Below are 72,089 nucleotides of genomic sequence, written 5' to 3'. Positions count from 1 at the left end.
GATGATAATGGCTGTCTCTTTCCAGGATTCTGGTGTACGTCCACCATGTTGCACTCCCAAAAACAGATCCAGTAATATGGGAGCTATTGCCATATGTATTATTTTGTATACTTCTAAGGAAATTCTATCGGGGCCAGCAGCTTTCCCTGATGGTAACTTGTGTAATGCTGTTAAAACGTACTCGAGTCAGAAACCCCATCTAGCTCGTTCTTAGCCTGATTATCACGTAGAGGCCCTAGTTCTGCTTCTGTTATTTTTTATGAGATTTCCTGTGCTGTCCCAGTATCTTCCTTCTATAGGAGCTGATAGTATTCCTGAAATACTCCCATAATATCATTGATCTCTGTATATGTTTATTTATTTATTTTATTTTTTATTTTTTATTGAAGTTCTTGGTGACATCTTAATCAAAACATAGACACATATTTCGCAGAAATCATGACATATAACAAATTAACCGAGAGATACAGGCAAACACAACCATTCGTTTCGATCTTAAAAATCTTATAACCAATTAATCAAAATATAATCCCCAGATTTTTTCAAATTTTCTCACCCCCCCAATTCTCCGAGTATAGAGTTGTTCGCTGTTTCTAACTCTTTTTATTTTTTGGAGCCACTCCTGGACCAAGGGAACCTGCTCTGAACGCCAATTCTGCAGTAGCAATGACCTAGCCACTGCCATTACAATATACACCAGTTTTGCCAGCTGGTCTGAAAGCTTAAGGTCTGTATCGAAACCATACAACATTAATTTGACATTCTGGTAAATCATAATCTTGAAATACGTTTGGAGAAAAGAAAAAATTCCAACCCAAAATACCTTAATTTTCGAACTGTAAACCATTCTATGAGACCAGTTGGCAGGAGCATTTCCTAAACATCTAAAGCAGTTGGATGAGGTATTAATATGCATTTTGGCGATAGCCGCCAGAGTGCGGTACAAAAGCCATTTACTAAAAAATAGCATTCTACGCCAATTGGCTCCCCTTAATAAACTAAAGTTACATTTATTAATGGTCTTCCAAATATTACGAGATATCCCACGGTTCTCTTGTCCTGCCATTTTTTAATTGCTTTAAAACTCAGGTCCCCCTCCCTGCTCTGTGCTAACCAACGTTTCCATTCCCCGGGTTTCTTTACCCGTAGATCCACAAAAAGGTCATTAGTCAATTGGGTATGTTAACTAATCTGTGTTGGGTCCGTTTGCCCCAGAATTTTATGAATCAAGTTATAAGAGCGTATCAGCAAAAAATTCCCCTGGATTAAACGTGCCATCTCTGTCAAGGTTTTCGAGGATCCATTCCTAACAAAATCAGACAATGTAGCGAACCCAGCCGTCCCCCAATTTTCAACTATTTGTGATCCTATTTTAATCCCTATAAATGAAAATACACTGATCAGGGGAGCTATTAAACTAAAGAGGGGAAGGGAATACCTTTTAAGCATAGCACCACGTTTTTAAAAAAACCAATTCAGAGTCTTATAGCGAACGAATTTGGGTGATTTAAGTACCTGTAGAGTGGAGGGAATTTGAATCTCTAGGCACATTAAATCAAAAAGAAATGTATAAATCGATCCTGACTGTGGATTTCGTTTTTAAATCTTGCCAAATACTGTGCGAAATATGCATTATAATAGTCCTTAAGATTTAGTATCGAAAGACCTCCTTGCTGTATATCCTCATAAAGAGTTCCTATTGCGATTCGAGGCGTCTTTTGTGCCCACACAAAGACTGAAAACAGAGATTCTACTTTAGAAAAAAAAAGCACCAGGCAAACAAGAGATGGTAGAGAACAAAAAATTGAAAAGGGGGAGGACAGACATTTTTATCAGTGCTACCAGACCAAGGATAGATAATGGCAAGGAGTTCCATCGTGCAAACATTGAACGGACCTTCTGAAGAAGAGGATCGAAATTAAGTATATACATTGACAAGGTGGGGGCTGTTCTTCATACTGTTTCCTGCATCAAGTTGGCCGGGCTGTGCTCCGCTTTCTTTCCTGCCGGTCCCTTCTCCACCTCGTTTGCTGGCCGGGTTGTGCTCCGTCAGCACTCCGGGCCGGGCTTTGCTTTGCTTCCCTGTGGGGCCGAACTGCATCTTCCAGGGGCCTGTGCGCAGCGAGGACGCCGCTGAGCATCACCAGACTTGCGCCAGGAGGCGCTTAAAGCCCCGGGTGGGGCAGAGTCCTTGTGTGTGACATTGACAAGGTGGGGGCTGTACTTCATACTGTTTCCTGCTTCAAGTTGGCCGGACTGTGCTCCGCTTTCTTTCCTGCCGGTCCCTTCTCCACCTCGTTTGCTGGCCGGGTTGTGCTCCGTCAGCACTCCGGGCCGGGCTTTGCTGTGCTTCCCTCTGGGGCCGGACTGCATCTTCCAGGGGCATGTGCGCGGCAAGAACGCCGCTGAGCATCACCGACTTGCTCCAGGAGGCGCTTAAAGCCCCAGGTGGTCCCTCGTCCCGCGGGACGCGCGCGAGAGAAGCCCGGAAAAAGGGCAGGCCGTCTGTAGCCGTCCGGGGCTGGTCGTGGTTGGGCTGGGCCACTCCCCTAACGAGTCACCTAATACATTCCCATTGATTATTGCATTGTGACATATCCCGCAGTTTAGCCATTTTTTTCGGTATCTGCTTCTAAACCTCAGTGTGTCTGCTCATGCCAATGACAACTCATTCTGGCAAGGGAAAGGGGGCTGGGGAAAGTTCTGTTAAAGGCACGATGGACCAGTTTATTACTAGAGCTGTCTCGGTTATTGAAAAAGAAATCGCCATTACAGAACGCCGCCTCTCACATGAGTTTCTTCAATATAAGCGCTCCTCCTTAGGTCCTTTGGGTTTGGCCTTATCCCCAGTACAGACAGATGAGCCGCCTAACAAGGCTTCATCTGGCCCAGATCTGACAATAATAGGGGCTATCAGGACAGGTTTGGATAGGCTCAACGCCCTCAATTGTAGTATATATCCGACTACACAGCCTATACTGGGGCCCGCCCTGTCTCAATCTGTAAGGGGCCAAGTTCTTATTAGTACCTTTATAACCCCGAAGGCCCCCGCTGTGCAACCAGAGGCACCGATTATTAGAGGAACCAGACCAGCAGCTTCCAAACGGAAAAGAGTTATGGACTATCGAGGGCTGGCATCTTAAAACCATCTAAGAAATTCAAGGGTAAATGCTTCAAGGGTTGTCTGAAATCTACGGGGTTGGGGGGGACTAGAACCCACTGCACTAATGGCTTTACGCAAGCGTCCCTTCTGACCGACACCCAGGTGACATGCACCCTGAACAACCCGGTGAGGGAAAAGCTATTACCTACTCCCATATTGACTACCCCTGTCCAGATGCCCCCCTTGGCTCAAATAGAGAAATTGATGAAATCTCTCATACTCCCTATTCTTGAGAGGGTGAAAGTCTTGACTGAGAGGCTTTACCGGTTCGAGCAAGCAACTCTTGATACCTTTTTCTCACTTAAGTCCTTAATTAAATTACATTCCAAAATTAGGGAGGGGGTTTCTGAAATTCCTAAAGATACTCTGTTGGACTTAACATCCCCAGAGGAGAGGGGGCAAATAGTACCAGAGGAAACCATAGGGCCTCAAGTGTGTGCTAGCACTGTTACCCAAGGTGGATCCATTTATACCAATGATCAACCTAGTAAAACTTCTTCCTTGGATAAAGGGTCCAAAACACACCGCCAAAGTTTGATTGCCCAGAGTAAGGCTCCCAATATTACAAAGGGAAAAAGCGTGGGCCCAAACGGTGAACAATCTGAGCTAACTCATATCCCTATTCCTGCTAATAAAGGGTAAAACTGATCTTCTGACAAAAAAAAACCATGTGTGGAGGGTCAAGGGGAATATTTAACGACCTGTCTGCTCGCTCCCCTGCTGTCAAGATGCAAACACACAACAGAGCAGACCAGGTCTAGATATGGTGTGTAACTTATACCAGTAAATGTGATGCAGTGGGATGTAAATGTGAACAAGTGCTATTGGAGACGAAAACTGTTGAAAACAAAATCTAATGAAAACAAAAGCTAAAGCAAGTCCCATCAGCCCACCCTTCTGGTGGAGTTCACGTCATGTGGGCATTGCTGGTCATTCCATGCCACGTCCGACCATATAGTGCCGGTGTGGAAATGGATGTTGGTAATCCAAACATGAAGCTCAACATAAAGTAGTGTTAATGATGTACAGTGCTCAAGTGATGGTGGTAAATAAAATTGACTACCCGGCCTCTAAAAAACGTTCAGACAGAGGTCCGTGTGTCAAGGGTTAAAAAACGCCAAGTAGTAAGTCTACCTTCTGGCGCTGTGCAGGGTGGTCGACATGTTTCAGCCTAAGGGGCATTGCCCCGGCTTTCTTCAGGACCTTAAACATAGAATAGCTACTGCAACTATAATTTCATTACAAGACCGGAGGCTACATTATGCATATATCTTTAATGCAGATCCCAGCAGCCGCATCACAATATAACAGTTCCAAATAGAACAAAGGCAACAGCTAAGAGCCATGAGCCAACAACACACAGCCTCTTTTAAATGCGGCTCCCAAGCAGATAAGTCTCACTTTAGCTTGTCTTTGTATTATCTCTTTTGGTATTTAGAGCTTATATCTATAATTATTGTCTTATATTTCGCTATTCTGTTGTACTTAATTGCTTCATCTGGTATGGGTGTGTCCTTATGGCGTGGCAGTTTCCATCCCCCGTAATACTTCACACCCTTTCTCACCAATTTCCAATTTACGGAAATTTCCCTCATCGCGACTCCCCTCCCCTCGTTCGAGTGTGTGTAGCGTTTGTTGCGATGTAACCTTTTTCTCGAGTTTTTTCTTTCGACTCGATTAATAGTTGTGTTTATATTAATGACTCACTTCTAACGTGCCTTGCACGTCTCCTTTGGCGATGACCATCGTTTTTCATCCTTTTCGGTAAGTAGTAACATAATTGTTTAATTTTGCCTCCTCGGAGTCTCTCGCGCTCGCAACGAGAGACTCGCTGCCATTTGAGGAATGACCCTTGGCAACGGTGACGCCGCGTAGTCGCGTTGCTAAGGGCATTTTCTTAATGTGCTTCGCCTTATCGGAGCATTGTGGAGTTTCCTTGGCAACCCCTCGTCTCTCCTCATTGCGCATTCGTAATTGCGAGTGACAGTTAGTGTTTATCAGCGAACTTCTCCTACTGATTTTAATACTTGACCTAACCTTTCCCATATATCGGAAATCAATCTACCCGAGTTCTTTCGAGAACCTGTTTATTTTATTTCAGCTAAATACTTTAAGTGCGATTTCTTACCCATACATATTTGTCTCTGGGCCTCATCGCTTCTTTTACATCCCCTTTTAAGCTCATATTATCGACTTTATGTCTAGCTCAGGATCAGAAGAGGCTTCTGCTCCCTCTCAAGACTTGGCCAATGTTAAATTTAACAAGATGCTCCAGAAGGAGATGAAATCCTGTCTGAGGGAAGGGCTCTCCCAGATTATCAGTTCTAAACGCCCCCCTCAAGAAGATGGCTCAGCCGGAGTAAGAGACAGAAGAAGAATAATTATAATGATTTGAGCATGGAGGGTCTTTGCACCTTATTGGATAAAGGAGGTCCTAGCACCTCAAGGAGTGAAGGAGGTCTTCGCACCTTGAATCATTTGGGTGTCCTTGGCGGCACAAAGAAAACAGGTGTCCTAAGCGACACACACTTAACTGATGCTCATAATAGCTATGACGAACTTGGATCAGATGACTCCGAATTTTTAGATGAGTATGTCCTCGACCTTAATGATGAGGATCATGACTTCGGAGAAGCTATTGAAGAGGGAACACCCTCCTCGAAGGATGTGATCTGTAACCCTTTGGGTGAAGAGATGCTCTCACCTCAAATTTAAAACACCCCCGGAGCTCTGAATGGTTCCCTCAGGAACACGTTGCGAAGTTTGTTAAAAAATGGATTAGGTTCCCTTTGGAGAGGGAAACTCGCAACATTCTAAGAGCAGAATGCGCTAGACCTTCTGTGGCTGATAAGTCTTGTTACACCCCTAATCTTGGTCCTGATCTAATTAAATTCCTTTTCAAGCTGGGGCGCGACCCCAGGAAAGGTATGGAGAAATCCCTTAAGGTGTGCCAGGATCGTCTTCTCAACGTCCTTGGTCCACTCACAAGGATTCTCGACTCTGCAGAGCAGAGCCATATAGAAGGCACTCAACTTGATACCGAATTAATTAGAGTCTGGAGCCAAAGGGCCATTTTCCTTTTGGGAAATGCGAACGCAGGCATCAATGCCGAAAGGTGTAGGGTGGTCCTCACTCGCATTAACCCTAAGCTCAGTGATCTTGCCGATAAAGAACCTACCAAAAACCAGAAAGGGCTCCTCTTTGGAGAAGATTTAATTAAATCCCTTGGTAAATATGTCTCGACTTTTACTGCCCTCGATAGGGCGCAACAAAACATGCGGAAAGTTTTTAATTCTGGTAATAATCTTTTCGGAAGGGCCGGAAGACGAGGCCAATCTTCCGCCCGTTACTTCCAGAGGCCCAACTTTAGAGCACGTGGAACTGGCAGAGGATACCAGCAATTTCAGCAATACCAACAATATTCAAGCCCGCAATTCTACCCTCAGAGAGGTAGAGGACAGCGTGGCAGAGGATTCAGATCTTGTGGATCAAGCGTCCAGAATAATCCCTTAGGTGAGTGTTCCCCCTCTTCCTTCCCTTTCTTTCCCCTTAAAGGTAGGGGGCAGACTGAAATATTTCTTAAAAAATTGGGAATGCATCACTCAAGATGCGTGGGTACTGAGCACCGTAAAGGGCTTTACAATAGAGTTCGATTACGAACCTGTCCAGACTTCTCTCCCGATGAGTATTCCCATTTGCCCGGATCAACAAGCCATCATAAAAGAGGAAATCTCTTCAATGATTCAGAAAGGTGCAATTCTGGAGGTTCCCATGGATCTCATGGGTTTCGTGAGCAACCTTTTTTTAGTCGAAAAAAAGGACAAGGGTTGGAGGCCGGTTATAAATCTCCGCCAAGTAAACAGATTCATTTCTTACAGACATTTCAAGATGGAAGGTATTCACCTTCTGAGGGACCTACTTCTAGAAGGGGACTGGTTAGTCAAACTAGACCTCAAAGACGCCTATTTTACCATTCCCATGGCCAAGGTTCATCAACGTTTCCTCCAGTTTCTATGGAAAGGTCGCTTGTACCAGTTTCAAGCTCTGCCCTTTGGTCTCTCTTCCGCACCATGGTGCTTCACCAAGGTTATGAGAGCCGTTGTCTCTCACCTAAAATCAAGAGGTGTTCGTCTCATCATCTACCTGGACGATATTCTCATTATGGCGCAAGAGAAATTACATTTAATTCAAGACCTGGATTTTTCTATGAAACTCATAGAAAGCCTAGGTTTCATCATAAACAAGGAGAAATCTTGCCTGATTCCCTCAAAATCAATAGAATGTTTGGGTTTCACGGTCGACACCTCCCGTTGCCTCCTCCTTCTTCCTTCCAAAAAAATTTCAAAAATAAAAAAGCAGATAAAACATGCTTCAAGCCGTCAGACTCTCTCCCTCAGAGACTTGGCCAGGCTTCTAGGTCTCCTTTCATCTTCAATTCAAGCAATTTTTCCAGGCCCACTCAACTATCGGGCTCTTCAGAGGGTCAAAGCGAGAGCTCTGAGATCAGGTCTCTGGTATGGGGATCTTATTTCTCTGGATTCAGATTCTCGTTCAGAATTGCTTTGGTGGCTGAACAACCTGGAGGCATGGAATGGGAAAGCCATTTTTGGTTCTTCCCCGGATTTTGTACTGGAGTCGGATGCCAGCCTGCACGGCTGGGGTGCTTGCCTCTTGAATCAAAACACAGGAGGTCTTTGGTCTCAGGAGGAATCTCTCCACCACATAAATTACCTGGAATTGACCGCCGGTCTTTATGCTCTTATGAGCTTCAGAAATTCTCTTCAAGGCAGGTCTGTCCTTTTGAAGATGGACAACATGTCGGCGGTGGCTTATATCAATCGCCTTGGAGGCACGAAGTCTGCAGACCTCTCGGACTTAGCCAAGAAGCTTTGGATGTTTTGCCTAGAACACAAGATTGCTCTGAAGGCAGAATACCTTCCAGGTGCTGCGAACTCCTCCGCGGACTGGCACTCAAGATTCCTTGTGGACTTCAGCGATTGGAAGCTGAATCCTTGTGTCTTCAAGACCCTGAATCAGATCTGGGGTCCCCTGGAGGTGGATCTTTCTGCAAGCAGACTCACCTCCCAACTTCCGGATTATTTCAGCTGGATGCCCGACCCGGGTGCTCGGGCATTCAACTCCTTCCTCCAACCTTGGAGCAATATCCGGGGTTATGCCTTCCCTCCTTTTTCAATGATTCAGCGAGTACTTCAAAAGGTGAGACACGACAAGTGTCTCCTCCTTTTAATAACTCCTTTCTGGCCCTCCTAGGCCTGGTTTCCGACTGCTCTGGAACTAACTTGCAGCATTCCCTTCCTGATCCCTTCACTAGAAGATCTCCTCATAGACTCAGACGGTCGCATTCACCCTCTTATCCTCAATCGGAGTTTATCCCTTCTTGCCTGGAGGGTGTCAGGAGATCTAAGGAAATCTCAGGTCTTTCGAACTCAGCTTCAATCCTCCTCAGGGAGTCTTGGGCGCCAGGCACCCATTACAGATACAATCCAATCTGGAAACTTTGGGTTTGTTGGTGCCTGGAAAGAAACCTCGATCCCTTGGAGGCCCCTATTGTTGATGTGACTAATTTCCTGGTTGAACAATTTGAGAAAGGTCTTAGTTACAGGTCCATTAACTGTTTTAGATCTGCAATTTCTGCAGGCCATACTCTTATTAATGGTAAGTCCATTGGTAAAAACGTCATTATTTGTAGGGTCATGAAGGCTATTCGTATCATCATCATAACTTCATGTTTGGATTACCGACATCCATTTCCACACCGGCACTATATGGTCGGACGTGGCATGGAATGACCAGCAATGCCCACATGACGTGAACTCCACCAGAAGGGTGGGCTGATGGGACTTGCTATAGCTTTTGTTTTCATTAGATTTTGTTTTCAACAGTTTTCGTCTCCAATAGCACTTGTTCACATTTACATCCCACTGCATCACAGTTACTGGTATAAGTTACACACCATATCTAGACCTGGTCTGCTCTGTTGTGTGTTTGCATCTTGACAGCAGGGGAGCGAGCAGACAGGTCGTTAAATATTCCCCTTGACCCTCCACACATTTTTTTTTTTTTTCAGTATTTAGAGCAGCTTTACAGTTGCGGGTCTACTCAATATGGATGCAAACGCATTTATGTTTGCACCCTGATAGCTCACCCAACTTAATTGTGTGTGTTGCCCTTCTGTCTACCTCGTCATAACCACACCCTCCCCTCTTATGACATTTGATGATAACAACATCAATACTTTTTATCAGTATGTGAAGGAACTCCATGGCAATTACTGTGTAAATCTGAGGATCCTTCATGGGGTCGATTCAGACCATTCACGCTTCTCTGTTTCTCTTTTTGGGGTTTAGCCACAGCTACTGCTTTCCTCCTTATGAGCAGTTTGCTGTGAAGTTACTTTAGTTAGAACGCCCATTACGTATAAATGTCTAGAGCATAGTTTGAATGCACTTTCCTTTACACTCAGTATGGGCGCTTCCACAATGAGAATGAACATGAATTATATGTCTTACACTGCATGCAAATGTTGCAAGAAAACTATTAATTCCATGGTAAAATGGTGATTTCCAAATCGGGAGATACGCGCTTGGGGTATCTGTTTACATGGAATCTTGCACTAACTGTTGAGCCCGGTCTAGCGATAATCGTCGGGCGCATGACAGAATGGACAGTGTCTCCTGTTCGGTCATGCGCGAGAGCTCAGAGGCGGATACTAGACCGAGTAGATTACAATATCCGAAAAGTATGCTCCACTATTGAGTTAGATCCCTACAGGAGTCAGGTCTCTTTGTACCCGCTACAGCGACTCAGCATGAAACTTTTGACATTTTTTTTCCTCTTTACCAAACGGCGATATGTGCTGAAAACAACATGCCATTACTTTGCGGTTTCTGGAAATTTGCGCATGCGCGAAGGAGCAGCGGCTCTCTTCGCGCTTGAATCTGCAGTTTGGTTAATTTACACGCCCCGTATGGCTCATGATCCAATTGTCGGTGGCTACTTAAGGGTGTAGGGTGGTGTTACAAACACCTCCACTTCCGCTTGGTTCGATTTTCGGGGGCACCGACGGACAGGTGAGTCGTCTTTTGGCCTCTCTCTAAATCAGTCAGTTCCTGCTGAGGAGATAAGATCAGTTAAACCTTGCTGAATAGATAAGATTAGAAGGAGCCTGGATGGTCCTTTATTATTTATTTTTTATTCTTTATATGACTCTGTTTTCAAGTGGGGACTCTGTCGTCTCATGTTCCTTGATATTCAAGGAGCCCTTGACTGTGGGTGGCCTAGATGGTCATCTATTGGCTATTATCAGCACCTCCCACTAATGCCAATAGACTGTGGTCTTAAGTGAGTTTTCATTCATACCCATCTTATATAATCCAATGAGGAGTCTAGAAAAAGTTGTCTAGAGGCGCTCTTTAGTATCTACATTGTGTCCTGTGACATGAGGAATATCGCAGCATGTGCGTTTTCTAAGCGTCTTCTGGGAGCACTAGTGTGGGTCAGTTCTTGGTCTGACAGTTGGACATCTATCACACGTTTGTTGGGTTATATGTGTAGAGCAATTGGTTTGGGCACTGTAGAGTTGTGTGCTTACTGTGTCTTTTTTCTACACTATAGAGCGGGGCCTCATACTCCCGAGCGGTTGACGGGTGAGGTGAGGTCTTCACCCACACAAAGCTGGGTGAGTATCACTGTGAGGAAATGCCTCTTGGTGATAAAGCTATTATGCTTCTTTTATAAATGCAGAATGCAAATTATTCATGCAGGTGTGTTTGTCTATACGGTCTCTGTGTACCCATGTGGCTGAATTTGTGAAATTTAGTGTTGTTGTACATTATTCTTGTTTTTTTGATAGGAAGAAGACACGCTTCTCTCCCACCAGTGGACCTTTAAAACGCTAAAGTTCCTGGTAGATATGTAACTTTCTCTTAGTACATTTATTGTCATTTCTCACCCAACACATCACTTGTAATTATAGTTGCAGTAGCTATTCTATGTTTAAGGTCCTGAAGAAAGCCGGGGCAATGCCCCTTAGGCTGAAACATGTCGACCACCCTGCACAGCGCCAGAAGGTGGTCTTACCACTTGGCGTTTTTTAACCCTTGACACACGGACCTCTGCCTGAACGTTTTTTAGAGGCCGGGTAGTCAATTTTATTTACCACCATCACTTGAGCACTGTACATCATTAACACTACTTTATGTTGAACTTCATGTTTGGATTACCGACATCCATTTCCACACCGGCACTATATGGTCGGACGTGGCATGGAATGACCAGCAATGCCCACATGACGTGAACTCCACCAGAAGGGTGGGCTGATGGGACTTGCTTTAGCTTTTGTTTTCATTAGATTTTGTTTTCAACAGTTTTCGTCTCCAATAGCACTTGTTCACATTTACATCCCACTGCATCACAGTTACTGGTATAAGTTACACACCATATCTAGACCTGGTCTGCTCTGTTGTGTGTTTGCATCTTGACAGCAGGGGAGCGAGCAGACAGGTCGTTAAATATACCCCTTGACCCTCCACACATGTTTGTTTTTTGTCAGTATTTAGAGCAGCTTTACAGTTGCGGGTCTACTCAATATGGATGCAAACGCATTTATGTTTGCACCCTGATAGCTCACCCAACTTAATTGTGTGTGTTGCCCTTCTGTCTACCTCGTCATAACCACACCCTCCTCTCATATGACATTTGATGATAACAACATCAATACTTTTTATCAGTATGTGAAGGAACTCCATGGCAATTACTGTGTAAATCTGAGGATCCTTCATGGGGTCGATTCAGACCATTCATGTTTCTCTGTTTCTCTTTTTGGGGTTAACCACAGCTACTGCTTTCCTCCTTATGAGCAGTTTGCTGTGAAGTTACTTTAGTTAGAACGCCCATTACGTATAAATGTCTAGAGCATAGTTTGAATGCACTTTCCTTTACACTCAGTATGGGCGCTTCCACAATGAGAATGAACATGAATTATATGTCTTACACTGCATTCAAATGCTGCAAGAAAACTATTAATTCCATGGTATAATGGTGATTTCCAAATCGGGAGATACGCGCTTGGGGTATCTGTTTACATGGAATCTTGCACTAACTGTTGAGCCCGGTCTAGCGATAATCGTCGGGCGCATGACAAAAGGGACAGTGTCTCCTGTTCTGTCATGCGCGAGATCTCAGAGGAGGATACTAGACCGAGTAGATTACAATATCCGATAAGTGTGCTCCACGATTGAGTTAGATCCCTACAGGAGTCAGGTCACTTTGTACCCGCTACAGCGACTCAGCATGAAACTTTTGACATGTTTTTCCTCTTTACCAAACGGCGATATGTGCTAAAAACAACATGCCATTACTTCGCGGTTTCTGGAAATTTGCGCATGCGCGAAGGAGCAGCGGCTCTCTTCGCGCTTTAATCTGCAGTTTGGTTAATTTACACGCCCCGTATGGCTCATGATCCAATTATCGGTGGCTACTTAAGGGTGTAGGGCGGTGTTACAAACACCTCCACTTGCGCTTGGTTCGATTTTCGGGGGCACCGACGGACAGGTGAGTCGTCTTTTGGCCTCTCTCTAAATCAGTCAGTTCCTGCTGAGGAGATAAAATCAGTTAAACCTTGCTGAATAGATAAGATTAGAAGGAGCCTGGATGGTCCTTTATTATTTAGTTTTTTATTCTTTATATGACTCTGTTTTCAAGTGGGGACTCTGCCGTCTCATGTTCCTTGATATTCAAGGAGCCCTTGACTGTGGGTGGCCTAGATGGTCATCTATGGGCTATTATCAGCACCTCCCAGTAATGCCAATAGACTGTGGTCTTAAGTGAGTTTTCATTCTATACCCATCTTATATAATCCAATGAGGAGTCTAGAAAAAGTTGTCTAGAGGCGCTCTTTAGTATCTACATTGTGTCCTGCGACATGAGGAATATCGCAGCATGTGCGTTTTCTAAGCATTTTCTGGGAGCACTAGTGTGGGTCAGTTCTTGGTCTTACAGTTGGACATCTATCACACGTTTGTTGGGTTATATGTGTAGAGCAATTGGTTTGGGCACTGTAGAGTTGTGTGCTTACTGTGTCTTTTTTCTACACTATAGAGCGGTGCCTCATACTCCCGAGCGGTTGCCGGGTGAGGTGAGGTCTTCACCCACACAAAGCTGGGTGAGTATCACTGTGAGGAAATGCCTCTTGGTGATAAAGCTATTATGCTTCTTTTATAAATGCAGAATGCAAATTATTCATGCAGGTGTGTTCGTCTATACGGTCTCTGTGTACCCATGTGGCTGTATGTGTGAAATTTAGTGTTGTTGTACATTATTCTTGTTTTTTTGATAGGAAGAAGACACGCTTCTCTCCCACCAGTGGACGTTTAAAACGCTAAAGTTCCTGGTAGATATGTAACTTTCTCTTAGTACATTTATTGTCATTTCCCACCCAACACATCACTTGTAATTATAGTTGCAGTAGCTATTCTATGTTTAAGGTCCTGAAGAAAGCCGGGGCAATGCCCCTTAGGCTGAAACATGTCGACCACCCTGCACAGCACCAGAAGGTAGTCTTACTACTTGGCGTTTTTTAACCCTTGACACACGGACCTCTGTCTGAATGTTTTTTAGAGGCCGGGTAGTCAATTTTATTTACCACCATCACTTGAGCACTGTACATCATTAACACTACTTTATGTTGAACTTCATGTTTGGATTACCGACATCCATTTCCACACCGGCACTATATGGTCGGACATGGCATGGAATGACCAGCAATGCCCACATGACGTGAACTCCACCAGAAGGGTGGGCTGATGGGACTTGCTTTAGCTTTTGTTTTCATTAGATTTTGTTTTCAACAGTTTTCGTCTCCAATAGCACTTGTTCACATTTACATCCCACTGCATCACAGTTACTGGTATAAGTTACACACCATATCTAGACCTGGTCTGCTCTGTTGTGTGTTTAAAACTGATCTTCCCCATATCAACCTACCTCCTGAGTGTCAGCCATATGTAGTTGTGCTCACAGAGGTTCCTCTCTGTAGGCCTGGCACTCATGAATCGTATGATGAACTCAAAAACAAAACGATGTTTTGGTTAAATGAGAATAGGCCCTATTCCTAGCTCATTTGATGGTCAGGTTCTCCATGTGAGAAGAGTTGGCTGGGTTGGGAACAGGGCTAAGGACTTGACAGGAGATTGCATTCTGGTTAACTTCAGGGATGTCAGGGTTGCTAGATACATCTGCAACCTACAGCCTAGTCCAGGGAATCCAGGAATTGGCACATACGACCTCGGCCACTTCCAAATTTCCCCCGCTTCCAATCCATATGTAAACCATCAATTTAGGGGCTGGAGGCTCAATATGTTCCCTCCCCAAGATGATTACGACTACCCCCAGTGCTATATGCCTTGGGGAGGTCGAGCGGCACACAGGTTGGGTTATGGCTGGTGACTTGGCGCACTTTCATCTGCCAAGAGCCAACCAAGGGTTACAGACTTGTCTGGGCATAGAAAGGTGTTTGAGGTCCTGGAGGGCGGAGCCCCTGAGCGGTTAAATCCTGTCTCTGGATTGCCGGATCCAGAGAACAACTGTAGGTTTGGGGAGCGGGAGGTTATCTCCTATGAGACTAGTGTTGGGCCTAGTTCGACTGCCATATTCTATTCCTCTGAGGAAGTTAATATGAATAACGTTGTGAGGATCTTCAGCTGGAATATAGCAGGCATCTCTAGGAAACTAGATGTTCGCGACTGGAATTTAATCATTGAGTTTTTCGGGATCTGCATTTTCCAAGAGACCTGGAGTGTAGAGCCCACCCACAAGGTTGGCTACGCCACGTATTTCGTTCCAGCTGCCCCCGCCCACTCTGGAAGAGGTCGCCCCTCAGGAGGCCTCCTTATTTGGATTAGCATTTCCCTGGGCTGTCACACCATGCACCTAGTATCTAAATCCCCTGATATACAAAGGTTGACAGTCAGGGGACCACGGAGAGGGTGTACTTTGGAGATATTTAACATCTACGCTTGAGGTACTAAAGGTGGTTTTCAATCTCCAACTATCTCTATGCTTGAAGAGGAACTTAGCAAATGTAGTAAGAGCTTGCATGTCCTGGTTGCAGGGGATCTCAATTGTACCTTTGAGCCCCTCGCGGCTGAGGACATTTTGGGTATTTCCGATGAAGATGTAAGAAGGGGCATTCCTGCCCTCAATATCGCGCCTATCAAGAGATGGTCCCAGTGGTCCATCCAGCTTAACACCTTAACCTTGGAATTTGGCTTAAGGGCAGTGAATGGCAGAACAACATCGGACCCCTTAGGCGCCCATACGTTTAACAGGGTAGACCACTCATCAAGGATAGATTACATCTTACTCGACTTCAAGCTCTGAAGCTATTTGCGCGACATTGAAGTCCTGTCCACAGCGGATAGCGACCATAATCCGTTATCTTTAAGCCTTAGGGCCCGATGTAGGTCGGTCGGTAACGGCCGAAAATCGGTATTTTCGGCCGTTTCCGACCGGTATTCAGTAATCGGTATGTAGGGACACATTATTTTACAGATTCGGTAAATTTACCGATCGGTAAATTTACAGAATCTGTAAAATACCGATTCGGTATTTATACCTATTCGGTATTATTGATATGTAGGTGGGACTCTTCTGAGTCCCACAAGCCTTACAGAATCGGTATTTTACCATGAAATCCAACTTCATGGTAAAAAACCGATTCCGTTGTGCATGCACATGTGTGCATGCACACCTGTGCCATATGACAGGCAGACCTGCCCTTAGGGCAGGTATGCCTGCCACATGGCCCCCGAATCTTTTTTGGGGGTGCTAGAGGGTGTCAAAGTGACACCCCCTGCACCCTTGTCAAAATCTGTATTTACCGATTCGGTAAATACCGACCGGTAATGCCCCATTCATTCCTATGGGCTTCAAAGCCCATAGGAATGAATGGGCCATTACCGGTCGGTATTTACCGAATCGGTAAATACAGATTTTTACCGATTCGGTAGCAGGAACATCTGGATGTTCCTACATCTCAACCCCTTAGATTTACCGATTTTTAATTACCGAATCGGTATGATTCGGTAATTTAAAATCGGTAAATCTATTTTACCTACATCTGGGCCTAGATTCTCTGTGGTCGCTTACAAATGGCCCACATGAACTTCAATTAAGAACAACTTCAGAAGTCCGCCCAACTAAAGGTGGGAGGTGTCTTAAATGGTGCACGGTGGCCCTGGATGAGGGAAAGATACAGATCATAGGAGCCTTGATGGAAGCAGCCCTGACTAAACTAGACACCTCTACCGTGATTCCCTCAGAGGTCCTTGGGCTCTTTTGCAACACCACCAAAGCTCTGGGAAACCTGTTCATAAAACCATGTAGGGATTCCCCTGAAAGGGAGCATCAGAAACCAAAGTGCAATGCGGGCTGGTTCTCTAAATAGTGCAGGCAGTCGAAAACAGCCCTGGTGAAGGCTGTTAAGCTGAAAGATCCAGAGCTTATTCGGGCTGCTAGTAAGGATTATAGACTCTCCACTACTGAGGCAAGGAGGGATTGGGAGGACCAATTTTGGTGTGACTTAAAAGCAGCTAGTATGGGGAGGGATTCTGGTGGCTTTTGGAATTTGGTAAGGATTAGGAATAGGCCTGATAGCACCCTAATTGCGTGTAACATCACTGGGCAAAAGTGGTTTGACCACTTCTCCCTTCTTTACTCCACCCATCTAACTGATGGGCAAGGTTGTTTATACCACCACCTTTGGCCACTCTAGGGAGAGCGCGGCCCTCCCCTTCACAGTTAGGGAGGTGGAAGAGGTGATCAAATCCCTAGTGCCAAACAAAGTAGCAGGCCCTGACGGGATACCGGGGAATCAGCTTTGCCTTAATTCCAAAGAATGGGGGAGGCTTATCTCATCCTTGCTTAATGCTAACCTTTATGGTACGGCAATTCCAGATTCCTGGAAGGGGGCTGAGGTCGTCCCGATTTTTAAAAAAGGGCTGTCGGGATGACCCAGGCAATTATCGCCCTATAAGCCTAATTGATTCTACCCAGAAGGTAGCTGGAAAGGTGGGCCTTGGGAGAGTGCTCCAGTGGGAGGTTGATAACAAAATTCTTTCGGAATTCCAAGCAGGCTTCAGGTCAGGCACGGGGACTATCGAACAGGTTTTTAGACTGATGCTCATGTACTGGAAGGTGGTAGTTCTAGGCACAGGCAGTCTCTATCTCGCCTTTTTTGACTTAAAGACTGCCTTCGACCTGGTGCCGCGGGATCGCCTTTTGGGAGTACTCTCTGATCTAGGGATCCCTGCTTATATTCTGTCCCTACTGGTGAAATTGCATACTTGGAATTTTGCCCAGGTGAAGTGGGGTACTCAGGGCCAGAAGACCGCCAAAATCACAGTGAATACTGGGGTCCGCCAGGGATGTGTCCTTGCCCCCACTCTGTTCTTCTTGTATGTGAACGGAGTGGTGGAGCATCTTCTGAAGGAACCATCTGACGCTCCATCCCTGGTGGGTAAGAAAATACCAACCCTCCTATTTGCCGACGATACCCTCCTCATATCTAAGACTCCTATGGGCTTACAGAGCCTTTTGGACAATTTCCAGTCCTTTTGCACCAGTAGGGGGCTTAAAATCAATACCGATAAAACTAAGTACTTGGTATTGAATCCTCCCAGGAAGCTTGGCCGACCGCCAGTATTGAACTGTGTGTCTCTGGAAAGGGTTAAGGAATTTGATTATTTGGGCATCCGTTTATCTGATTCCATGCAGTGGACCCCTCACCTCCAGAAAATGTTGCTGAGCCACAAAAGGGTGGTGGGGGTACTTCTCAAAGAGCAGCGCTCATCCTCATTCAAACCTATTGCGCCAGTGCTAGACATTTACAAGGCAAGAGGAGTTAGCGCAGCACTTTACGGGGCATAACTCTGGGGCCTAAACAATATTGACCATCTCTCTAGATCGGTGAATACATTTCTGAAGGATTTGATGTCCCTCCCACAGAGTACAACGGTGTTGCCCCTGTTGCTGGATATGGGTTGCCGCTCGATTAAAGACCAGGCCCAACTCCGCCCGCTACTACTATGGGCTCGCCTATGGAGGGTTCCTGAACTTGTTAGTTATGCGGTAGGGTTGTTAGAAATTCTGTCGATGCCTGGCTGGTCTAAAATTGGGTGGCTCAATCATGTCAAAACTTTGCTCGGCGACTTGGGTCTCGGGGATGCTTGGACATCTAGATGTGCCCCCCCCCCCCAAAGCTGCCCTCAAGACTATGCATTGGCAGTGGGTAGCCAATAAACAAAGCTCCAACCCCAAGCTATGCAGAACAACTATCTAGTTCCTCAGGATTAAGGACGTGCTCCTATGTGAACCCTACCTGGACTTGATCTCAAAACCCTTCGATAGGGCATTGTACTTTAGGTTCATGGTGGGTTTACTACCATTAAGAGAATTGACTGCTCGCTGGAATATTCAGGCGAAAACTTCTCCCTTTTGTATATTTTGTACCTGAAAAATGGAGTCTGTTGCCCATTTTCTATTTGAATGCCCGGCCCACAAAGTACCGAGATCTAGGTGGCTAAAACCCTTATGCAGGGAGCTAGGCACCAGACAACATATAGAGCCAGATGTAGGTAGCCCAATACCGGTCGGAAACAGTTGAAAATACCGATTTTTGGCCGTTTCTGACCGGTATTGGGCTATGAAGATGTAGGGGCTCAAAAAACATACAGATTCGGTAATTTTACCGAATCGGTAATTTTACCAAATCGGTAAAATTACAGAATCGGTAAATTTACAGATTCTGTAAATTTTACCGATTTGGTAAATTTACCAATCGGTAAAATTACCGAATCTGTATTTTCAGATTAGGTAGTACTTTGAACAGTGCTTCAGGCCTTTCAGGATTCGGTATTTACCATGTAATACAGTTGCATGGTAAATACCGAATCCCTGTGTACTTGCACATCTGTGCATGTACACCTGTGCCATGTGGCACACAGACATGCCCTAAGGGCATGTCTGTGTGCCACATGGCGCACAAGCCAGTTACAGGGGTGCTACAGGGTGTCAAAGTGACACCCTGTCCCCCTTTGCAATTCGGTATTTTTACCGATTCGGTAAATACCGATTCGGTATTTGCTATTGAATCCTATGGGCTTCAAGGCCCATAGGATTCAATAGCAAATACCGATTCGATATTTACCGAATCAGTAAAAAATACAGAATTATTACCTACATCTTATTTACCGATTCATAAATACCGAATCGGTAAAATTCGGTATTTATGACTCGGTAAATGAGATTTACCTACATCTGGCCCATAGTTGCTTTGCGTATTTTAATTTCTGATACCCAGCCCCTGTATGTTTGTGGCATGTCCAAATACCTAGGCTGGGCTTGGTCGATCAGATCTGGACGGCTAAAAGTTATTGTTTAATTGCGGTCATGTATTTAGACCTTTTTATCTAATTTATTGGAATGCACTTTATTTTAATTGTTTAGCCGATGGATTTTAAATGTCATGGTTTTTATTTGCTGTTATTTGTAATGCTTTAAAGATATTTCTTTTATTGAAATAAAGCTGATTGACTGACTGAAGTATATACAACTCTTTGACTGAAGCAGAGAAAATAACCCCCAAATATCTTTTAGATCTTTGATTGATGCAGCCGCCTATATCACGGTGCAGTTCTGGATCAATACCCCCGCAAACCAGAATTTTCGTTTTCTTTTTGTTAATCCGGTGCCCCCCTAATGCCTCAAATTCTTCAAAAATCTGTAAAACCTGCATTTGAGATTGCATGTCAGGTTTAATTAACAACATAATATCATCCGCATATAATTTAATTTTAGCCATAGAGGTGAAAGGAGGGGAAACATTCACACAATTCCGGATTGCAACTGCTATTGGCTCAATGAAAAATGCAAAAAGAATAGGTGACAATGGGCACCCTTACCTCGTGCCCCGCTTAACTGAGACTGATCTCACCATGTCTGTGTTAATAATAACATTGGCTTTGGCGCCCGTATAAAGATTCTGAATTAGGTTAGTAATTTGCTGTGGGATCCCAAAATGCTGCAAAATAATGAAAAGTGTCGCCCAAACCACCAAATCAAAAGCTTTTTCCGCACCCAATACTAAAATTAACGCAGGAACCTCCCGTGTCTCAAAATAATCTAGGGCCTCAATCAAATAATGTGTATTCCTGATTAATTATCGGCCTGCGATAAAGCCATTTTGATCAGGGTGGATCAAATCTGCGGCAGTAGTGTTGAAACGTGTTGATAAAAATGTTGTGGTAATTTTATAATCAGTGTTTAATAATGTGATAGGTCTATATGAGTTGGGATTCTTGTGTTCTTTCCCCTTCTTCAGAAAGCTCACTACGGTACCTTCACGGAAAGAATCCGGAATTTGACAACCATCCAACATAGAATTTAATAATAACAAAAAGAAATCAGTAAAGGAGCCAAAAAAGACCTTAAAAAACTCGGCAGGGAGCCCATCCGGGCCACAAGCCTTACAATTTGGAAGGCCTTTACCACCAACTCGATTTCTTCCCTAGAAAAGACTCGCCATTATCACTTGGTCTGTTGGGGAAAGCGTGGGCAATACATGTCTACCTAAAAAATCGGGTAACTTTTGATAGTCTACATTATTTTGCTTACTATAGATCTTTTGATAATGAGAGAGCATTAATGAACCTATCTCTGCCGGCTCTGATGTCTCAATATGAGTATCTGGGCATTTTAGTGAGCGAATCAAATTTGCAGCTGCTTGTTCTCTAGCCTGCCATGCTAAGAATTTGCCTGTAAAGTTACTTTCTTCATAAATACTTTGCGATTGCCTGCGGACGATCTCTTCACTTTGGGAAAAAAAATTAGCACTAAGTTCCCGCTTGGCTTCATTTAGTTGATTTTGAATGCTGCTAGAAGGGTTATATTGACGTTGCTCAGTTAAAGCCTGGATTTTTTGTTGCAGCGAGTTCTTTATATTCGTAGCGGCAGACAATTCTGCTGCATCTTTACCTATGACTATGCCCCGAATAAAGGCTTTCAGAGAATCCCAAACGGTGTGAAGAGGGGCTGTGCCAATATTGCGAGCAATAAAGTCTATGATCTCTAGTTTTAATGAGGTGACCCAGGTTTCATTGTGCAAATATGTTTTATTGAATACCCATCGTTTGGGGACTCTCATGTTTTCCCCCAAAGCAAACCCGATGACTAACATCGCATGGTCAGAAAAGCCATTATGTAGAGTTTTCTGATAGGAAAAATTAAGTTGTTGAGAAACGAAGAAAAAATCAATGCGGGAGGAAGACTTAAACCTGCCAGACCAACAAGTGAAACCTTTTTTTTGTGGATTTTGAAGACGCCATGGGTCACACAAATCAAGTATTGTCACGTTATTGGAAATGGATCTGAATGATTTGGGTTTAAGCTGCTTTTTTGAAAAGGTGGTGGAATCCAACTTTGTATTCATAAGAATGTTAAAATCACCTCCAATAACAATATCCCCTCCCACCATTAACAAAGACTGAAGCAGATCCTCATACATCCAGAATTATCGTCCACTGGGACACAGAAACTAACAAAGGTAATAGGCCTTTTTCTATTTCTAACTTTACATGCGGCCCAGCACCAACGACTTGAACCACCCTCTTCTGTCTGTATAATTTCGGCACACATATTCTTATTAAAGAAAAGCGCAACCCCCCTTTGAGATTCAATAAATGTAGAAAAACCTCGATATGAGGCCCATGTTTTAAACATAGAAAACTCATCAATTTTTGCAACTCGGATATGAGTCTCCTGTAACAATATTACGGCGGGATTTTCAGTTTTGATCCATGTCTCTATAGCTCGCATCTTTTTCTTATTGTTTAAACCGTTGACATTGAACGAAATTATTTTCCGACCCCGACTAGTAGACATTGAAAATTGTATAAGTTTGAGATAAACATTTCAGGAATAATACACATTCTTTGTCCTACCACCCTTTCTTTTGTTACATGTATCTGGCAAGTAAGCCCCTCAGCCCAAAAAAACTGAAAAAACACAAACAAACTTCAATTTTTTTTATTTTTTTTCCCACCCCCTCCACCCGTGCCCCGCACCCCGACCTCCCCATCACCCCGTGGCCTTTCACCTACTCCTACTTCGCTCCCCCACACCGGCCACAGAGCCTTAACCCCCGACATTGAGGTGTCTTGTTATTACACCCCTTAACCCCCCAAGCACCCCGCCCCTAACCCTGCCCCCCTCTCCACGAGCATCTAAAGGCATAAAGAAAAAACAGATATTTCAAATAGATAAACAGAGTGAAATTATTCTAGCCATGCGAAATCTCGCTAAGCAGCTCCTGTGCTTTGTCAATGTCTGTCAAAATATAAAATTTGCCCTTAACCAGGACTTTCAGCTTCGACTGCTGGGCAATCGTAGCTTAGGCGCCCTTGGCTTTGAACAGATGAAGGACTTTAATGAACTCCTTCCTTCTACGAGCCACAGCTGCGGACATATCTGAAAAGATTTGGCATTTGGTAGTGGCATTGGCTGCGAATTATCTCTGTGTAATAGCTCTGGAGAGAATTGTTTCTTTAACTCAAACATCTGCGAAGTTTAACAGAATAGTACGGGGAAGTGTGGAATTAGGAAACGGGTGGGCCGGGACCCGATGGGCTCGGGTAATCATTAAGTCACCCTTGAATTCTGGAATTGCTTCATGCTGAAGAAAAGAGGTGACCTAGTGAACCATATCAGACCCCTCTATTCCTTCCAGAACCCCTACTATTATGAGATTGGATCTACGATTATAATTTTCCAAATCGTCCAGTTTTGTTTCCAATGCTTTAGAAGTCTTGGACATGACTTTTACATCCTTCTTAGCCTCAGTCATTTGATCCTCCAAACTAGAAATTCTGCCCTCAGCCTCTTGTAGACGAGCAGGGAAAGTGGACACTAAATCTTCAATTTTGTCCAATCGTTGATGTATTGCAGCCAGTTCGGATTTTTGGAACCTTTTCATCTAGCTCACCTCATCTAAAATGAGATTCAACATGTCTTTGACTGACATCTGCAGTTCCCCCACAGTCACAGTGTCCATAGCAAGAATTGGGCTGAATGGATCCACAGCACCCGTAGATCTAGTATCGACTTGTGACACTGCGGTATTTACCATATTATTTCCTCCTTGCCCTAGAAGTGATGAGCTTTTTTCAACGTAAGGTGAGGAGTTGACAGGTATTGTATTAGCTGATTTTAATACTGAACCCAAAATACCTGGCACAACCGTAACTGCTGGTGTTACTGATATTTCTGAAGTATGACTTGGCCCCGAGAAAACAGCAGGCTGAACTGGACTACTGGGTACGATCATACTGGGCTTTTTTTCGAACAGAGGAAATTGCTTTGAGACTTTGAGCGGCGCCAGCATCATGACTTGTTTTACTTCTTTCAGACCGTCTTGAATGGATTGCCCCATCTGGGCCGCCTCCAAAGCTGTATTAGGGTCCAGTGCCTCCCCCAACTCCACTGACACCGAATTACCTCCTGGGCCAGTCTGAGTAGGAAAAACTGTGAGGGATCCTTCCAATTCATCCAAACTCTCAGAAGAGTGCACAGAGACCTTGTCCTTACCAACATCTTTACCCGCCTGTTTAGCAACTTCTGCTGCCTCTTTAGCTTGTTGACGGCGTGCTCTCGCCTTACTGCGTGCATTCAAAAGTTTGCCCATGGTTTAGCTGCTCAAACAGTAGGGCTTTAATGCAGCAAAAAAGTTTATCTATATAAAAGTAAAAGGAGGAGAGAAGGATTCTGAATACTCAAGTTGCAAAAAAAATTAAAAAATAAAATACAGAAGACTGGGCGGGCACAAAAAACAACAGATCAACTAAGGCATGGATACCGGGGCTAATAGTGGAGATATGTCCAGAACAATGCAATTCTCCTCAACATATACAAAGGCCGCCTGAGCCTGCCGCTTCCACCACCGCAGTATAGCCTGAGAAATTCTGTATAATAATGTCTCCAATGAGCAAGACTCACCCAGAACCTTTTGGGACGGAAAAAAAACTGCAAATCAGACTGTCTGCAGTCTCTCATCCAAAACATTTCTGCATCAATGGATCTGTGGGGGTCAAGGCAGCGCAAGGTGAGGCAGGCAGGGCAGACACGAAAATCAGCGTTGCATTCTGCTAATTCTCCTCAAAGTAATGTTTTTTTCCTTGTCTTCCGCATTGCAAACGTTTTCCCCCGTAGCTCAGAAACTACCGCAATTGCTGCATAACCGCCGTTACTTTTTTTGCCGATATGCGCGTTCCAAACAGCGAGAGCATAGTCCGCTCAGGGAGAGCGGGAGCGGGAGCCTTCCGAACGCCAGCCAGCGGCCGCCATCATCCGCATGGAGGGGAGGAGCGAGGGAACGGGGATGCACAGGTGCTATGTGGAGGCTTGGAGCTCCACCGTAGCGAGCACCTTACACCTCTACATGAGTATTACAGCGATGATCTCTATATATGTTTGACCGTTCTTTTTTATTGCGGATATTAGATTCTTGACATTTTATTGCCTATTGCATAGAGTGAACAGTTTTCCAACTAGTTCTCTGGTCTCGTATAGTTCATTTTATTGTGTCTGATACACTTCGGCCGATTTCTGAGTGAGCCAGCTATTTATTTCGGCCTTAAGGGAGATAATCCGAAGCTGGGTTTGTGCTGCTTCCTGTCCCTGAGTTATTAAAGTCATATGCTCTTCTTCTGCATTGGCCAGTTCAGCTAGAAGTCGCTCATTCTCTAGCTGGCACTGTTTGCTTACACGTGTGGCAAAGCTGATTGTTTCGCCCCTTAGGGAAGCCTTATAGGCATCGCAGACTATATTCCAGCTGGCACTATATCTATGGATATCAAAGAATTCCTGAGCCCAATTCTTGTCCGTCTACACTTGTCAAGTGTGGACGGACAGATGCTGTTCTACACGTGCGAGTAGCAGCTGCAAGCACGTTTGGTCTCTGAAGATGTATCATATCATATATACACGGACCGTTGTGTTTGGAACACTTTATAATTTGGAATTTGGAACAAACAATGTTCTCCCAGTCCTGTAATCACGCGCATCGTCGTGTGTGAACCATTAACTAATTGGATTTCTGCACTCCGCAGGTCAGAGAAACAGCTCTTCACCTTGTTCCTGAGACCAAAAGGAACACACGGATCAACATGTTAATGCACACCATTCCCTTCAAATCAAGCCCAAATATCTTGAAGTCAGCCTTCTTCCCCTAACACTGGGTGCCCCGGCTGGGTCCCATGTGAGTAACCTTTTACATTTTCACTTCCTTGGGGTGCACGTCCTTCACGCTGATAGACTACCTTCTCCTCATATGTCCCTACATCACTAGGTCCTAAAGAGACCCCTCATCCAATAAGGGTTGAAACGCTTTCGACAAAAATCAAAGCAAACCATTTACCAGCGCTTGTTAATTTATAAAGACGCTGTTCTCATTACGTATCAGTTATGATGGTCGATTTTACAAAATATTGGAAACTAAGTGTATATGTCACAAATTTTTTAATTTCCATGTTCACTGGGGACACTAAGCACAATTGCTTTGTTGTTTTTTTGTAAAAAATTGCTTTTTATTTTTTTACATAAATAACAATTGTTATTACCAGAAATTAAGGTCTATATGTTTTTCTCCTTTGGATACGGAGCTAACCCTTTTTTATTGCGATTGTGTACATAAGTAATATCATTATTTACTATATTAATCCACAGGAACAGTTGTTTCTGTTTACACGTATACTACCCTGGTTCCTTCTGAGTAGGGTCTCCCTTGTCTGCTGTTCTTGAGGTGAGGTGTATTTAGGTAGACAGAAGATGGTACTGTATGCTTTCATTTGTTTGCTGAGGAAACAATCACTATTGGATAGTCTTCTTAAACTGCAAGACTTAAAATACTGAGCAAGGTTTTTGGGAGGTTGCTTTGTCTTTCAACCTCTGTTACTCTGGTATTTATATGATTCACAGTTCTACCATCAGAATTACCTATAGGCTTCAATATAATGGTCACGGGCCATGGCTTTGTATTCTATGTTTGAAGAGCTAGTACAATTTCTCAGTGCAATACTTTCGATCTAATCAAACAACCTTTTGATCATATAGTGATCACTTTGAGTTCCGATATTCTGTCTATTTCAATTATGAATTCTCCTACACTAGAAATCCCAATGCTAATCTAATCCAGTAAGTAATCTTATTTTTGAGGGGCAACCACTAATTCATATCATGTTTTAAGTATTGTGGAAAGTGATTTATCATTTGCAAAGTCAGACTAACTGAAATTCCCTTTGATAGAAATACAGTAAGAAACTACTGTCATGATGTTAAGTGGCTTGGCGAATAAGGGATCATGAGGGACTCCATCAAAAGCACAAAGTAGATAAATTTAGGTAGCTATTCTAGGCTCCCAGCACTGGGACACCATATCCTTTGATATCTATGCCTGCCCACACTCGACATTAAAATCAGTCTAATGAGCTTTCTCATGGAATTAGGTAGGAAGACTATTATAACCAGAACATCATACCCAGAATATCAATTTGTGCTTAAAACTATACCATGTAACAATGAACATGTATTATTTTATTTAGCTCATTGTAGAACACTGGGATTTTGATTGAGGGATGTGGAAACCCTTTTACAGCAACAACAGCAGTCAGAATGAACATCAAAACTCACAAAATTAGCCTGTGCGTAACCCTCTGGTAGCTTGGCACAAAATAATTCAGACTTAACTTAGAGGTACTGTGTTAAGTATTTATGCAGCACACGAACAGTAATAAAGTGAAAACACAACACAAAAAGGGTCCTATACCACTTTAGAAAAATAGAGTAGATTTGATTAAATAAAATGATATCATGGGCGTGGCCATGACCGCCACCAAGATGGTCACATCACTGTGAGGCTCCAGCATCAGTGGCTCTAATCTGCCCACAACTGCTGCTAAAAACAACTGTAGCAGCCAACTGTGATGAGACAGGGAAGAGTCTGGTGAGGCCACGGCGCTGAGAAATAGGGAGGTCGAGGCCAGGCAGACGCAAATGCTGAGGAGCGGTGAGGCACATCTGACACAGCCTCGGCGGCCTGGTGTGGTGCTCCATGGGGTGCTGTGGATGGGGCCTCACAACAGCCGGAACATGACACGTGCAGAGAATCTTGCTCGGAGGACAGTGGCGCGTGGCTTTGTTGGACCCACTGACGTGACGATCTACACACTGGTGAGCATGTGGTGCAGTAGGTGAGAAACCCACACACCAGTCCACCAATCGCCTGGACAGTTAATCCCACCACTGGTTGTTACGCATGTAGGAACTCGATGACAGACTACCAAACATAATATACTGGCCACGAATTAGAAGTCATAAAGAGCAGGAGGGGATAAAATATACTGGAGTGCCAATCTCACAACTAGGTCTAACAAAGAGGCAGCTGACACTACTTACCCCCGCAGAGCATGAGCACATACACTGCCACTGGCAGAGCGTGACCCAGCGTCACCTCAGCAGGGAACAAGCAACATATAGACAGGAACCAGCATTCCAACCGCTGTTGTCTGCTAGAGATCCAGACTACCTACTCAGCCAACCACAAGTAGGGACAGCAACTATTGTGGCAAAGCTGATCCATTCATACCGACCCCCACCACCTCATCCGATTGTGGGGCGTCTACAGCAAAACAAGATTACGCTGTGGGATGAATGGATCCTAAGCAGAGAAGGTTCATGTTTGAGCACACAAAGCACCTGGAAATTCGTGGCACACACTTCGACATGGATGAACCTGCAGATGGGGGCCCAGAAGCCACCAACTCTAACAACATGGCAACCATCATGGTTGAATTCAAGGTGGGTTTTAGTGCAATGGATGCCCATTTCAACACACTGACAGCCACATCGACAGACTGGGTGAGAGACTGGACAGCCACGGAGTGCGCCTAGAGGAAAGCCACAGAGTGCGCAGAGAAAAGGATATCGGACCTGGAGGACACTTGCACCGCAACACTGAAGCGCATGGAACAAAATGGAGCAAGTGCTCAAACAAGTGGCTCAAAAAAATGAAGACCTCAAAGCCAGATCCCGCTGGAATAATATCCGCATCGCAGGAATTGCAGAGACCACCAACATGGGACGCCCAGAATTATTCATGGAGCAACTACTAACTGAGATCTTTGAACGCTCCAGCTTTTCCTCCACATTTGTGGTGAAAAGGGAACATCACTCACTGGGATCCCCGACCACACAAGGGTACTCCAACACGCAACATAATAGCACACCTCCTTAATTACAGGGACAGAGACACCACCCTTAAACTAGTGCATGGAAAAGGACCACTCAGCCACCCAGGACACCATCTTGTTATTCCCTGACTTTACCCCCACAGTACAAGAGGCCAGACGTAAATATAATAATGTCGAGAATTCCCTATGCAAGCTGGGCATTCGCTACAGGATGCTTTCCCCAATGCGCCTAAGAGTGGAGCATAAAGGCCACACAAAAATCATGGACACCCCTGCAGATGTGGCTGCTTTTTGCAGGGAGCCAAGCCCCCTCCTCCCAACATTTATGACCTCCACACTCAGGAGCTGAACATTGGAGACACTCCTCCCCGGCAGCATACAATACCAAGAGAATACCGACCCAGGAGATTTGTGCATCAACTGTTAGCAGAATCAGGCACTTCGACCATATGTGAACATCACCCAAGACTCTGCATTTGACACACATAGTCATTCCCTTCCAGCGGTTGCATACCCACTGCATAGTAAACACTACTTGCAGATGAGCAGCCGAGCCGAAATCCCGCTACACCACCATGGTGATTACCGCTTGTTTTCTATAGAAAATTTTCTTGTTTATTTATTTTATTAGTTTGAGTAGGATTCACCGGATGACATTTAATCTAGTGTGGGTGGGGGAGAAAGGTATGTGGGGCTTTGTTGGTATGTGTTAGAAATGTAATTGTCTTTTATTGTATTATGCTTTATTACACAACCTTGTTTGCAAGCCGCTACACAAATGGGACCCACGTCTGGGCAAACCCTACCCACTTAGGGTGACATATGCAATAGAAACAATTGGTGGATGGAATGCTAGACAATGCAAACATTCTCCCCCAGTCACAAGGATCAGTGTTTAAACCATACATTTCTTGCTCACCACACCACCCCAGTTTGGACCTAGCCATATGCAAATCAGTCTTGATCCTGTTCCTTATGGGAACAGTCCAGCCCGAACTGCCAAACAAGGTCCTCTCTGGACCGGAAACAAGCATGCTGGGACCGGTTTCAGGGCATCACCCTTCATCAGCCAGGCTAGCTTGAATCCAGTGGTGTACTGAGCACGTGACCCATGTATGGGCATATCCTTCCCACTTAGGGTGCCATATGCAAAAGAAACAATTGATAGACAGAATACTATACAATGCAAATATTCACTCCCAGTCACAAGGATCTGGGTTTAATCCATCATTCTTTTGCTCACCCAACCTCCCTAGTTTGAACCCAGCCATATGCAAATCAGTCTTGACCTTGATCCTTATGGGAACAGTCTAGGCCAAACTGTCAAGCAAGGTCCTCCCTGGACCAGAAACAAGCATCCTGGGACTAGTTTCAGGGCATCACCCTTCATCAGCCAGGCTAGCTTGAATCCAGTGGTGTAGTGAGCATGGACCCACGTCTGGGCATACCCTTCCCACGTAGGGCAACATATGCAAAAGAAACAATTGATGGAAAGAATGCTAGAGAATGCAAACATTCACCCCCAGTTACAAGGATCTGGGCTTAATCCATCATTCTTTTGCTCACCACACCACCCTGATCTTGTTCCTTATGGAAACAGTCCAGCCAGAACTGCCAAGCAAGGTCCTCCCTGGATCGGAAACAAGCACCCTGGAACCGGTTTCAGGGCATCACCCTTCATCGGCCAGGCTAGCTTGAATCCAGTGGTGTAGTGAGCACGGGACCCATGTCTGGGCATACCCATTCCACTTAGGGAAACATATGCAAAAGAAACAATTGATGGACAGAATGCTAGAGAATGCAAATATTCACCCCCAGTCACAAGGATCTGGGTTTAATCCATCATTCTTTTCCTCACCACACCACCCCAGTTTGGACCCACCCATATGCAAATCAGTCTTTACCCTGTTCCTTACGGGCACATTCCAGTCATGCAAGGTCCTCCCTGGGCCGGAAACAAGCATCCTGGGACCAGTTTCAGTGCATCACCCTTCATCAGCCAGGCTAGCTTGAATCCAGTGGTGTAGTGAGTACGGGACCCACCTGCTTCATCAGCCAGGCTAGCTTGAATCCTGTGGTGTAGTGAGCACAGGACCCATCAATTGTTTCATTCGCATATTTTGTCCTATGTAAGTTGGGCATCTCCCCATTTCTCACCTTGATTATGCTTTTATATAGCAGACCAACAGCCTGTCTACAGCTAAATGGGGCACTCACACATGCCTTCCCCATATTCCAAGGTACCAGAGAGGGGTGGCTGCTGTCTCCTCTCCTTTCTATAGCTGCAATTGATCCACTGGTCTGCATCTTATAGGGCTGTCACTCACACTGTGGGTTACAACTAATGCACGGCCCTCTATTGCTTTCTCTGTATGCGGATGACATCCTGCTTTTTTTCAGACACCCACAGGACAATCTACCCATAATTATGCAAGAAATAGCTAGATATGGAGACCCCTCAGGACTCTGCATTAATTGAGCAAACTCAGAACTTTTACCACTGATAGACTTCTCCCTCAGATTGTCTGGAGATGGCATCAAATACCTTGGCATTCATATTCATAGAAACAGATATCAGAGCCTACAACGGAATAACGGCCCAGCTATGGCCTCAACTCACGTCACAAGTGGATAGATGGATGAGACTACCCCTCTCCATGGCGGGACGAGTGGCCATAATTAAAATGGTGGTACTTCCCAGGTTTCAATATTTACTCACAAACTTTCCCCTTCTGCTACTACAGATGTTTTTTGCACTCTACACAGCAGCCTACAGATCCTGGTGTGGGCGGGAAGCCACCCAAGAATTCTTTGGGAGACTCTCACTCTCCCATATTAGCTGGGGGCGTGGAATCCAGGATTTCTGCTTTTATGTAGCCGCACAATGCCGCTACCCTTACTGGTGGTATCACCCAGACACTCTCATTCCGTACATCCACCCTGAGCGTGCACATCTAGAAGTGCTACTTAATTCACAGATCCTACCCAAGGGTATACCGTTGGAGGTCCAGGATATCCAGACTGTCTCCACAGCATGCTGGGCATGACACAAGATGACGATCGTTGGGTGACGCTCTTCTATATTCTGGCGCTCTCCCCATTCTTGGCTCCCTTTTACAAGAGAAAGGCTGGTCAAACGCACATTTGTCTGACACTCTCTATTTACGATGGGCGACCTGTTCCACATTGGCCGTGTTTTGCACTTAACAGATACTACTCCAGCTCGCAATATCCAGTGAATGGACCACTTTATTTTTAAGAGACTACACAACACTCCTTTTTACCCTCGTATACACTCCTACCTGCTGATTTCCCACCCTTGACAATGCTGGTCACAGCCACAGACGGGAGTCATATGACATCCAGACTTTATCACTCACGCATGACCCTGAGACAAGATACTAGCACACTGTTGACGGAGACTTATGAGAGAGAACTGGAGATACCACTCACAGATCAAATATTGGACCACTGTTGTGCACACACCAAAAAACATTCTATTATTCAGAGACACAAGTAACTACACTTTAAATACCTATACCGACACTACCTCTCCCCAGCCGACATCAGCAGATTTGATCACTCCAGATCCAATAGCTATCTGAAATGTCACGCCCCTAGAGCGGACTTTCCACATTTAACCTGGTCGTGCTTGGCGGTAGCCTCCTATTGGGTGGCTATATACACACACATATTAGCCATGTTTGAACATGCTATGACCCCAGATCCCCTGGTTGCCCTGCTGGGCTATACACAAAATGTGCCCCACGCATTACGCTGCTTGGTTTCTATGGCATTGTTACAGGGAAAATGGGAGACAGCATTATACTTGGGTAGTGCCATACCACCCACTCCTTCAGACTGGCTGGAGAGTGTGAGCCACTGTGAAAGCGTGGGAGGGGAGTATACCAACTTGAAGCCCCTCACATCCCACCTCAGAGATATATGGGTGCTCTTCCACACATATCTCCATACCCTAACACAAGACACTACTGATTAATCCCTGACTCCTGACTCACTCACCAGCTGTTGGGTAGCCCACCAGATAGCCCATTTGTGGGACAAATCTACATCTAATGGTCCGGCTATATTAATAGTATATGAGTTGGCTCAAATGGCTCTGAAAGACTTAGTTTTGTAGATGGTTGCTACTATCCAATTGTCAAATGTTTTTTCGGTTCGCATTTAAAATTCAATAAAGACAATTTTTTTTAAAGGATACCAAAATGAAAAAAATACAATCACTAGAACCGGAGATATGCAATTTCAATGTTTTAGGTAAGTTGAGCGCGTGAAACGGCAAAGCACTTGGCATGCTAGACTGGGGGAAAGTCACAAGTTCAGGCTTACCATGATTGCAGTGCTGGCCGGTTACCAGGACCAACTAGAGAAAGTTACCTTCTCCAAGAACGGTGCAAGGAGTCCAGTTTGCAGTGGAGGAGTGAGGAGAGGATTGCAGATGTTTGTTGCTTTAACATAAAAAGCAGGCCTGGCGTCACAGAGGGTTGTCACTGTAGCTTTGCATCGGCGGTAACCATAGGCTGTTGCTGCTATAATGCGAAGTGCAAATCTCACTGGTTGTCGCAGGCAGTCACTGCTGCATGAAGAATTTGGTTCACTGTAGCTTCATGTTGGCGGCTGTTGCAGACCATAGAGTATCAGCGTGGACGGGCCAGCTCGAGGATGCAAAGACTTCTTTTTTTCTTTCAGAGAAGTGCATTATGATGCAAGCCAAGGGTCCAGGACCTGGGGAAGCACCTCTTGGCGATAAGGGACTCACTCAAGCAAAGGCCAGCAGGGCTCAGACAGGTCTAGTTGCAGCAGATCAATTGGGCAGTTGCAAGCAGCTCTCTAGAGCTTGTTGGGTCCTTATAGCTCAGAACTGGAGGTCAGTCAACTGACCCTTGGAGTCACTCAGGTCTTCCTGGAACAAGGAGATATTCTTAACTCCTTCAAGCAGTAAGGGAGACCACAATCGGCGGGTCAGTCCTCTGAAGAACAAGGCATACCTCAAGCAACAGGAAAGCTGTCTGTTAGCAGCAGGGCAGTTTAGTTTTCTAAGAAACAAAGAAGCCTTGAAGCAGCAGGGCAATCCTCTAAGTAAAAAAATTCTTCCACAGGTCCAGGAGTGTACTGAAGAGTTGGTCCAAGAGTCACATATTTATTCCTGGTGCAAGCCTTTGAAGTGGGAGAATGTTCTAGCCCTTCCACATCTAGCTTCTTGAAATTTCCTCCCTTTCCTGTCGAGGCTCCAAAAGGTCAGGATGACTAAAGGCTGGTGCCAAGTTCTTTGTGAGTGTGCTGGCAGCAGCCTCTTTGAAATGTAATTGGGGCTAGGAAGAGCACAGCCTCACCCATCTTGGAAGGATGGCCCATCCTGCCAACATCTAGTATCCCTTTGTCTCACTGTTTGAGCGGAATACACAAATACAAAGTGCCAACTATTCACAGTCATGTGACCCAGAAAGCAAGCTTCACACAGCAAATGGTTATGTCAAGAAAATGCCAACATTCTAGATATACCATTTTCAGAATTGTGACTTAAAATCTGACTTCTGCCATTAAAGAAGATTTTAAAACACAGTTCTTTTTAGACAAAAACATGACATTTTTACCTATTTCCAATCAACGGTTTGCACTTATAAAAAGTAATAAGGTAACCCAATGTTATCCTATGTGGGTGGTAGGCCTCACAGCAGTGAAAAACACATTTTGTGGGTCTTTATCACCAGGAAATATAAAACTTAAAAGTATGCGTACTTGTAAAATACACTGCACTCTGCCCCTTGTGCACTTTAGGGCCCACCTTGGGAGTGACTAATATGTATTAAAAATGTTTATTTTGCCAGGTTGTGTTGTGCACACAGACTCTAATGGTATGCATGAGACATGGTTTAAAGGGCTACTTAAGTGGGTGGCACAATAGATGCTGCAATTGTGTGTCTTTTGCTTCCTCGCCCTAAGTGCGCTGGGCATGCCCAGACGTGGGTCCTGGGCTCACTGTGCCACTGGATTCGGGCTATCCTGGCTGAAGAGGGGTGAAGCACCGAAACCTTTCCTAGGATGCTTGTTTCCGGTCCAGGGAGGACCTTGTTTGGCAGTTCAGGCTGGACTGTTCCAATGAGGCACAGGGTTGAGGCTGATTTTCATATGGCCGTGTCTAAACTGGGGTGGCATAGTGAACAAACGAATGATGGATTTAACCCAGATCTCTTGACTGGGGGTGAATGTTGTGATTTGTTCTGCATTCTGTCCATCAATTGTGTGTCTTTTGTTTCCTTGCCCTACGTGCGCCGGGTTTGCCCAGATGTGGGTCCCGGGCTCACTGTGCAACTGGATTCGGGCTATCCTGGCTGAGGAGTGGTGAAGCCCTGAAACCAGTCCTAGATGCTTATTTCCGGTCCAGGGAGGACCTGGCTTGGCAAATCAGGCTGGACTGTTCCCATGAGGCACAGGGTCGAGACTGATTTGCATATGGCCGGGTCTAAACTGGGGTGGCATGGTGAGCAAAAGAATGATGGATTTAACCCAGATCTCTTGACTGGGGGTGAATGTTGTGATTTGTTCTGCATTCTGTCCAACAATTGTGTGTCTTTTGCTTCCTTGCCCTAAGTGCGCCGGGTATGCCCGACGTGTGTCCCGGGCTCACTGTGCCACTTGATTCGGGCTATCCTGGCTGAGAAGGTGTGAAGCCATAAAACCGGTTCTAAGATGCTTGTTTCCAGTCCAGGGAGGACCTGGCTTGGCAGTTTGTGTTGGACTGTTCCCATGAGGCACAGGGTCGAGACTGATTTGCATATGGCCATGTCTAAACTGGGCTGTCATAGTGAGCAAAAGAATGATGGATCTAACCCAGATCTTTTGAGTGGGGGTAAATGTTGTGATTTGTTCAGCATTATGCCCATCAGTTGTGTGTCTTTTGCTTCCTTGCCCTAAGTGCGCCGGGTATGCTCAGACGTCGCTCCCGGGCCACTGTGCCACTGAATTTGGGCTATCCTGGCTAAGGAGAAGTGGAGCCCCGAAACCGGTCCTAGGATGCTTGTTTCCGGGACAGGGAGGACCTGACTTGGCAAACCAGGCTGGACTGTTCCCATGAGGCACAGGGTTGAGACTGATATGCATATGGCCGTGTCTAAACTGGGGTGGCATGGTGAGCAAAAGAATGATGGATTTAACCCAGATCTCTAGACTGGGGGTGAATGTTGTGATTTGTTCTGCATTCTGTCCAACAACTCTGTGTCTTTTGCTTCCTTGCCATATGTGCGCGGGGTATGCCCAGACGTGGGTCCTGGGGTCACTGTGCCACCGGATTCGGGCTATCCTGGCTGAGGAGTGGTGAAGCCCCGAAACCGGTCCTAAGATGCTTGTTTCCAGTCCAGGGAGGACCTGGCTGGGCAGTTTTTGTGGTACTGTTCCCATGAGGCACAGGGTCGAGACTGATTTGCATATGGCCGAGTCTAAACTGGTGAACAAAAGAATGATGGATCTAACCCAGATCTCTTGACTGGGGTGAATGTTGTGATTTGATCTGAATTCCGTAGATCAGTTGTGTGTATTTTGGTCCTGTTAACAATGCATCGATGGTGGGAACCGGGAGGGGGGGGGGAGTTAAATTTCACTTTCGCATCCCCTTGTGCACTAAGGGCATAGTTGATAGGATTGCCCTTTACAGGATTGTATTCCCTTGACCATGTTCATTCTGGGGGCCACTATCTAGCACTTTATTGTACAGTTCCACTTACGTACGACTGGGGATGTGGGAACTGTTACAATTGACGTGTGTTTTGTGACAAAAAACCTAATAAAATTTGTTTTTAAAAAAAAATCAGTTGTGTGTATTTTGCTTCCTTGCCCTACGTGCGCTGGGTATGCCCGGATGTAGGTCCCGGGTTCACTTTGCCACTGAATTTTGTCTATCCTGGCTGAGGAGGGGTGAAGCCCTGAAACATGTCCTAGATGCTTATTTCCGGTCCAGGGAGAACCTGGCTTGAGAAATCAGGCTGGACTTTTCCCATGAGGCACAGGGTCGAGACTGATTTGCATATGGCCGGGACTACACTGGGCTGGCATGGTGAGCAAAAGAATGATGGATCTAACCCAGATCTCTTGACTGGGGGTGAATGTTGTGATTTGTTCAACATTCTGCCCATCAGTTGTGTATCTTTTGCTTCCTCGCCCTAAGTGCGCCAGGTATGCCCAGACGTGCGTCCCCGGCTCACTGTGCCACTGAATTTGGGCAATCCTGGCTGAGGAGGGGTGAAGCCAAGAAACCAGTCCTTGGTGCTTAATTCTGGTCCAAGGAGGACCTGCCTTGGCAAATCAGGCTGGACTGTTCCCATGAGGCACAGGGTCAAGACTGATTTGCATATGGCCGGGTCTAAACTAGGGTGGTATGGTGAGCAAAAGAATGATGGATATAACAAAGATCTCTTGACTGGGGGTGAATGTTGTGATTTGTTCTGCATTCTGTCCATCAATTATGTGTCTTTTGCTTCCTAGCCCTAAGTGTGCCGGGTATGTCCAGGCGTGGGTCCCGGGCTCACTGTACCACTGGATTCGGGCTATCTTGGCTGAGGAGGGTTGAAGCCCCGAAACTGGTCCTAAGAGGCTTGTTTCCAGTCCAGGGAGGACCTGGCTTGCCAGTTCGTGTTGGATTGTTCCTATGAGGCACAGGGTTGAGACTGATTTGCATATGGCCTGGTCTAAACTGGGCTGGCATGGTGAGCAAAAGAATGATGGATCTACATCAGATCTCTTGACTGAGGGTGAATGTTGTGATTTGTTCTGCATTCTGCCCATCAATTGTATGTCTTTTGCTTCCTCGCCCTAAGTGTGCCGGGTATGTCCAGATGTGGGTCCTGGGCTCACTGTGCCACTGGATGCGGAATATCCTGGCTAAGGAGGGGTGAAGCCCCAAAACCTTCCCTAGGATGCTTGTTTCTGGTCTAGGATGGTCCTGGCTTGGCAGTTCGTGTTGGACTGTTCCCATGAGGCACAGGGTCGAGACTGATTTGCATATGGCTGTGTCTAAACTGGGCTGGCATGGTGAGCAAAAGAATGATGGATCTAACCCAGATCTCTTGACTGTGGTGAATGTTGTGATTTGTTCTGCATTCTATCCATCAATTGTGTGTCGTTTGCTTCCTCGCCCTAAGTGTGCCGGGTATGCCCAGACGTGGGTCCCGGGATCACTGTGCCACTGGATGCGGGCTGCCCTGGCTGAGGAGGGGTGAAGCCCCAAAACCTTTCCTAGGATGCTTGTTTCCGGTCCAGTGAGGACCTTGCTTGGCAGTTCGGGCTGGACTGTTCCCATGAAGCACAGGGTTGAGACTGATTTGCATATGGCCAGGTCTAAACTGGGGTGGCATGGTGAGCAAAAGAAGGATTGATTTAACCCAGATCTCTTGACTGGGGGTGAATGTTGTGATTTGTTCTGCATTCCATCGATCAATTGTGTGTCTTTTGCTACTTCGCCCTAAGTGTGCAAGGTATGCCCAGACGTGGGTCCCGGGCTCACTGTGCCACTGGATGCGGGCTATCCTGGCTGAGGAGGGGTGAAGCCCCAATATCTTTCCTAGGATGCTTGTTTCTGGTCCAGGGATGACATTGCTTGGCAGTTCGGGCTTGACTGTTACCATGAGGCACAGGGTCGAGACTGATTTGCATATGGCCAGGTCTAAACTGGGGTGGCATGGTGAGCAAAAGAATGATTGATTTAACCCAGATCTCTTGACTGGGGGTGAATGTTGTGATTTGTTCTGCATTCTGTCCATCAATTGTGTGTCTTTTGTTTCCTTGCCCTACGTGCGCCGGGTTTGCCCAGATGTGGGTCCCGGGCTCACTGTGCAACTGGATTCGGGCTATCCTGGCTGAGGAGTGGTGAAGCCCTGAAACCAGTCCTAGATGCTTATTTCCGGTCCAGGGAGGACCTGGCTTGGCAAATCAGGCTGGACTGTTCCCATGAGGCACAGGGTCGAGACTGATTTGCATATGGCCGGGTCTACACTGGGGTGGCATGGTGAGCAAAAGAATGATGGATTTAACCCAGATCTCTTGACTGGGGGTGAATGTTGTGATTTGTTCTGCATTCTGTCCAACAATTGTGTGTCTTTTGCTTCCTTGCCCTAAGTGCGCCGGGTATGCCCGACGTGTGTCCCGGGCTCACTGTGCCACTAGATTCGAGGCTATCCTGGCTGAGAAGGTGTGAAGCCATAAAACCGGTTCTAAGATGCTTGTTTCCAGTCCAGGGATGACCTGGCTTGGCAGTTTGTGTTGGACTGTTCCCATGAGGCACAGGGTCGAGACTGATTTGCATATGGCCATGTCTAAACTGGGCTGTCATAGTGAGCAAAAGAATGATGGATCTAACCCAGATCTTTTGAGTGGGGGTAAATGTTGTGATTTGTTCAGCATTATGCCCATCAGTTGTGTGTCTTTTGCTTCCTTGCCCTAAGTGCGCCGGGTATGCTCAGACGTCGCTCCCGGGCCACTGTGCCACTGAATTTGAGCTATCCTGGCTAAGGAGAAGTGGAGCCCCGAAACCGGTCCTAGGATGCTTGTTTCCGGGACAGGGAGGACCTGACTTGGCAAACCAGGCTGGACTGTTCCCATGAGGCACAGGGTTGAGACTGATATGCATATGGCCGTGTCTAAACTGGGGTGGCATGGTGAGCAAAAGAATGATGGATTTAACCCAGATCTCTAGACTGGGGGTGAATGTTGTGATTTGTTCTGCATTCTGTCCAACAACTCTGAGTCTTTTGCTTCCTTGCCATATGTGCGCGGGGTATGCCCAGACGTGGGTCCTGGGGTCACTGTGCCACCGGATTCGGGCTATCCTGGCTGAGGAGTGGTGAAGCCCCGAAACCGGTCCTAAGATGCTTGTTTCCAGTCCAGGGAGGACCTGGCTGGGCAGTTTTTGTGGTACTGTTCCCATGAGGCACAGGGTCGAGACTGATTTGCATATGGCCGAGTCTAAACTGGTGAACAAAAGAATGATGGATCTAACCCAGATCTCTTGACTGGGGTGAATGTTGTGATTTGATCTGAATTCCGTAGATCAGTTGTGTGTATTTTGGTCCTGTTAACAATGCACCGATGGTGGGAACCGGGAGGGGGGGGGGAGTTAAATTTCACTTTCGCATCCCCTTGTGCACTAAGGGCATAGTTGATAGGATTGCCCTTTACAGGATTGTATTCCCTTGACCATGTTCATTCTGGGGGCCACTATCTAGCACTTTATTGTACAGTTCCACTTACGTACGACTGGGGATGTGGGAACTGTTACAATTGACGTGTGTTTTGTGACAAAAAACCTAATAAAATTTGTTTTTAAAAAAAAATCAGTTGTGTGTATTTTGCTTCCTTGCCCTACGTGCGCTGGGTATGCCCGGATGTAGGTCCCGGGTTCACTTTGCCACTGAATTTTGTCTATCCTGGCTGAGGAGGGGTGAAGCCCTGAAACATGTCCTAGATGCTTATTTCCGGTCCAGGGAGAACCTGGCTTGAGAAATCAGGCTGGACTTTTCCCATGAGGCACAGGGTCGAGACTGATTTGCATATGGCCGGGACTACACTGGGCTGGCATGGTGAGCAAAAGAATGATGGATCTAACCCAGATCTCTTGACTGGGGGTGAATGTTGTGATTTGTTCAACATTCTGCCCATCAGTTGTGTATCTTTTGCTTCCTCGCCCTAAGTGCGCCAGGTATGCCCAGACGTGCGTCCCCGGCTCACTGTGCCACTGAATTTGGGCAATCCTGGCTGAGGAGGGGTGAAGCCAAGAAACCATTCCTTGGTGCTTAATTCTGGTCCAGGGAGGACCTGCCTTGGCAAATCAGGCTGGACTGTTCCCATGAGGCACAGGGTCAAGACTGATTTGCATATGGCCGGGTCTAAACTAGGGTGGTATGGTGAGCAAAAGAATGATGGATATAACAAAGATCTCTTGACTGGGGGTGAATGTTGTGATTTGTTCTGCATTCTGTCCATCAATTATGTGTCTTTTGCTTCCTAGCCCTAAGTGTGCCGGGTATGTCCAGGCGTGGGTCCCGGGCTCACTGTACCACTGGATTCGGGCTATCTTGGCTGAGGAGGGTTGAAGCCCCGAAACTGGTCATAAGAGGCTTGTTTCCAGTCCAGGGAGGACCTGGCTTGCCAGTTCGTGTTGGATTGTTCCTATGAGGCACAGGGTTGAGACTGATTTGCATATGGCCTGGTCTAAACTGGGCTGGCATGGTGAGCAAAAGAATGATGGATCTACATCAGATCTCTTGACTGAGGGTGAATGTTGTGATTTGTTCTGCATTCTGCCCATCAATTGTATGTCTTTTGCTTCCTCGCCCTAAGTGTGCCGGGTATGTCCAGATGTGGGTCCCGGGCTCACTGTGCCACTGGATGCGGAATATCCTGGCTAAGGAGGGGTGAAGCCCCAAAACCTTCCCTAGGATGCTTGTTTCTGGTCTAGGATGGTCCTGGCTTGGCAGTTCGTGTTGGACTGTTCCCATGAGGCACAGGGTCGAGACTGATTTGCATATGGCTGTGTCTAAACTGGGCTGGCATGGTGAGCAAAAGAATGATGGATCTAACCCAGATCTCTTGACTGGGGTGAATGTTGTGATTTGTTCTGCATTCTATCCATCAATTGTGTGTCTTTTGCTTCCTCGCCCTAAGTGTGCCGGGTATGCCCAGACGTGGGTCCCGGGCTCACTGTGCCACTGGATGCGGGCTGCCCTGGCTGAGGAGGGGTGAAGCCCCAAAACCTTTCCTAGGATGCTTGTTTCCGGTCCAGTGAGGACCTTGCTTGGCAGTTCGGGCTGGACTGTTCCCATGAAGCACAGGGTTGAGACTGATTTGCATATGGCCAGGTCTAAACTGGGGTGGCATGGTGAGCAAAAGAAGGATTGATTTAACCCAGATCTCTTGACTGGGGGTGAATGTTGTGATTTGTTCTGCATTCCATCGATCAATTGTGTGTCTTTTGCTACTTCGCCCTAAGTGTGCAAGGTATGCCCAGACGTGGGTCCCGGGCTCACTGTGCCACTGGATGCGGGCTATCCTGGCTGAGGAGGGGTGAAGCCCCAATATCTTTCCTAGGATGCTTGTTTCTGGTCCAGGGATGACATTGCTTGGCAGTTCGGGCTTGACTGTTACCATGAGGCACAGGGTCGAGACTGATTTGCATATGGCCAGGTCTAAACTGGGGTGGCATGGTGAGCAAAAGAATGATTGATTTAACCCAGATCTCTTGACTTGGGTGAATGTTGTGATTTGTTCTGCATTCCGTCCATCAATTGTGTGTCTTTTGCTTCCACGCCCTAAGTGTGCCGGATATGCCTAGACGTGGATCCCGGGCTCACTGTGCCACTGGATTTGGGCTATCCTGGCTGAGGAGGGGTGAATCCCCGAAACCAGTCCTAGGATGCTTTTTTCCGGTCCAGGGAGGATGTGGCTTGGCAGTTCGGGCTTGACTGTTCCTATGAGGCACAGGGTCGAGACTGATTTGCATATGGCTGGGTCTAAACTGGGGTGGCATGGTGAGCAAAAGAATTATGGATTTAACCCAGATCTCTTGACTGGGGGTGAATGTTGTGATTTGTTCTGCATTCCGTCCATCAATTGTGTGTCTTTTGCAGGCCCCCTAGTACCATTTAATTTACATGCACTGAGTACATGTTGTGCAACTTTAATAGTGACTTACACATAAGTTAATTGGGTGTAAACCAATCATACAATGCTTAAAGGACTGAGCACAAGCACATTAGCACTGGCTTTTAGTGGTAAAGTGGACAGGGTCCTTAGTGTAAAAAAACACATTTCAGCAAACAGGAGGGGAGAAGGCAAAATGTTTGGGGGAAGAACACCAAAGGCTGCCAGGTCTAGCACTGATAATCTACCACAAATCAACATACATGTACAAGCTCTTCAATCCTCCCCTATGGCTTATGTTTCCTACCACAACAACTTGCCATCCTATGTACCACTGTTGCAGGGATTCTGCACATATACAGAACTATGCGGAGGAAACCAAGACCTCGGTAGATAGTGATGTACCGACCTATCCCCTCACTACCCAAAATCCCCAAAACCCACCAGCAATAGTGTCTCATTCGTTCTCCGACTAACAGTGAAACTACCAATGATTAGACAACCCAAAACACAACACTACAGACTCTCTCAGGAATCGCAGGAGCAAGACAACTCTTTTGCTCACTCATTCATACTTGTCCAGAATAAGGGTATTCAGAGCCATGCTATAGTTTAAAATGTTTATTTTAACTAATGTGCTCTATGGTACTGTACATATGCCATTACTAGCAGCAAAATACATAAAAACAATATTGTCAGCATTGTCACAATTCCATACAAATGGGGATATCATTTTATAAAGACAGTGGAAAAGGGCTACAGTGCCTAAACACCCTCCCCGTGCTAAGATATAGTCTATTATAAAAAAAAAGAAGACCTATGGGCTTCGTCAGCAGACTGAATACCTCAAGTCCTAGATTAAAGGTTTACATCTTAGGAGAAGCACAGCTCTTCTCTCCGGAAAGGTCTCTCTCTAAGTTTGTGAACAACATGCTTAGCTTGCAATATTAAAGCATACGATTTTCAGTAGTGCAGCTGTGTGTCATGTTATGTCTAGGTGCGAGGGACTGAGCAGACAGAATAACAATGGGCATTGTTGATCGAACTTGTACATTGTGTGCAGACTAAACCTTAGAGCACAGCAGAGAACGTGAAAAGCAGACAGTTCTCATGTGAAAAGAACACAAACAGAGTCTTGCAAAATAAACTCAAGTAGTGTTGTGCGCAAAAGCAGTCTCATGGCAGTAAAGCCCATGCTAACTTAGCAATGTCGACAATTAACCCACCATCAATACTACACCACTACTGCCCTTATGTATGGCATTTATGCTCCAAATGTCAGCACGATATTGTTAAATAACTATAAGTACGTTTTGCCAAGAAATGGGAAACCTTGAGATTTTTGTTGCAGTACACAATTCTGCTCTGTGAACTTGTGCAGTAGAGTACTATATGATGTTTTCAGCAAATACAAAATGCTGTATACACAGAGTCTCACCCATCTAATTGCTATCCTCTCCCTCCATCCTTTTCCAATCCCTAAATGCACTGAGGCAGGGCCGTTTCTACCATTAGTCAAGCCTAGGCGGCTGCCTAGGGCGGCAGAGGGGGGAGGGCGGCAAAAAACATGAGTTTGGTAATCCCTTTAATAACAATCAATAGCTAAGGATATGGAAAGGATAAATCTGGAGTAATGTATTAAAAAAATGCCAAAACTGTGTCTGTCCTCCTCCGTGAAAAATGATTGGAATGTACACCTTTCATTTCAGGCTGTTTTCATTCTTCTGATAGTCTCACATTTCAGGCCAGTTTACTGCCAATTTGAAGGCTTTCCATCTGTCTCACACAGAGACAGTTTTTTTAATCAAAATATCGGATTCACAGATAAATAACACCTAAATAGAGAGTTCCTTATTAAAAAAATGAAGAGATTTGGCGATTTGAGGCCTACACAAATGTCCGCTCCGATTTATTCAGCTCTAAGTTCCAGGGGATCTCCGTCCATACCGCTCACTGCAATTTCAAGTGCTGACCCCAGGGAGTGTGGATAGTGGTGTAGAGGGGAGGGAAGGCTGACAGTGGAAATTGCCGGTGGGCAATTCATAAACAGACCATATGACCGGAGATAAGTAAACATGACAAAATTACAGAGAAAGGGACCAACATTTCAGAGGGTGATACATCTGCCCAGCCAGTCACACTGTGAGAGAAGCATTATTTGCAAGGCAGCGTTAAGTGGCTTAATGCTGCCTTGTAAATAGGGCAAAGCCCATATCGCCACAGGAAGGTCATAAAAAGTGACGTGCCTGTGGCTATGAGGGCTTGTAAATATGCCCCATGGTTTTCTAAATATTGTTGTTGAAAATTTCAACGTAATACCGTGGCTCTGATGTGGATAGATCAGATAGAGAGCTCACATAGCTGAAAGATTCAAATGAATACTTGTGAGAGTGAAACTGCAATAACAAAGAATCGTACCAAACCAAGGTAAAGCTACTACCATATGTGGGTCAGGTGAAGGAAGCAGTTTGGCAGTATGCAATACTCTTTGTCACTTAGATGCTTAAACATCTGAGAATCTAAGGCATTCTATCACTATCTGTTTCATAAATTAAATGACCTGCTCTCACCTTGCACCTCTCCAGTGGCGTCACTAGAGGGGTGCGGGGGGTGCGGACCGCACCGGGTGACACCAGGGTGACACCAGCACATGGGGGGTGACACCAATCTGGTTACTGTGTTGGCTGCTCGCCAAACTTTGCAGCCTCGCCTGTGCCATTAAATGGGCCCCCTAGTCCTTTCAGTATTACCTTCTAGGTCGCTCCAATGTTGACTTCCTTTCTTGCGCTCTGGTGGACTCTTGGGCCGGGCGATCGGCCAAGCCTGGTAAGGGAGTCCTGTAAGGAAAAGGCCTTGGGGGCTTGTGGCGGGAGCCCCGGAGGCACCAAGGAGTCCTGCTTCCTTGCCTCTTCCTCTGTTGCCGGTGTAATACTTCCGGTGCAAGGGGGAGGAGGGACTTTATATTCCGATGGCTCGGAACTGCGGTGGGGAACTCGAATGCAATGAGGTGAAAGCAGGAGAGCAGAGGAGGACAACCCGAAGGAGGACGCGGTAGCGATGCTACGGAGGAGAAAGCGGTGGGAGAACATCCAGCGTGACCAGAGGCCAACGGATCCAGAAGGGACACCCTGAACAAGGATGTAGATGAACGGGACGTCTGCAGGAGCCAGGATGACCACCGGGAAGGCGTGCGGACGAGGCAGCCTTGGCTCTGTCACAGAGGATGTCCATGGGGTAAGTCATAAGGGGGTGACACCATGAGTTACCCGTACTGGGTGAAACCAACCCTAGTGACGCCACTGCACCTCTCACATGTTTCGTCTTCTCAGGGGACGCCATAATTTTACAACGGACATTCTCCTTATCACCCCTCAGTTGGAATGTCCAAAAAATGACAACATCCTTGAACTGAAAGACAATGTGAGCCTTTACAATATTGGCTGTCCTCGGCAAAATTAGTTTGTGGTCCCAGCATGTCCCCGTGGGTACACGTTCACATGCCACTGCCATACCGGAGTTTGTCACAACGTGGCACCATTTTTAGACTCTGCTCTCAGAGGCCAAGTGGCTAGGGAAATGAAGAGCTGCGTCGAGCTGAAGCCGTGGAATATGTTTAAGAGCTATTATATACAGAGCTTGCCTAGGTCTGAAGAAAAAATCTCATTATACATATGTAAACCTGTTCTACTTCAATACTATTGTTGATGTGTTTTATTGTTTAATGTTAAATACAAGTTCCTTTATATCTAATGCATGAATTCTTCTAGACTGGATGACAGGGGGAGAGAGTGATGGTGATAAAAAGGTGGGGAGCATTTTTCAATTCTTGCCTAGGGCGGCAAAACACCTAGAAACGGCAGTAATATCTTCTCCAGTCTCTGGAAAAAATGCAATAAAAAGCATCAAAAGTTCAAGTGCTATCTATTCCTCTCACAAGCTGTGATGTTGATGAATAGTCTAAAATGTAGCTGTTTGGACAGATTGCATTTTGTACTGGACCCACTAGAAAGAAGCATCTGTGCTCTGCAAATGTTTTAGTGATCAGGTGGGAAGCTAGCGATCCCTTACTTATTATATAGAGCTTTAAGTTGTGCTATTAAAGGCAAAAAGGTACAATTTAAAGAGCGTGGATGTCAGATGCAGGCCATTATGTAGTCAGCTCACAGCCACAAGGCCTAGCGCCATTTTGTTTGTCTTATATGTGAGGGATCAAGCTGCAACCTCGGTGTGTACAGCTTGCCTTTCGGCTCGCGATAACACTCGCAGGTAGGTCCTAGCGACATCACAGCCTTGACACTAGTGGTGAGAGGTCTGTTGAACTGTAACATTTATAGTGCACTTCATACATATATGTCGCATGCCAAAGAACCTTCCCAGTCAGGAAGCTTTATTTTTCTGTAGCATTTACATAATCACATTATTTTTTATTTTATATTTTTTCATTTCTCATATCACCAGAAAAGTCTGTAACTTTCAGAAGACCACCTAATCGATCTGTCCACCCTGTGGTCACTGCGTTTGCCTACAGTCATGACACCAAACAGGACCTTCACCTCTGTTGGTGCCTTGGTGTAATCAATGGAATGTGTGACCAATTCTCAAAGATATGCACCAAATTGAGAAGTTAGTCCATTTAACAGGTGGCCGGATCGTTTCTGAGCTTAAATCTGACCTCCTTACCCAGACAGCCGCCTTTACCCAATCTTCTACTTTCGAGGGAATGGGATCTCTCCGTTTCTTGCAGATTTCTTTTCTTGTAATTAATATCAAATTCGAAAGCAACTCTCTCTGATGCCACCTCAAAAGGTTGCTTCTTTCCTCATCCACTCCAAAAAGAACTAGTGTTGCATTCACACCAATCTCCATACCCAAATATCTTTCAAAGAACGTTCTATTCCTCACCAATAAACACTTAACCAAGGACATTGGAAAAATATGTGTATTTCATTCGCTTCCATGCAACCACACCTTTTACACTTGGGAGGAGGCAGAGGAGAAAACTTTGCAATGTTTTATGGTGTCCAGTAAAGCCGGTTGATGGTGAAAGGATGATTCCTCTTCAAGCTGGCTGGTTTTACGGTGGAATACAGGAGCCTCAGGGAGTTATCCCAAACAGGTTGGAGATCCATCTCCTTGAAGGCTCCTGATCTAATCCCACACATTCAATGCTGATCTCAATGCTAACGTTAGTATTAATACATCACCACAACAGAAACTTTTATGTTAGCTTAAAGCAACTCTATGCTTTGCAAATATCAAAGACCACATCACAGAAGATTAATGACCACAAAAAAACGAACTTAAATAAATTCCTAAAAGAAGCACCCTGGACACAACATAAAATGTAAGCATGCTTGGTTCATCTTCCCCATCCACTCTCATAAACTCAGACCTTATTCACCCCTGGAACGAGTTCAATGCCTATGAGAAGATGTGGCCTAACGGCTAGAGCAGTCAACCTATAAGCTAGGGAACAGGTTTGAATCTCAGCAGGGATGCTCAATATCATATGATTCTGGGCAAATCACTCAATCTCCCCGTGCCTAACAAAAATGAATGAGTCCATCTGCAGGGTCAGAATGGGATCATAATATGGCCTGGGCACTGCCAAAGAAAGTGGCCAACATTTGCGGGCGTGCCCGTTCATGAAACACCATTTGGTTACTCTCAGAGGTCTCATTTGTAAAAGAATTTTTGATAAATTAAGCATTTTAAAGATTATAAAGCCAGTATCATTGGTAAAGACTAGGAGCACTGCACTCTGAACACTGAATACTCACTTGCAGTCTTAACGCCCTGCACAATGTAGTTAGATGCTCTTTCCCAGCCAGCTATGTCCTTGAAACTTATCATCACATAAATCAGAAATCTAGTACAAAGACAAGGGGAAAGGGGTAAACTGGAATCTCTAGGGATAGAAAATGCAATAAAAAATTTAAGAGGGAGAGCAGCTCTCAACCTCTGGCTTGGAGAATAGAACCTCTAATGACAAACAATAAAGACATATATTTTGCATATCAACCATAAAGTCATTTTGCAAAACACTGAAAAGAAGTGAAATCCAGCTCCCTCCCAAATGTTGCACTTTTCCCTGAATGTAAGTACCATTTGTCGCTTGTCCTACCTGCCCTCTTTCTATGTGTTCACTACTCTGGTTAGACAGTGATCCCCAGTTCTGCTGGGTGGTGCCAACTGAGGGCTGGGGGAAAAGGGGAGGTGAACTGAGAGGAAAAGGGACAGTACAATGAAAAAGGTGAAGTAGAACTAGAAATCAGGTAGTGATAGGAGTGATGGGAAGAGACATAAGGTAAAGAAGGAAAGATCGTGTAGCCAGAAGAAAAGGCCATAGAAAGAGGAAGAGGTAGGTAGATAATGAGTGTAAGCGTTATTGGTAATACTTTATGGTCATAGAAAAACACATGCAAACCTGAGAAGTGAACCTTCTTCAATTTTCCAAAGAGAACATGTATGAAATGCCACACAGAATTCAGAAGAAGCAATAAACACCCTCTGCTCTCATGATCATGGTTCAAGTGACCTGCAAACAACTAGTGCTATTGGTTTAAATATTCCATCTGTGTAACAATTCCTCACAATTTTTCACATGCTCCTCCATGACACATGCTGTAGCACCAAATCTGTACCATGTTCTGTGTGCCGCATTCATGATAACAAAACACTACCAACCAATTAACGTTGTACAATACCAAATGGCCCTCCTCTTGCAGGCAAAATAGTGCCAAATGATTGGGCATAACAGGGCCTAAGCCTTTAAACAAACCCAAGGCAATTATTGTGCAGAAAATCTACTCTATGGATGGCAATAACCTGGAAAAACATTATGCTTAGGCCTTGAGCAGGGCCTATCTTAGAATGAGACTCAAAGAGTTCTCTTTTGAAAGCGTATTACACAAAGTCTTAAACATATCCTGAAATCAACACACACATGTTGGCACTTTATTTATTTTATTTATTTATTTATTTATTTATTTTTTGCACTTGTAATGCGCACAGATACCCACAAAGGGTTTCCCGGCGCCAGGGCTAAGAGATCGAAACACAGAGAGCAACAGCTGTCAATGACCACAATTACTTATTAAACAGCCAAGTTTTAACGTTTTTCTTAAAACTAGCGAAGTTGTCGTCTTTGCGTAAGGCTAAGGGGAGGGAGTTCCAAAGAACTGGTCCCATATGGGAGAAAGATTTCCCCCCCATTCGGGCCAGTTTAAATCTAGGAACCACAAAAGTTGCTCCATTGAGAGAACGGAGATTTCGTACAGGAACATGGGGCCTGACCAATTTTTGCAGATATTTTGGAGCAATTCCTGCCCTGATCTTGAACATATAAGTCAAGGCCTTAAACCGGACCCGATTCTCAACCTTCAGCCAATGGAGATCTCTGAGGTGCTTCGAGATCCTTGCTGTCCTAGGGATCTTACATAACAACCTGGCTGCGGAGTTCTGGACCAGCTGTAGCCGCCTGGTTACGGCTAAATTGGAACCCAGGTATAAGATGTTACCGTAGTCAAGCCTAGATGTAATTAGTGCATTGACTACGGTCTTCTGGGTATCCACAGGCAGCATCCAGATAATCTTCCGCAGCCATTTGAGGATCGTGAAGCAAGTACCAGCCACTTTGTTAGCCTGCTGTTTCATCGATAAAGAGTCATCGATGCACACCCCTAGGTTTCTAACCTGGGTGGCCGGTGTGGGGAAAGCGCCCAGAGAGGGCGGCCAATGAAAGTCCTGCCACAGATCACGATTTTTCCCCAGGAGAAGAATCTCCGTCTTCTCCCCGTTGAGCTTCAGCTGGTTGGTTGACATCCAGCTGAAGACTTCCTGAAGACCTACTTTCAGCACAGAAGGGGATGAAGACTCTGAGTTGGTAAGGGAAAAAATAATCTGCGAATCGTCCGCATAGGTCGTGAGTTCAAGACCTACCCGCTCTGCTAAATAGGCAAGGGGGCGGAGATACAGGTTGAAAAACAACGGACTTAAAATTGAGCCCTGGGGCACGCCATGGGGTGACAGAAAAATATCCGACTGGGCATGCGAGGACGAGATCTGAAACGTCCGGCTGCTCAAATATGATCTAATCCAGTCCAGCGCAGTGCCTCCGACACCATCCTCACTCAACCTGGCAAGCAGTCTGTTGTGTGAGATGGTGTCGAAGGCTGCGCTCAGATCGAGCAGGACGAGAGCAACCGTTTGCCCGTCGTCCAAGAGTCCCCTGATTTTCTCCGTGACTCCCAGGAGGGCAGATTCGGTGGAATGGCCTGCCCTGAAACCCGACTGGGAATAATGGAGTAGGTTGTTATTCTCCGTGTACGATGAAAGTACACTGTGGATGTGCTTCTCCAAAATTTTAGAGAAGGCAGGCAGCAGGGATATCGGGCGGTAGTTTGCCAGTACCTCTGGATCAGCAGATGGTTTCTTCAACAGAGGGCTGACCATGGCGTGCTTCCAGGACGCCGGGACGGTTGCCAGACGAATGGAGGAATTAAGTGTCTCGGCAATAATCCCCAAAGCAGCATCGTCCAGTTGGCTCAGAATGTTGATTGGAAGGGGGTCGCACGGAGAGCCCGATTTAATAGAGGTAGCCAAGGATTTTAAGGTGTCCAAGGTAATATATGGCCAGCAGTCAAGCCGATTTCCTAATGAGCTTTGTAGGGGAAGAACTTCCTTGTCCTCCCTCACCAAAGGATTAATATTAGCAAGAATAGTCTCGATCTTTTCCACAAAATACGTGGCAAGATCTTGACATTTTTGAGGGGTAAATGGGGGTGCAGCCACCATAGAGTTTGCTCCGGCTAAATCTTTAACTGTGTTAAAAAGAGTCCGTGCTTTGTTGGCAGCAGTATTGATAGTCTCTGTTACATAGACTGCCTTAGCTCTGGAGCAGGCCGTATGGTAGAGGTTTCTAGCCTTACGGTACAATTCCTTTATTTGAGGATCATAATGCTTACGCCACTTCCTCTCAAGTCCCTTACACTTGGTTTTTTCCAGTTTCAATTTTTCCGTGTACCAGGGAGCCGGGGGCCGATGGACATCCCCTCTACACCTGGTTGCGGGCAGACAGATGTCAACTGCTCTCTCCAACCAAGTGTGGGCTTCCAGCGCATTTGTTTCCATGTCCTCACCCAAGACAGGAGGGGATGTCTGTAATGCATTCGGCAACTCGGTCAGATCTATTTTTTTCCAATTTCTCATAAAAATTGGGTGCCGAGCAGAGCCTGGCATCTTGGATTGTGTGAGAGTAATACTGAAGAGCGTTAAAAAATGGTCCGACCAACAGATAGGGTCAGTTTTTAGCCATTTCAGTTCCTGTATGTTAGAGATAATGGGGTCCAACAAATGCCCAGCTTTATGCGTGGGGCCTTCATTTCTCAGAAACATATTCAGGGTATTAAAATCCTCCAAAAGATTAATGGCTGTACTATTAGATTTATCCTCAAAATGGAGATTTAAATCTCCCAATATGGTCAGGTTTTGGGCATTCAAAAAATAAGGTGAAATAAGATTAACCAAATTCGCAGCCCAAACACTGCTGTTTCCCGGGGGGCGATAAATTAAAAAACCCGAAAACATAAAATTAGGGTTCAGTGAAATTTAAAAAAATGCTGCTTCGCATCCAGGTATATTAACCATTTCAAAATCACAATTAAAATCCCTATTGAAGATCACAGCAATACCCCCTCCTGCCTGCCTTTCTCTATCTACTCTAACAATAGCATAGCTAGAGGGCAGGGTGGCGGCTACATCGGGGCCTGCACCATCATGCAGCCAGGTCTCCGTTAAAAATACCGCACAAGGTTTTTCTTCAACTAAGAGGTGGTAGATATCAGCTTTATGTTGGGGCAGTGATCTACAATTAACGGTATAAAAAGTGAAAGTGCAGGGATTTAAAACAGAGGCTTGAGTAGGTGACTTAGACTTGTGTAGTACCTCTGGATAGGGTTGTACATTAGTTAGCGCAAAAGCACAATGGGGACATGCATGTGTACCCATTAAGGAAGGTTTTAGGACGGAACAGTTACTATTACTACTAGGGCGCAGCGCCCGTAGCTGATCCGCTGAGAACCTACCAGTACCAGCGCTACGTGCCCCGTGACCCAGCCTGGCCCGGACGGGCACAGACGGGCTGGTCTTAGGCTCGTCTTTGGCGCAGTCAAAGGCGCCTACCCTGCGCGCCATCGCTGCGCGCTGGGGCCGCCGAGTGGCTAAATACTCGCCAGGAAGCGGAGGTCTAGAGCGCTAACCGCTCGACACTCCGTCAGGTGCCGCCCCTGTCCCGCCCTCGACAACCGCGATTGGCTGGGATGCCGGTTGCCTTACAACTAGGCGGAAGCAGTCCACGGCTAGCTGATATTGTCACTGGTGAGTGCAAGTATGTGCTCTTGTTAGTCAGAGTGATTTTAAAAACATATACACAACATCAGTACAATCAATTTTAAAAGATAGCTTCAGCTCTATATTCACAGCACAGTGTGCGTTCTAAAATAATTATCAGCCTCTGAAAACAATTTGCATTCAAATGTTATCGTGCTCAGCGCCCAACGGGGAGTAGCTGCCACCCACTCTTACCGCGTGGAACGTTTGCCTCCTCGCAGCCTAAATACTCGCCAGGAAGCGGAGGTCTAGAGCGCTAACCGCTCGACACTCCGTCAGGTGCCGCCCCTGTCCCGCCCTCGACAACCACGATTGGCTGGGATGCCGGTTGCCTTACAACTAGGCGGAAGCAGTCCACGGCTAGCTGATATTGTCACTGGTGAGTGCAAGTATGTGCTCTTGTTAGTCAGAGTGATTTTAAAAACATATACACAACATCAGTACAATCAATTTTAAAAGATAGCTTCAGCTCTATATTCACAGCACAGTGTGCGTTCTAAAATAATTATCAGCCTCTGAAAACAATTTGCATTCAAATGTTATCGTGCTCAGCGCCCAGCGGGGAGTAGCTGCCACCCACTCTTACCACTTTCCGGCCTAGGAACTAAAAAAGAGTCCATCAGAATGAGCTACAAACTACAGCCAAAAACTAACCAGAAGTTACTAATTAATATTCCTGGCATATGAAAAAATAATTCCCTTGTCTGCATTTTGGATGAGACCTTTCAAATAGAGCTAAACAGTTGACTGGCATGCAAATGAATCAGTTTAATTGTGTCAAAACATTGGTTAAAAAACCCCCACAAAAATGGTGCCTACCTGTTCTTTTTTGCTGCAGAGGAAGGGATCTGCTAGCAACCCACTGCATTTCTGGGTGCTGTATGTGGTACGTCAACAAAGCTTTGGTGCAGACCTACTGCATTGAGCCTAGTGCAGGATCTTCTGGATGTAGTGGGACCACATTTGAGGAGCACTAGATGTGGCTTTGAGTACTGCTTTACTCAGCCTGCTTTGGTCGTCCGGTGGAGAGTGGGGTGCCACGGAGGATGAAATGGCCCTCTTGAGGTGGATCTTGGCCTTGTGGTGCATCTGGTTAGATGAGTGGCCAAATAGAAAAGCCTGGGTGAACACTCTTTAGTTCTGTATGAGAGGGTCAGGACTGTCTTCTGCATAAAACTCTGGAGTTGGACTGGGCCACTGAAGGCCTAAGCATGGATTCCTTCCTCCTAGGAAAGGAAAGAAGGAAAAGATTGAGGCTTAAAGAGATAAAAATGTAGGCTGAAACAGCAGCCTGTTGAAGCAGGACTTCTGGGAACCTAAGGGCTGGACAGGTCTTTGCTTTGACCTCCTGCTGCGACTTCTGGAAAAGATATTCCAGGTGGTGGGTGCTGTAGAGTCCAACTTGAAGTTGTCTGATGCAAGCTGCTTGCCAGATGCATTTATGTCCCCCCAGATGCACTCACAATGCCGGGCAAGCACCACAAGGGGCCCGAGGTTAGCTGCTACATTACTTCAATGTGTTCCCAACCCTGCCCTTTCATGAGGCTAAGCAGCTGCCCTTGTAAAGTCCATATGGGTAGAGCCACAGTCAGGCGAGCCACATCGATGAAGGTAGTAAGTGACTGTAGGCAGGCAGTGAGTATGCAGCTTGGCATGGTGCACATGTGGTGTGTCTGCCTTTACAGCATTGTGTAAGGTACTGCTGCTGGGTATTGTATTACCTGTTTGTGCACTGGACAGACAGCAGCTTCTACCCAAGCTGGTCAGCAATGTTACAGAAAAATAGTGTCTTGCACCACCACTGCAGCACACACACTACCTTGGCAAATCACAAACTAGGCATTCATACCAAACCATACACATATTTGTCCAGGAGTCTCTCTGCCCACATCCCTTGTTCAGGTGCCAAACAGTAGTCTTTCCTGAATCCTATTACGTCCCATCCCTCCCCCTCTTTCCTGGAGTATTTCTCACCCCTCACACAGACTAAATCTGTCTACCACCAAACCTCTCTCAGGACCAATCTGCTGGTCTTCCAAGCAATGGACCTTTCCTCACACAGACACCAGCTATCCCTCTCTCTCTGCCTTCCCCCTTCCTGGAGACTACTTCATACCCAAGTCTAGGGATACACAGTAAAGGATCATGAAGCCCACCTTTGAGTAACTCTCTGTCATTCTCAGACTTTTATTCTGCAGATAGTAAGTAGCTATCGACACAGCAGTATAGTCCCAAGGCACCTTATTTACAGCTGTCTTTTATTGATCAATAAACGGTCGTGGGTAGCATGAACCATGCCAGAAGGTTTTTAATTTCGGATGTTCTTGTTAAAGTTTTGAAATAGGCAAAAAATGCATTACCCTCTTTGCTCTTTTTGTATTGTATTTGAGCATTTATATAACGCGTACTACCCGTGAGGGCGCTACATGGGTAGCACTCTACACCATGTGGGCAGAGGGATTTTGTTTTTCTTTTGATCCTGTGTGGAAAGTGTTTCCTTGTCATGTGTGATTGTCACTTAGGTAAGGTCATTGTGTAAAGGGATGGAGCACTTAGAAGTGTGATGGATGAAGAAGTGTAACAAACAATGGCACAGCTTATGGTTTATAGTAAGCCGGCAGCTTTTAGCAGCTCTACAAGTCCCTTATAGTATTTCATATTTTTATGGCTCATACCATTGTGAGGGGGTGTCTTTAGAAGCGTCTTGTTTATTTTTAGTTTGTCGCCTCCCCTCACACACTACCTGGTGCTCCCTCCCTCCTCCACCACCCTCCTCTGCTGCACTCCCATGAACTTTTATTGATTTATTTAGAAGAGCGTTGTAGCAATTGCCAACAGCTGCTCAACCCCATAAAAAGCGCTACATGGAATTTCATTTTTTTTTAGTTATTGAGTTGTTTATTTTCTTTTTTATCCCAATCATTCACCTCTTCCGCCTTCTCACTTCGGACGATTGCTCAGTGGGTTAAACACACTTTGTAGAGGTTGGAACCTGGGGCCATATGTATCAACAAACTATTTTGCGATTCCTAAATAGCGATTTTTAAGGAATCGCTATTTAGGAATTGCAAAATGGTATGTATGAAAAAAATCGCTATTTTTTAGCGATTCCTTAATCTTCCTTATTTGCGAATTCGCATTTTTCGAATTCGCAATTAAGGAATAATTTCTAATGCATTCCTATGGGCCTGGAGGCCCATAGGAATGATTGCGAAATAATTCTCAAATTGCGAATTCGCAATTTGCTAATCGCAATTTGAGAATTATTTCAAGGGTGCAGGGGTGTCTCAAAGACACCCTGCTGCACCCCTGAAATGGACATGTGTGTGCATATGGCGCACATACATGCCCTATGGGCATGTGTGTGCATCACATGCCACCTTAAAAAATGCCAAAATGTGCATTTTTTGAAGAATTTGCAAGTTACCATCAACTACAAGTTGGTGGTAATTTGCGAATTCTTAACCAAAATTCGCTAGCCAAAAATGCTACATACATAGCATTTAAGGAATCGCAGAATTGTGATTCCTTAAGTGCTATGGCAAAATAAGGAATCGCAAAAATTTGCGATTCCTTATTTTGTGAACATTTGATACATCCCAAAACATGCAAAAAGGCCGTTTGCGATTTGCAAAGGCCGAAATTCTGCGAATTTTGGCCTTTGAGATTCGCAAAAGGCTTGATACATATGGCCCCTGGAGTCTTGTAAAATTTCCATCCTTCTCATGTGGATGAAATGGCACTGGCAGAAAACGCTACTGCTTTCCTAGTACATAGCCCTTCATGGCATCCATACAGACAGCACTGAATCCCAGAATAGAGCTCTCATTGGGTGCACATGGATTGCATCCCTGCATCCCCGCAATACTTGGAGAGTACTGTAGCTCCCAGAAGCTCCCATTGTAGATGCAGACTTTGAAGGACTGTATGGCAATGTCTCCGGTCATGATGTGCGCATCTTAATGCCGCTGGTACAGGTCTGGACGAGAAGACATCAGCGCTGTACAGTACATTAGCAAAGATGACCAACTAATGCACAAAGAAAAGAAAGATTACTAATCTCCTATTAAACCCTTTCCAATATGTCAATTAAGCATGTGCTTCTGTTGATGAAAGGCAGCACTCAGTTTTATTTACGTTTTTACGTTTTTACATTTTTACGACGGCTTTGCTGGTAACTGAAAGGCATCGTGGCTTTTCAGTTCATTTGATGTCACAAAGCAACAATACACATTCATTCATTCAACACCATACCACATAATTCTAATCAGCATAATTTCACTCAACGCCACACAGTTCCATGCAGCAATTCCACTCCGCACATTAGCATTCCACACAATTCAGCAACGCACCACATAACTCAACACAACAACACATTTACACAACACTCTACATGCATCAGATCCACATTACACAATACCACATCATGCAACAAAATTCAACAACACTCCACATAATTAAACTGCACAACATACCACAACACTACACAAAATACCATTCCTTATAATTACACTCCATGACACAAAATCCCACTCCACATAATTCCAGTTATCGCAAAACCACATAATTACTATCCATATAGTTCTACTGCACACCATGCCACAATTCTACACCACACAATTCCACAACTAACAATTACAATTGAACCCACATAGTTCCACTCCAGAGCACATACCTCCACTCCACTCCATAACACATGGGTAAAAAACACATTGTCATTTACAATGCCAATAGCACTGAATCTTGCAAATACAAGACCTATTGGCATTGCCAATTCTTGATTTTTATTGTTGTTCTTCCTTTTGATTGATTTATATAGTGTGAACGTAACCCAAGGTAATGGATAGTTGAGCGCTATTCATGAGCACCAAGATCAGATTTTGTATTTAAGGGTCTGGGAGATGAGGTGATTTACCCAGGACCACAGGATGTTGAGAGCAGATGCTGGGACTCAAACCTGATCCCCCTTCTCTGCAACTCTGACCTTCTGGTCACATATGCCTATGCACATGCAAGGCATGAAAGTAGGAGGATATTTTTCTTGGGAAGGACACTGGGGGGATAGTGACAATGGCCTACAGCCTGATCAATAGAACAACAGGGAGGCCCATTAGCATACTAAATTACTCAACCCCTATCCAGCCCCTCATTACTTGAGCAAACAAACAACTGCCAGGCCCTCTTATATTACTAAATTGCTCAAGCTCTCCCCAGCTTGGCAGGGGAGGAGGTTAAGCATAAAACACAGCCGCTGAGCCATCCAAATGGGTGGGGGCTGAGGTGAAGATGGCCTAAGTTACATCAACTGGCCCCCACAGCGAGGCCTAAGCATAAACCCACCCTCCTTCGCCCACCATGCCCTGAATGAGAAGGGCCATGGATTAGGTGTCAGGTAAAAACACTGGGCCTCATTTATGAGATTTTGCCATAGGGAAGCGTAGCAGGCCTTCCTGGAGTGCTTCCCTACGGCAAAAGAAAAGGGCAGGAATGCGCCGTATCTATAAGATATGGGGCATTCCTGTCCTTTTCCCCAGTGCCGGCGCACAATGGGCTGCCTGCGCCAACGCAGGCACCTTTGCACAATGGAGCAAGGGTGACTGCGTCCCGGGGATGATTATTTTTGTACATGAAGGGAATTATCACAAGAGGCTTTTCCTCTTTCTATGTGTTCTGCAGAATATTTTTACCTGTTGCGCCTCCCTTACTCCTCCCATGGGGAGGCGTAAGCTTTTGGCACTGCCTCAGATTTACCATTTCTCGTAAATCTGGGGCAGTGTCAAAAGGCCATGGGTGTTGCTGGGAACACCCCCAGCAACACCCATTGCATGCCCCTTTAACGCAGAACACTACGTTAAAGGGACAGATAGTTATAAGGCAACATTAAGCCAAAAAAGTGGCTTAGTTCTGCCGGATAAATACCACGCAGGCTTCTGCACCACGGAATGTCACAAAAAGTGACATTCCGAAGGCGCAGGGGGCATCATAAACGAGGCCCACTGTTTCTGGGCTACATGGGCCCTGGGGGGGGGCAGAGGGGGGGGGGCGGGGCTGAGGTGAAAATAGCTCAATGGCCTGAGCAACACCTGGCCTCCAGGGAGGCCAATTCTTGGTTGCCTTCACTCTCTACCCAGTCCACCATCAGAGTGATAACTTGGCAAGGCAGTAGGGCAAGGATAAGCCATAGCTGATCATCACCCAAGGCCACATCACAGGGCCCCCCAGCAAGGCTGCTATACTCTCCCTGTCCAGTGCCCTTTGTGACCGGGAAAGAAAATTAAAATTAAACCAGCCCACAGAGGGCATTGAGACACCGGCCCTCCGGCCAATACCCGACTGCCCGCTGTGCCAATCTGTCCCTGTCCATCTGTAAAGTAACTGGTGCTTATGTAAAGCGCTCTGATACCTTCTGGTCGAGTTAGTGCTATAAAGAATTACCCACCCCAAAAGAAATGCCCGTAAAGGACTTCCCGAGACTTACCGTAACTACAAACATCCCTCATCCACTCTAATTAGTCTCCTTTATTGATTTATTACCTATCACTTTCCAGGAAATAGTATATCACCCTCCTTTGAGGCCCAGGCATGCTAACTGCGTCACCTCTCTCTCTGTGGGCCACGGATCTACTGTGTCCTAACCCACAGATTATATCTGGGCACAGTACTATGCCATCACCCACACTTTGCACTGAACCACTCTTATTTCCTCGCATGTTCTGTCCTTACCATCTCTGTGATGTGCTCTTCTCACCTTTGCTAAGCCGGGTTTCACTTATTCTATACCCCACTTGCCAAGTATGCCCCTCATAAACTCTGCGCATCGTTATGCTCTCCAAGGTAGTAGCCCAAAAATATAAATACCCCCCACTTAAGCTATACCTCTAATCACACCGAGTACACCAAGTGAGCCAATCCGACCCTCTTTAGGAGAATTCCCTTAACTTTTTCATCTTCCTTTCTTCGTCTAACTTTTCACCATGCCATCGATCGATTCTTTCACAGTTCCATTCACTCATACCTTCTTTTCAGCCTTGCATACCAGCTTTCACCTTTTCTTCCATATTTTCTTTCACATTTGCTGTCTTTCCTTGCTTTCAACCTTTCTTCTTCCTCAGTTCTGTTCCTTTCGTCTGACTACCCATACTTGTCTCGCATTCTTATTTTTATTTTCTTATACGCTCTTGCAGGCTCGCTTTTTCTATTTGACCATTTGCCTGTCTTTTCCCTATCTTCATCATGTGTCTTTTTATTTTACTGTGTATGCACGTCAGCCCACCTCTCTCTTTCGATATATTCCCAAGTACTATTTGTGAACTTTTTTTGTCTGGAAGCCTGCAGAGAGAAAAGGCCATAGACATCGAATTAATGTTATGATCTAGTTCCGCAGCTCTGGACCCAAAGGCAGCGCCCCCTCTTAAGTTGCATATTAGGAGCTTCACCTTGTCACTGTCTCTCTGAGCCCTTCGCTGTTCTCCATCCCTCTCTGCAGCCACTCTGCAAAGAAAGCCTCACGAACGTCGCACTTGACAGCTCTAACTTCATGTGCACGCTAAGGACGTAAATGCCATCTAGCGTTTCTCACGATATCGTATCTTAACCACATACTTCCCATTCCCCTACACCAAAAACGCCACTTAGCACATATAAACGAAATATTTCACAAATGCACAGCTCAGCATATGCATGAGTTCATTAGTTTATAATAAGCCACACGTTACTCCTCTCGTCTTAAATTATTCCTGAATGGTTTGACAAGTTCTACTTGACGATAGGGGTTAGGTGAAACACGTTCTTTAGTGAAAAACTCTCACAAGGCTTCTTGGGTTTGACGTTTGCAGATACCGAAAGGATATGTTGGCTTTCCCCCAAAAAGCTGACTCTGCAGTACTGGATGAATCAGGAAATGAAGACACCTGGATGCAATTTGGCAGCATGTTCTTTGGCGGGCTTGAGCAGCTACCCCTGTGATCATTCCTTGCTGCAGGATTTTCTCTGATTAACTGTTTGACATACTGTGAGACTGCGTTTTTGAGTATCACACATTGATTGAAACAAATCTCTAGTAGCGCATATTTCTAAGAACACCTTTCAAATAATATAACCAGACTCACAAGTGGCCTCAACATTTGACTCTGCGTGCACGCCTATATAGTTGTAAAAAAGCATGTTGTTTGTTTATTGTGAGAAGAAAAGATGATGGATGGAATGCTGAACAAATCAAACATTCACCCCCAGCCAACCGGTCCCAGGATGCTTGTTTCTGGTCCAGGGAGGACCTGGCTTGGCAGTTCGGGATGGACTGATACCATGGGGAGCAGGGTCAGGCATGATTTGCATATGGCTGGGTCTGAACAGGTGTGGCAAAGTCCGCTAAAGAACAAAGATGGATTCAAATCAGATCTGTGACTGGGGGTGAGTGAAAGGTTTCAGCACTCCGTCCATCATCTTCTTGTGTTTGCTTTGTTCACCCTAAGTTGGCAGAGTATGTCCAGACATGGGTCCCGTGCTTCCTATGCCACAGGATTCAAGCTAGCCTGGCTGATGAGGGAAGATATCCCCCGAAATCGGTCCCAGAATGCCTATTTCTGGTCCAAGGAGGACTTGGCTTGGCAGTTCAGGCTGGACTGTTTGCAGGGGGAGCAGGGTCAAGACTGATTTGCATATTGCTGGAGTCAAACTTGAATGGCATGGTGAGCAAAAAATGATTGATTGAACCCAGATCTGTGACTGGGTGTGAATGTTTGATTTGTTCAGCATTCTTTCCATCATCTGTTCGTTTGGCAAATCTGCATTTGTTACCCTAAGTGGCATGGAATGCCTACTGGGACCCACACAATGCCACTGGATTCAAGCTAGCCTGGCCGATGAAGTGGCTGATGAAGGTCTCTGATACTGGTCCCAGGATGCTTGTTTCTAGTCCAGGGAGGACATGGCTTGGCAGTTTGGGCTGGACTGTTCCCATGGGGAACAGGGTCAAGACTGATTTGCATATGGCTGGGTATAAATTGAAATGGGACGGAGAGCAAAAAATGATGGCTTTAGCCCAGATCTGTGACTGGGAGTGAATTGTTGATTTGTTCAGCATTCGTCTATCATCTGTTCTTTTTTGTTTGTTTATTGTGGACTTAGAGGCTAACATATCCACTCTCAAGAAGATTGTTTAGAAAAAAATAGTTTTTTTAACATAATTGCTGGGTTAATTATTTTAATTGTCCAAATATATATTATTTTTTATTCTATTTTCAAATACAAATCCATGTTAGTTTTTCAATGTTATAGTTATAATATTTGTGAAGATTTGGGTGTATTATATGGTATGGCTGTGGGTCCTTACCATGGAATGTACTTACACAAACTGCCTTGGTCCACTCGAGCTCATTTGTGCAACCTTAAGCTCAACCCTGGGCAACTATTGGTTTGAGCAGCAAGGCAAGAACAAATGAACTAGTGTAAAGTATTTAACAGTACCAAACAACAAAATAAAAAAGCCTAACATCATGAAAGAAATATGACACCAATTTAACAAGATAGATTATATTTTTATGGATTATTAGAGTCCAAGATTAGCAAAATCCACTTTAGGGTTCCAGAGATTCAGATTTTTAAAGAACACATAATTGTTATTTCTACCACAAACATCCACTGTTAACTGTACATTTTGTAAACGTTTGAAAATTTGTAAAAGTTAGTTCGGCTACCCCAGACCAGATCCGACAGGGAGAAGGTCTGAGGGGCAATGGTGTAAATTTGGTTAGTTACCTGGCCACCAGAGTATTTTCCAGTCTTGTTCCAAACTCTACAGCATGACAGCTGTAGATTTCAATGGAATGGTCTTGATGCTGCTGATGCAGGAGATGAAGATGTTCTGCGGTCAAATGGGGTGCCTTTGAGGCTATTCCTCGATCCACGGAACAGGTCGGGTGACTTTGTACACAGAGGTTGGGGTCCCTTAAAGTCCTCTTTGAGAGGTTAGAAGGCCAGAAACAGCTGTAATACCAATCTCTATACCCTATGGTCCAAGTGATATTCTTTGGTGGGCTGGTGTCCCTCCCTCAGACAGCACTTCCAGGTCTGGCTGACTGGTGCAACCTATGAGCATTGCAGATTGGCCTCTTGGGGTATCCAGGGGTAGTCAGTAGAGATTCTTCTGTTGTGATTACCAGCTTGCCAATGTGTGCTACTTCAGCTGTACTGACTCTTGTGTGGGTTCCAGAGGGTCCGTCCATTGTTCATTTGAGTCACTCCTTTCGTCTGGGGCATGATTTTTTCCTGAGCCAGGACCCACAGGCACAGTCGTCTCTTCGCTAACCCAAGGTGCAGCAGGTGCAGTCCTGCAGACGGTGCAGCCTCACTTTGTGCAGTCCAGGGGTCAGCAGGGAAGTACGTCATTGGTGCTTGTTCCAGTTCTGATGTGCTCTAAGGGTTAGGGTGCCAGGGGTGCCATATTTATTCCCAGACTGTGACCTGGGGGATGATAAGGTCACTAGCCAATGAGCTATCGGTCCCCTCTCTCTTGGTGAGAACTTTACAGCTGTGTGAGGCTTCTGGTAATCCTAGAGAATACAATTCTGCCCCCTCTCAAGATGTTGGGTCTCTTCTTCGGATGTAAGGAGCTTGGTAACCTATCCTAGCAGTGTGGCTACTTGTGGGGAAACCGGTTAAGGCACTGGTCTCCCCTCTCTGTCCATGTCTCCAGCCCATCTCCCTGAACAAAGGGCAGCCTCCCAGGAGTGTGACTAGCATTTGTTCACCCAAGGTGGTTTCGCCTTTAAAGCTTGCATTTTGGGTTAACAAGCTGACTAGCTTTCTGCAAAGGGGAGGTAACAACTTGCCCTGTAGCAGGCTGCTCTTGTTCCTATGCCGGAGTCATTCACATGACTCCCTAGGTGGGCAGAATGCTGTGTTGTGGCCAGTGACCATGGGACGCCACTAGACAAACTGGGTCACAGAGCAGCACATTTCTAAAAGTTGAACTTCTTTAATAGTGACATTAAATTCAACTTAGGCATCACTCAGGTTTAATGCCAGGATCAACTTGATACCTTATTGTTCCCACTTAGGTTGTCCCATTCAGAAGTTAAACAGGATGAGGGGTCAGCCGGTAACCCTGTGTTAGCCAACGGGGCTCAGAGCCCTTCCACAGCAAAATGACAATTTAGAAGTATTGCTGTTAAGACATATATAAACATACATGTCCTACATTATAATATCAGGACCATGCCTTGGGGCTCAATAGGCCTTCCTTATAGTAGACTTACATATATTGCTAAGGGGAATGGGGGCATTGCCATTAGTTTAAATGGCAACATTGAGTTAGCAGTGTTACCACTGCCCTTCCAGTCTGCAGTGGCAAGCTGGGGTCCATTTTGTTCGTTTTCACACACAGACTGGCACAAGCTGTGCTGCAGGTCTGGTTATACATTCTGCCTTATATGCCCTGGGTACTCAGAGTACCTAGGGACTTATAAGTAAGTCAGCCCTTGCCAACTTGACATGTAGTTTGTAATGGCTTAGATGACTGGCATTTAGGTTTGATTAGCAGGCCTCAGTGCACTCTCAGAGTCGATAAACCAGTAGCATTAGTCCAAAAAGGTGGGGGTGAACATACAAAAAGAGGCATTTCCTTACAATAATACACATCCAGTCAAGAATATTGTTAACAATATATTATGTTTATATCAGTGCTTAGAGACCACTTTGTAGTAGTATATACCCTGTAAATAATTTGCTCACTCACCTTGCTATGTCATATAGAATCTGTAAGAACTTGGCAGGGTGAACCACAAAAGTCACCAAATTAACCTGTGGTTAGCCCTTTGGTAGCTTGGCACAAAGGGTTAGGCTTAACTTAGAGGCAATGTATACAGTATTTATGCAGAAAAAAGTGGGGTCCTGAACACATTTCCCCATGTTATGTCTATGGGGATTTTTTTGACATGTTTACAGCATGAACTGCTGAACAGAATTACACCAAATTTGGCAGAAAGCTAGATGTTGGTCCAGAAAGCATGCTTTTTGTGATTTGGTGTAAATATGTTCAGTAGTTTCAGAGATATTAAAGTTAAAAAACCAGATATCTGGGAACGTGAGTCCTTGTAGTGGACTCGCGGATCCTATTAAAATTTGTTTTGCTGTCAATATTTCAACCAGGAATCTTTGGCAGCTATCTTGGGACTTGGCTTGAAGCTGGGTCCCACAAAAATAATAAAACATTATGAAAAGGGGGCAGAGTAGGAATACCCTGACCCCCAGACATGGTGGTTGAGTCCCACAGGGGATAAAAAGTATTTTTTATTATTTCAATTTGCCACAATCGTGGGATGACCTGCTGCAACATTTGAAAAAAAACCTATGCAGCCTCTCATGCCTCTAAGGAGTTGTCTCATGGGGCCCCCCTCCTGAGCACATCCAAAGGCCTGGGCACTGGCACCTCCCCGGGGCTGGAAGAACAGAAATACGGGGGGCGCGCGGCTTCCCCTGCAGCCCGGGGACAACCACCTCCCGAGGACAATGAACCCTACAAATGCCGCGTGGCTCGCTTGGCCCCCATACTGCTCTTGGCACCACCACCTCTCTGGAGCACACAGTTTTTTAAAGAAATGTGGGGGCACTTAACAACAGGAATTCAGGTACCGAAACCTCCCCTGGGCACAAACATTGTTCTAAAAAATATTGAGGGGGAGGCCCTATGGCCCACCCTGCAGCCCAGGGACCATCACCTCCCTCAGGCACAAACACAATAATTAAGGGGGTGCATTGCGGAACCCTGGCCTGGAGCCCACCATCTCCCCGGGGCTAAAGTAAACATTGGAGGGGGCCTTGTGGCACCCCTCGTGGAACCGTAGATGGAACAGTCACCCCCCCAGGGCTGGCTCCTGCAATGTCCCGTTGTCCCCCCCCCCCCCCGGGACTTTGCAGTTAGCTTCCCACCAAGCCACAACAAAAGCTCTGCTTTCTGCAACCGAGAGCAGAAAAAATGCCCTAGCTTGCAGAAAGAAGAGCATGCGTCTGTTTCCCTGCCTGCTTTTAAGCGAGCAGGGAAACAGACAAATTGCTTCGAGATCCAGGGAGCTGCATGTTTAGCAGCTCTCTGGGTCTCAGCACAATGCTGGTTCCTGCAGGAGGTGGGGATCTGGCAGGGACCACGGGGGACTTGAGACTCCCCCTGTGGTCACCAATAGAGAGGTCATGTGGGGATGGGGTGATTGGGGCAAAAATTGGCCCAGGGAGAGGCGCCTTCAGGGCCTCCCTCTTTGTTAAAATATATAAAGGCCTGGCCCCGGAATAAGGGGTCCCTGGGGCCAAAATGTACCCAGGGAGGGGGGGGCGTACCTCTCCCCTCCCCTTTTTGTGTACATATAATAATAAAGCCTCGGTCCTGGGGGATGGAAACCCGGGGCTGAAAATGGCCAGGGGATGGGGGCCACGCAGCCCCCTCCACTTTTTGATTAAAATATAGAAATGCAGGACAGGCTCTGGGGGTGGGGCCACTCAGCCCCCCTCCTTTAGGCTTTAAAAGAAAACAAGAACAGGCCTAGGGAAGGGGGCCACTCAGCCCCCCCCTCCACTAATACATAATTTTTTTTTTAAAACAGACTGGCATGTCTCTGAGGTCCCACCCCTTTCTCCACCACTCTGAAAACGCACCTTCTGGTGCACTGCTGGTTGGGGGGTGAAGTCCCTTGGATGATGAGGGTCCTTGGGGGCCGACAAGCCCCACTGTTACCTCCAGTAAGTCCCACACAGTGGGCTTTTTGAGAGGTCTTGGGAGGCCATGCCCCCTTTCTCCACCACTCTGCAAACGTGCTTCCTGGGGCACGGCTCATTGGGGGATGAAGTCCCCTTGCCTCCTGAGGGCATAAGGACTAAAGAGGACTTTTCTCCCCAACTAGTAGTGCGCCAGGATGTGTGTCTGCAGAGTGGTGGAAAAAGGGGATATGGCCTCCAAGTACTCCCAGCAATCCACTGTCTAGGACTTACTGGATGTAACAGAAGGGATACCTGGACCCCATGGACTCTCAGCATTCAAAGGGGACTTCATTCCCCAACTAGTAGTGCGCCAGGAGGTGCTTTTGCAGAGTGGTGGAGAAAGGGGGTGTAGCCTCTGACAACTTCTCAGCAATCCTGCTGTGTGGGTCTTACTGGATGCACAGGTAGTTGGCCCCCAAGGACATCGTTGGAGGCCAACTACCCTTCCTGTTACCTCCAGTAAGTCTCACACAGTGGGATTGCAAAGAGGTCTTTGGAGGCCACACCCTTTTTCTCCACCACTCTCCAAACACGGTTGCTGGCACACTACTGGTTGGGGGATGAAGTCCACTTTACTTCTGAGGTACCTTGGGGGCCAAGAAGCCCTCCTGGTATCTCCTGTAAGTCCTACACAGCAGGAGTCTTCTTGAGAGCTGGTTGGCGGCCCCACCCCTTTAAACAACCACTCTGTCAATGTGACTACTACTTAAAAAAAGATGGAATTCACTGAAAAAAAACAAAGGTTACATGGACGTTATAGTTAGGAATTAGCATTTAAAAAAACCTTATAAATTCCCTGAAAAAACACAGACGTCACAGCGCCATAATAGTTATGAAATAGAATTTTTTTAAACGTAGACATTCACTGAAAAAAACAAAAGTTACAGAGACGTTATTGTTAAGCTCAGGTTTCACTCATACAAACCAGTGAAACTTGCGCCCTCACAATGCGCTACTTATGAACTCTCATATTACGTCACTCATGACATGGTCAGTGACATCACCCATGACATTTCAAATAAAATGGTGAGAAGAGCATTACTTTTTTTTCTTTAAAAAAATCCTGTTTCCTGAAAAGATAAAAAAGAATACAGTTTGCTATCGATGCAGCCCTGAAGCAAACAGTATAATGCATTGACGGGACTTACTGTGATGGCAGTTCCATCTAAAGTCTTAGGTGAGCGGCCTCTCCACCATGGGGATGGAGTAATTTACTCTGTCCCCATGGTGGGCCCACAGGCCATCTGCCAAGATATATATGTATGGGCCTTAGTATTATTTGTATTACAGTTTGTTCTTTTTTCAGGATCGATATCCTCGTATTATCTAATGATGTTTGAGAATTATTTGTAACAACAAGGTATTTTCATCGTATACATTGTTTTAATATTTGTATTTTTTCTTATTGTGTAACTGTATGTCCATTACATTTTCAGCCCTGATGAAGTTCTGCATTAGAATGAAACAAGTTTGCTGATACGGCTGAGATGTTTTTTTAAAGACGTGTTATATACTGAATAAAGAACACTTTATTTTTCCACAATTGAAGGCTCATGATCTCCTTCTAATGAATTTTCAAGTCATCATGCCAAAGAATGAATCTACTGGAAATGCAATGGACCAGCCGTGGTCGGCAGTAGGAGTTCCAGCAGGTCGGTGACGTGGGGAGGGGGAGGAGCAGGGTGGGGATAGTAATGTATGGATTACGGAGTTTAACAGGTAAGTAAACATATAAATAAATAAAACAAATTTTGTTGCGTGCACTGCATCACCAAATGCGATGCAGTGCGCGCAACAAAATTCGTTTTATTTATTTATATGTTTACATACCTGCTGGAACTTCTACTACCGACCGCGGCTGCAATGGACTAGTTGTGAATATGTTTGATGGTACAATCTATTTAATTGATGGTATTGCTGTAGTTGTGCTTCCCAATTTGGTTCTGTGGTTAATACATATTCAGTAATTCAGTAATGTGTCTTTTGGAGCCCACAGGCTTGTTCATGCTTTACTATAGACACTTTTCTTGCAGCTGGCCATTAGCAGCATAATCCAGATCACTGAAGACTTGTGCTCAGGCCCTAGGAGCTGAGGCACCTTAGGCCCAGCTAAAGTTTGAGGGAAGACACACGACTAATGCATATGCATGGTACTATCATTTGATTTAAAATATGCAATTGTGTCTTATTTAAAATATAAATCTTGTTGAAACTGCCTCATAATCCCACAGACTATCCTTGAAAGAGGCATTCTGTTGTTTTCACTTGTTGGAGGAAAGCAGACAACCTGATGCATTTATTTAAACCATAAATGTTGACAGCTACTTGTATTTTGCATTGAGTAATGCTAGTCCCGTTGACTTTGAAGTACAACTAGAGAACAGTAGCATACATTCAGTCTGCGCCTTGCCACCCTGTAAATATATCGAACATCAGGTGAACCTTTCCACCCTCTGATGATTTTAAGGACTTTACAAGGGTCTTTAACTTGTGCTTATACAAGAATAAAACGCAAACTAAAAGTGAGCAAGTGTCCATTGAAAGATAAATTCAGTTATTTTTCTTTCCCTGTATAGGCAGATTCATGGTAGGTCAAGTCCAGGAAAGCACAGTTTTCTCTCCACAAAACACTTCTTCCAGCCTCATGACCATACAGTGCACAAAATAAATGAATGCATAAATAACTGAGAACATTCCACTACTTCACTTTTGCACTTCACAAAGGAAAAATCATTAATAAAGCTAGTTTTAGTACATTTATATATTACGTACATAAAGCGTCAACACACCGTACAAGCACTAAAACTCCATGCAAACAAGCATATGAATAAACACATCTACACACACCCATGTTCATACAGTGCTACACAATTATAGGTATCCATGCACAAAGACCAATAAATGAACAGGCTTCAGAGCATACAGGCTGCCAGCCACTCATAACCCTATGCATTAATGGCCACAGGATGATATGCATCTGTTGTGCAATAAATGTGGTGAAGCGGAGGGCTCAAGATGATATGCATCCAGGGTACAAAAACGAATGTGCACAAGCTGAGCACAGCGTGAAATGCCTCAGGATAGCCCACGGTGATGTGCACAATGGAAGCACTACTGATTAACTTCAGGGAACCTCTGGTTGTTGTACCCCATGGGACCAAAAAGCTGCAGGCACTGTACCCCAGGGGGCCAAAGCACTATATGTCTCATGCTAGCACTTAAGTATACAAAAAGTGATGGATGGAATACTTGAATTAATCTCAGTCTCTGGCAATTATTCTGGCCTGCATCCCAGTCCATTATTATTTTGCACAATATGCCACCTTAGTTTGGACCCAGCTATATGCAAATCTATCTTGACCCTGCTCCAATGAGAAGAGACCAGCTCGACCTGCCAAGCCAACTCCTCACTGAACCGGAATAAGGGCAGTCCAGTGCCGGTTTCACCTTAGTTATGGGTTCATCGGATGGGTATAGCTTGGTTCCAGTGTGTACTGGACATATGTCTGGGCCTAGCCATCCCACTTAGGGCATTAAATCCATCAAATTTTGTATACCTTTGTATGTCACCCTAAGTGGGACAAGTATGCCCAGGTGTTTTTGCATTTGTCACCCCGAGTGGGACGGGTATGCTCAAACATGAGTCTCTCCATGGCATGCCACTGGAATCAAGCTATCCAGGCTGATGAGAAAGCCCTGAAAGCCCGAAACCGGTCCTTGGATGCTTGTTTCCAGTCCAGGGAGGACCTGGCTTGGCAGTTCAGGCTGGACTGTTCCCATGGGGCACATGGTCAAGACTGATTTGTATATGGCTGGGTTCAAACTGAAATGACATGGTGGGGAAAAAAACGATGGATTTAGGCCCAGATCCCTGTACTGAGGTGAATGTATGACATTGTTCTGCATTCTGTCCATCCCCTGTTGTTTTTGCATTTGTCACCCGGTGTGGGACGGGTATGCTCAGACGTGAGTCCCGTGCTCTCCATGCCACTGTAATCAAGCTATCCAGGCTGATGAGGGCTGAAAGCCCGAAACCGGTCCTTGGATGCTTGTTTCCAGTCCAGGGACGACCTGGCTTGGCAGGTCGGGCTGGACTGTTTCCATGGGGCACAGGGTCGAGACTGATTTGCATAAGGCTGGGTTCAAACTGGAATGGCCTGGTGGGCAGAAAACGATGTATTTAGGCCCAGATCTCTGTACTGGGGTGAATGTATGAAGTTGTTCTGCATTCTGTCCATCACCTGTTGTTTTTGCAGGTGTGAGTCCCTTGCACACTGTGTCACTGGAACCAAACTATACCCGTCTGATGAGCCCATAACAAGGGGGAAACCACTCCTGGGTTGCCTGTGTTCCAGTTAAGGGAGGACCTTAGGATGGACTGTTCCCATTTAGGCAGGGTCAAAACTGATTTGCATATAGCTGAGTCCAAACTGAGGTGGCATGGTTTGCAAAATATTGGTGGACTAGGATGCATTCCCAAGTAATTACCAATTCACACATTCCATCCATCACTTTAGTAGTTAATGATAGCACTAGACATTGAGTATCTGACAATTATTAGATGAAATAATGTGAACGAAGTGACCTCTAGTATTACTCATCAGAGCAGAACTGGGTGATGTAAAGTTAAGGGACACATGACAGTATGAATTATGAAGGCACAGGGCATGCACAGCTGAGAACAATGTACAATGAGGATACATGGTGATGTGCAATAGTCAGTACTCAGTGATATGGCAGCAAGTCAACATGTAATGTCAATGGCTCTTGCCAAAATTATCTTTAAGACAACAAGCCAAAGAAGTGGGGAGGAAGATGGCGGCCGGCTAAGATGCTCGGTCGCGGGCTCCGGAATTCACAGTAGTACGACTTGAGCAAGCATGTCTTTTCCCTTAATTTTTCCCTGAATTACCGGAATGTTTACCATTGCACAATACAGATCCTACTAAGCATACCTCCACCGCGACCTCGACGCTTATCAGAAAAGACTCCCGGGTTGCAATTTCACCTACACCGGTACACCCCTGAAGCAGACGAGACGCCGCATACTGGGACCTGGGCGGCGGCGCAGAAAGCTAGCAGAGACTGTCGGAGGGCGTTGGGAAGGATCTCTTTCCTGTTCCGGGGTAGGCTGAGCAGCGGCAGCCCTCTCAGAAGCAGGCGCTGCGATGCGGAATCGCCGCATTATCGAACGGTAAAACGAGGAAGTTGCCGACTTGGTAATAATTCCCCCGACTTCCCTAGTGAAACTAGCGGTGGAGGCTCTGATGATCCGGGGAAGAGAGTAAGAGAACAGTCAGAGGCGCCAAGAAACTTCAACTCCAACCCGGGGGTGCGACAAAATCAACCTAACACTCCAGAGGGGAGCGAAGAGACAAAGACAAAGACAAGGACCAAACGCCAAAGACGTTACAAGAGGAGGTCCCCTCGATTACATAATAGTAGAGTAAACCACAAAATCTCCGGGCTGCAACAAGAATCTGAGAGAACGCACCATACGTCCATGATCAAGGTACAGGGGGGAGAAGGAGGTGGGAGTTCTGCTGCCCCAGATTTAATCACCGGGTGTAACCAACATAATTTTGCAAGCTATCAAAGTAAGACTCAGGATACACCATTGCGGGCTCTCTCTAGTCTTGGGTCAAGGACTGGAACTGTGACTGAGGCTGGGCATGGTAACTGTGCGGAGGGAGGTAAGGAGGAAGTGAGAAACGGGAGATAAACAGAGGGATAGTCACTACACCAGACACCCAGGAAGCAGAGAAAGTAGAGGGGGGCAAAGATAAGCAGCTTTACAGCGAGAGTGACGACAAAATAAAAACCTTCTA

This window comes from Lissotriton helveticus, chromosome 4_1 (assembly GCF_964261635.1).
Source record: "Lissotriton helveticus chromosome 4_1, aLisHel1.1, whole genome shotgun sequence".
Lineage (NCBI taxonomy): Eukaryota > Metazoa > Chordata > Amphibia > Caudata > Salamandridae > Lissotriton > Lissotriton helveticus.
This window is presented reverse-complemented; position numbering follows the sequence as displayed.